Here is a 66,290-nt window from a genome sequence, read left to right on the forward strand (position 1 = left end):
ATTGTTTCATCACAACATGTTCAAAAGACTGACCAGTAGCCAATCAAAATTGCTGTTTCAGATTTCCAGAAAGATGTCTAACACAGAGGCTCCGGACCCTTCTCTTAAAGTGAGGGGCGGGGGGGGGGGGGCTGGGGTGAACACTTGTGGGCTCTTCTTCTCGATATCTTTCAAGAAATCGGCATTAATCGGCAATTAAGAGACGGCACCCAGCTGTCTATGAATTAATTCGGTAATATCATTTAAGTGCGTTTTGGAAATTATGATCAAATGCCAACGAAACAGTTTTTAAACAACTTAATTTTGTCTCTAATCATAAATAGACAAATTAATATAAAGATGTGGTAGCATACGCTTTTTTAATTGAAAAGAAAATTGAAATATTTCATGACTTGATACGAAGGATAAACTAATGAACGATTGCCTTTATTCATTCAAAGTAATTTCTGAAACCCCTTCATTTTCGTTATCGGTAAAGGACAAGCACACCCCAACAAAAACTTGATTTGAATCAAAAGAGCAAAATTCAACAAGCATAACACTGAAAATTTCATCGAAATCGGACGAAACATAAGAAAGCAATGATATTTTAAAGTTTGGCTTCATTTCACAAAACAGTTATATGCACATCTCTGTCGGTATGCAAATGAGGGAACTGATGACATCACTCACTCACTATTTCTTTTGTATTTTATTATATGAAATATGAAATATTTTGATTTTCTAGTCATTGTCATGTGAAATGAAGTTTCATTCCTCCCTGAACACGTGGAATTCCATTATTTTAACATAATTTAAGCATACGCGAAACTTTGAAATGTCATAACTTTCTTATTTTACATCCGATTTTGATGAAATTTTCAGCATTGTGCTTGTCTGATTTTTCTCTATTGATTCAAATGAACATTTTTCTGAGATGGACTTGACCTTTAATTAATGAATTTAGTCTCTTTGTTATAAATGTAATGTACAAAAACACAAATTGAACACAAACATTATATTTATCTCTTTTTGAAATAAGTTACAATGATAAAAATGGTTTCTTATAATATTATAGTCGTCTTTCTCTGTTTCCCTTTCGTATTTAAATTGTACTTTTCTTTAATACGTTTTTATGGCCGAATTAATAATAATAGTAATAATTTGTTGTACTGCGTGAAGTTTATTAGTTCGTGGCCTGGGCTTGATTTAAAATGTCGAATAAAGTCAGGATTAAAAAAATGAAACGAGGTGACAAAATGCGATAGTCAACTCATTACATTATAGGAAATCGTGATAACAACAGTAATATGTTTTATAATCGCGATTTTTTCCAAAAAAATGTAATCATGACTAATTTGACAATTACAATAATATAGGGTATTTATATTGCGCACATATCCACCTTGTTAGGTGCTCAAGGCGCTCCTATATTACCAGGCTAAGCTAGGCGTTCATAGCGCACACAGCTTTTTAAGGAATTACTTCCTACCGGTACCCATTTACCTCACCTGGGTTGAGTTCAGCACATTGTGGATCAGTTTCTTACTGAAGGAAATTACGTCATGGTGTAGATATAGTGTAATTGTAAGAACTAGTGTGCTTGAAATGGTTTGAAAAGGCTTCTATTCAATTGATTTTTATGCAAATACTTAACCCGACCTACAAATCGTTTATGAATTTCCCTTAGTAGTCTGGCTAACAAGTATTATTGCCTTTGCAGGGTGACATCAATACAAGATGCCGACAAAAGACACAAAAGGAAAAGACAAGACAATCCATTACCAAAAAAAAAAAAAAAAACAGGAATACAACCAAGCGATGGAGCGAGACCGAGATGGATTTGAAATGTTTTTTCAATATTTTTTTTTAATAGTTTTAGCACGGGCGTCGGCGTAGAGGATTATCATTTGTTGCGCCCCCACCCTAAATACAAAAGATAATCCTCTGCACTGATGCCCATGACTCTTCCTCCGTGTAGAAATATGCCCACATAACGCTCAAATTTATTTTCAATTCGAATAATAATATATACTTACATGACTTAAGGTTGCCCCAATTTTGTAAAATTTTACATCGACAAAAGAATACACCCTCTCTTGATTCTTATAATTCCTGTGCTTAAATTGGGAAGTTCACCCTGACAAAAAATTTATTGAAAAATAGGAGAAAAAAACAGTAAAAAATATTGATGAACAGTTGAAGTTTTGAGAAAAATACATCTTAGATTAAAAAGTTGTTATCTATCTTTTATATGCGAGAAAGTTCCTCACATATCACACAGTAAAGAAAATCAATATGTCATTTTCTAAAAAAAAATTGTAATGGTTTTTAATATACCTTCGGTATACCAACAGAATATCATTCCGCTTCTGAAAAAAAAGACATCACCAAACAGTAAAACATTAAAATTGATGCATTTTAAATTACAAAACACACTAGGCAGCTGCTTGTATATGACGTCACAAATCAGAAACTACAAATTGTAATTACGTTCTTTGATGAGCTTTCCTCAACCGGTATTTTTATCTTTTTTAGGGGGGAATATGTTTACAACACATTTTTCTTTTGGGCGAACTTCCCCTTTAATATATTTGACGATTCCAAAGTTCCCTTTTCCAAACTAGGTCGCTCCGATTGGGTCACAACTGTGAACTGTTTGAAAAGGCAGGGCATGATTAAGTGTTTTTGATATCAGTCAGCCTTGAGAATGAATCAAGTGTTAGATGGTAATTGGAAAAAGATTGTTTCACACTTTTGTAATGAATTTATCAGGAGTTGTAAGATATACACTTCCTGCCTTAATTGATCTCTCATTCACAGCAAATGGAGGCCCGGGTTGGAGTCCACCCCGGGCGGATAACTCAAGCCTGCGGCGTGTGTAAACGCCTCTCCCCTGTTCCATAAATGCAGGCCAAGTTACAGTGGAAAACACTCCGTCCCTCGGATAGGACACTAAATGGAGGCCCCGTGTAAAGGAGAGTCACCATCTTTGCAAATTAAGAACGCACTGCACTATTCGCATACCCCGGTGTAGTGGTCTACCTGCAATCCCCTAATTGTTTATATCGGCACGAAAGACCTGCTAGTCATAGTGATCCAGTGCGCTTTTCGCTTCCAAAGTAAAGGAGACGCCAAACAAATGATAATAACAGCAATAATAATGATAAGGATAATAATAATAACAACAACATCAATGATTATAGTTTACTTTGGTCATTCCTTTTATGTCATACAACTCAATTGTGGATTGTTTGTGTCATTTGCAAATATTCTGTACATGTGAATCTTAAAGGTCAAGTCCACCTCAGAAAAATGTTGATTTGTATCAGTAGAGAAAAATCATACAAGCACAATGCTGAAAATTCCATCAAAATCGGATATAAAATGAGAAAGTTATGACATTTCAAAGTTTCGCTTATTTTCGACAAAATAATTATATAAAAGAGCCAGTTACATCCAAATGAGAGAGTCGATGGTGTCACCCACTCACTATTTCTTTTGTTTTTTATTGTTTGAATTATACAATATTTCAATTTTTACGAATTTGACGATTAGGACCTCCTTGCCTGAAGCACAAAATGTTAAAATAATGGAATTCCACATGTTCAGGAAGGAATGAAACTTCATTTCAAATGACAATGACGAGAAAATCAAAATATTTCATATTTCATATAATAAAATACAAAAGAAATAGTGAGTGAGTGATGTCATCAACTCTCTCATTTGGATGTAACTGGCTCGTTCATATAATAATTTTGTTGAAAATAAGCGAAACTTTAAAATGTTATAACTTTCTTATTTTACATCCGATTTTGATGAAATTTTCAGTTTTATGATTCTTGAATATTTCTCTTTTTATTCAAATCAAGTTTTTGTTGGGTTGGACTTGTCCTTTAAAGAATACCCCATGTGACTGAAATAGGTAGCTTAGAAATGTCCGATTTACAATAAATCAATATCGGCTTTGAAAACTACTGCTGTCTGCTAATTCTTATCATGAAAATGATATGCAAGATTAATGTAATACATTTGTCTTCAAATTTGTGCAATTTAGAAGGTAATAAATAAAAATAGAACCCGAAACTTAATTCCTTTTTAAATGCGTTTTAAATATTTGATAACAAGCCTGATTGGCTTTCAACGTCTATCCAGTCAAGATATTTTGATGCATTTCATCTTACACTCGTACTTGTTATGTAATACCTGGCAAATAAAATCGATGAATTAATCAATCAATCACTCTAACCATCATTCATTAAATCATTTAATCAATCAATCATATAAACAATCATTCATTCAACCAACCAATTAACCAATCAATGAATCAATCAATAAATTAATCAATCAATCAATCAACCAATCAATCAATCATTCAATCAATCAATCAATCTATCAATCAATTAATTAATCAATCATTCATTCATCCAATCAATCAATCAACCAGTCATTCAATCAATCAATCAATTAATCAATTGATCAATAAAGCAATCATAGGTGAAGGAGAGGCCTGCATCAGCTTCTAGATTGTTTAAAAGAGCTACATCGTCCATCTTAATTCAGCACAGCTTCATGTTATATATATATCATGTTTATAACGCAGAGAATCTTTTGTCAAAACCCCTTCAATGACAAAACAACTAGCCTTTGTCGAAAATTAGTGAATCGAAACAGCAGTGTCGTCCTAGACTCTGGACAAACCACATACATACTTGCAATTTTCGTCCGGTCCGAATCTTCGGAGGATCTGCTCTCCCGGGGGCGTTTCTTTCATCAACATTTTTGTCCGACAAGTTGTCAGATCTGACAACTTTTCTGGATATTGATTGGCTGAGAAGCACTGTTGCTATGATAACTGTCGGATAAAATGGGACTTGTCGGATAAAATGTCTAACAAGTCCTTTCATGTAACGCTCCCCAGGTCCACCACTTCCGATGTAAATTCTTAGCTGTCCTCTGTGATTTCAATGGAATTACAAAGGAATTGGTGCGTTGTCCAAAGCGGCAGTCTATGTAGTGATTGCGAAAAATTCTCAATTGTGCCAGCGGAGGTGACGTATCGTCTGCCAAGACAACTTCACGATCAAAATCATTCTTAAGTCTATAACCCCGTAAAGAAACTTCTTTAGTATCAATACGTAGATTTTGTCGTCTGGGTCCCTATGCAATGGGCTTGACGAGAAAATACAACTTGGTTTTGGTGTAATTATCCATGTGTTTGTTGGCTAATATAGTCGTGTTCTTAGATTTAAAACATCTCTTGACTATAAACCTGAAGTCTGCCTGACTCTTTTCGCTCTATTTAATAGTTAGCAGTGTTCTAGAGTAATATTGGCCCGACCTCACGCACTTGGTGATGTTGTGACAGTTATCAAGGAGCATTGGGGGCTCTCTTTACTGATCAACGTGAACATTAATGGAAAGAAGAGTCTCCGAAGAATCCTGTAAATTCGAAAACCAGTGAAACCATCTTAGCCTCTGATCATTTTGCGATTGAATCATTGAAATCAATGAAGTCGGGAATGGAGTTTTGATTTAAAAAAAACATGAACTGATATTCAAAAGACTGTTATTTCAAGTCTTCTTTTGACTCATTTATGCGAAGTAGGTTTGGACCTAGGCCTACACATCACAGATAACATGGATAAGAAGATTAGGTTACAAGAGACATGAACATTTAACCCCTTCATACCATGCAGTGGCGGATCCAGAGGGGGGCGCCCCGGGCGCGCGCCCCCCCTATTTTCGTAGGATTTTTTATTATTTTTTTTTATGGTTATATTTACTGGATTGGTACAATGTAGTCAATTTCAAGGGCTAGATCTAGTCAAAACTATATTTTAACTTACGCTCATGGCCTTTGTGTTCGCACAAATGCACCTCTGTCATACTGTATTGCAATATGTAAATTCCGGAATTCCAGGGCGCGCAAGTCGATTGGTTGGAAAGTTGCACCACTTGTAATCGGGAGTTGCAGTGCAGTGACCAGTGTGAAGATGTTGGATTGGATATCATTTTTTCCCGAAATTTTGTGTTTTTTGTAACATGCGTTTGTCCGTCTTTATGGCAAATACATGTAAATTGTAAGTAACAGATCGCGAGAGAAAGTGTCAACGATGCGAATGATAATGTCTATCCCCGAGATTATTCTTCACTCAAAGATGAAGCCCTATATCGGGCGCCACGTGCGCAGCATTATCATTCTGCCTTGGTCATGTACGTTTTCACTGAAATGTATAGGTCCAGTGGCGTAACTACGGGGGGGCATGGGGGGCACGTGCCCCCCCAATCGGCTGACCAAAAAAAAAAAAAAAACGGGGAAAAGGAGAAAAAGAGGAAGAAAGGGAGAGAAACGTAGTGGAAAAGAAGACATTATTGTTCATTATAATGTTATATTATATCATAATTATGTTATATTACATAAGAAAAATTTATTTTCATAACTTTATGAAACATAATTTGCATAGGGCCTATGTCTTCATTGTTCCTGGTGCTCGCATTGTCTGTTTACCGATATATATAATCCTGTTATACTATAAAACCTCCCGTTTTCAAGTCAATATACAACAAACTGCCAAATGTATTTCCTCGCACTTCGAGTTATTATTGTTTTATGTACAATAGTGTGCTTCTTTTTCATGACTACTTAAAAGTGATGGCCCCGTTTAAGGTCTTAAATAAATCATTTCCTGTCCGTGCTTACGTTCGCAGTAGTGGCTTTGTGTAATATGTCTGCTCTCCATGAATTCGTATATAGAATCAGTCCTTAAAATGTCCCTTTTTCTGATCTGAATATCAAAAATTTTCAGCTCGCGCTTCGCACTCGCATCATTTGGTTAGTGAACTACGTATGGTCTTCGTGAATTCCTACAAATAAGCCTTAAAATGCCCCCTTCAGGTCTGAATTTCCTCAATTTTCAGCTCGCGCTTCACGCTCGCAAGATTTGATTAGTGAGATGGGTATGTTAATCATGATTACAAGTGCTTTATGTGCATGTTTAGATGTAATTCTAACAAAATAAGCAAGCGCTTATGGGCAATCGCATTAGATGACTATGGTGAGATGTGTATACTCTTAATGGATTCCTAAAATATAGTCCTTAAAATCTTCCTGTTTGGAGAGTCAATATTTAAAAAAATTTCAGCTCGCGCTTCGCGCTCGCATTATTTAGCGAGACAGGTACGTATCATGGTTACAAAAGACTGATTATAATGTCCCTATTTAGGTCTGAATATCCGTTTAATGGCACTGTCCTTAAAATGTCTCTGTTAGGTCAGTATACCTGGCAACTGGGCGCGCTTCGCGCGCTCACGAAGTGACTCAAAATTTTTGCTGATGCCCCCCCAATGCCGTGACCCACGGTACGCCACTGTATAGGTCAGACATATTTGTATTTAATGTAAACTAACTTTTACACTTTCTGGTAGATTCAGAGGCATATTATCCAGGGCGCCCCAACTAAGTTTCGCCGAAGCAATCATTCCAACGAATTATTATCAAGGAGCAAAATTGTATATTCTCAATCACCAGTCGAACCTACTCCGCGTTTGCTGTGTATAGGCAGCTATATGTCAGCGTAAGGAGCGAAGGTTTTATGTGACGGGGGGGGGGGGGTGGGGGTTGGGGGAGAATAAAAATACTTTCGTGCTGGGGAAAATCGTCCCGAGGACACATTGTGTATTGTTAAAAAGTAGAAATTGTGACATTAACCCCCCCCCCTTACCCCATTTTTAATGTTTGATAATCTATAGGTTTGCTGATTACAATATATCGATTACAAGTCTCAGTTTCGTATCATTTAAATTTGACGTTTCAATCACACGATGCAAGCAAGTGAAGAGCCTTTGCCAAATGTATGTTTTGAATGACCGCTTGTCTGGAAACCAGCTCCTAAATGAGTCAGTATGTGTCTTTTATTCATGAAGTTACAGTGATTTAAGTGTGCATTTTTCTTCTAAAGGTGCTCTCAAAATACGACTTTTGGACATGATTTTTTGAAAAAGTCCCACACCCTCCCCCCGCTCGGTTGCTTCGCTCCCTCGCCGCTGGCGCCCCCCCTATTTCAAAATCCTGGATCCGCCTCTGCCATGCCTATTTGTTTTGACATGCTTCCATTTGAATCCGTACCAATGGACGGAAGACTGGAAATGATGGCGAATTACCACCCGCTTCCTTCAGAAGTTCATGTTCTCTTTAAAAGCAGACTGGAGGTGAGGGGGTCACGAGACAAATTATGTCAATAACTGCATACCCAGACGGTCGGCTTTTATCGCTATTCAGTCGCACATTGCACGGGGCAGACATGGCGCAGAACATTCATATAAACATCGTTAGTTTCATGGGGTAGGATGTCAAGGGTTCAGGTCCAAGTCCATGGTCTACCTGTATGCGCTACTTGGCTGAAGAGACTGTGTACGTTCATACGCCACAACGCTGGCCTGGCCGCTTGAATTCCTCTGATTGGCTGCCACGCATGTGTTGATTGTTGAGCGGAGATGGTGGCGTATTTTGTGAGCGAGAGGATGTCTTACGATTGTGCGCGTGAATGCAAAGTATGCGTGTGTTGTGTGCATGAGGGTGTGTGTGTACCGGGAGTGGGTGTGTGTGTTTGTGTGTATAATGTCTGCAGGTTTTCTTTGCCCATTGCCGCTGTCTAGTCCTACCTGTGTAATCGCCCTTGCATGTTTGATCTCCACAGGTGAACACTCCTGGCGGAGTGCGTGTGTGGGTGAGAGCTGTGCGAGAGAGCTGTGGGTGTGTGACGTCGTGACTGATGCGGATGTATGAGGATGTGTCCTCTAGGTGTTTTCTTCAACGGCTGCTTTTATCGCAAAGTTTTCACAAATGGTATTTTTGTCAAATTATGAAAGCCAGTTTGCATCTTCAGCATTAAGATTTTCTTTACATTTCAATTAAAATCTGGCCTATTTGAGTTCTAGGCCTACGCGTCAAATCAAGCGACATTGAATTATTAATTTGAAAAGTGTCGGTTCTGTTCTCGAAAATCTTTTAAAATAGGACACCGTATTTAAATCTCAGCACTTTATTTTTTCCCCTATTATCCCAGGTTTGCTGACGTCAGTGGCGTTATGATTCACACATTTTGAGGGGCAAGACATAGCGTATGGGGCAAAAATTGTGACATTTTAACACACAAATCTAATTTGGTGATAGATTTTAAGATAAAATTCAGAAAATTATATTATTTTACCCTTTCCTTTTTATTTTGCTCTCCTTTTTTTTCTTATTCCTTTAGTCATGAAAATGTTGGCGTTCCATGCATGGTCCCCAGTCTCACATCTGTAGATCTGGGGTTAAAGTGGTAAAGATGATTTCTCATTTTTCTTGGGAGAAGTGAGTGAATGGACAGTAGACATAAAGGACCCACCCGTTCCCCCAACCAATAACACTCAATAAATGTGTGCCTTTACAAACGATGAGTTTAACGACAGCAATCAATTTAGTTACAGTGAAGTGTTTGCCAGCAAAACGATGAACATTTATTTTATTTCAAACCTCAAGCATCTAATTAATCTTTGCTTTGCTTTTCCGCCAGATACAAACCAGTGTATTGTTATCCCCCTCCCATCCGCATTTGAATGCATTTTGTTAATAGAAATTCATTCGCTTTAATGTCTGGAAATACGAATGTTCTTGTTATCAAAAAAATCCTCACCCTATTTTTTTTTCTTTTAAACCAGTACTGGTCTTCTTTATTTGAATAAAATATACACATATATGTACACAAACAAAAATTTTACAAATTTTCCTTTCGTTTACCTTTCTCAATATCATATCTTTTTTTCACAACATGTATGAACATAATTTTCAAATCATAAAACTTCATCTTTTCATTGTAATGTTATCTTGTAACATTTGTAAATAGAATATAATGCATAATTCAAGATTAAATTAATTTCTTTTCCCAATATGCTGAGGCTTCAAACGAAAGTTTTGAATTAAACATTTTCTTATGATTGCTTCGATGTATTTCCAAAACTTATCAACCTCTATACACAACCAAATCAAATGAAATAAATCACTCAACTTATTGCACTCACCCTATTTGATATTATGTCAAATTCGTTTGACGTAGATGTGAATTTTCTACATTTCATTGTTTGTTTATTTATCATTTAAAGTGATTCATTTTTAAATAATTAGGATGGCGGTCTCTAAGGGGACATGAAAAGGGTTTGAATATGGGGTGAGGGGTGGCTGACTATGTAAAAAGACAATCCAGAGGTATTTTTACGTTATTGTACGACCTATTGAGAGAAAAAACGGGGGTGAAGTTGCAACCATCCCCTGGTTCCGCGACCCCTTCTCTATTCATACTTGGACTACCATCTATGTATGAATATTCATTTTTTAATTGATAATATGATCCATGAGATCGTTAAATCCCTGATTTGATTGGGGTTTTCTACATACAGTATATCCGAGGGATAAAATCATTTCAATTTTTTACCAAAATGGTAGAAACCCGAATTGAAGCCGATGTAATTTTAACTGGATGTTCATCTGGAAATGGAAAGAAAAGGAAACACTCTTCATTTAAACTGCTGAAAATACGTCCCCCTCCCTTTCCCCCCCCCCCAAAAAAAAATCAAACTTGACAGCCTCACAAAGTAAGTGTGTCACTTAAATTGCTGAAATCTCTCCTATATGCGCTCTTGAATTTGCGAATGTTCTCAAACAGCACTTTCCGATTTAGTCTGTCTGTCATAAGTCACAGACGGTGGTTCCTCTAATACAAATTTGGTGACTCCACCACTTGGTCCCCAGTGATGTACCTCCCGTCAAGCCCATTGTATTCAGAATTGTGTTGGATGGAATGGGCCTTGGTACCTGGATGTCTAAGAAGTTATGTTTTCATGTCAGAATTTTCAGCTTAAAGGACAAACGAACCAACGGCCTTGATAAGACTTCCACCTCAAGTCTTCAAGTATTCATATTAAGGGCCAGGTTCACTACCCATGATGCAGCATTCTGGACAGAGCAGTCTTGTGATATCGGCCCGTTTGAACGATAACACACTAATGCACTGTACTCAAAACATTCTTATCCCAATAATTATGCTACCAAATAGCAAAGCAAGTACATATTCCTTTAAAAATATTGTACTTTCTCTACAATAAAGTATAGGCTAATTTATTTTCTGTATTACAAATAGTTATCTCAAAGGTATGTTTAAAGACTACACAGTAGCCATTTTATAACAAGCAGTCAATAAGAGACAGTGCAGTGTTTTTCAGTTCGCTTCATCTTTAAAACCTGGTGGGTGTTTCACAAAGCTGTTCGTAAGTTAAGAGCGACTTTAAGAGCGACTGGTGATCCTTTTTTACGCGCTAGATAGTCACCAATGAATATTATGGTGTATACCATCAACCGCAAGAAAGGGTTACCAGTCGTTCTGAAAGTCCCTCTTAACTTACGAAGAGCTTTATGAAACGGTCCCCTGAAATGAATCTCAATGGTTCTTTCAAAATGTCCCTTGTCCTCAGAATCCGTCTATCCTAAACAGTGTCTTCCCTTTCCTACAGGTTTCACCAGCTCAGTTTGATCATGCTCTGCAGTCACACTGATGAAACCGACTCCAACTCGACCGATGGCATTCCCCATGAAATAACAGGGGGCCGTTTCACAAAGCTTTTCGTAAGTTTGATTTGATTTGATTGATTTATTTATTTCCACATTCCAATAAAATCATATACAAGTGATTTTTTTCTTAGTAAAACATAAGTAAATGATATAATTAATAACATATACATATATACAATCTAATAATCTAATTAAAATATATTCATACCTGATAAATTTCTTTATTTTTAATTGTTACAAAAATAGCAGAAAAAATCATATATATATATATATACACAAATATCAACATTGTACATTTTGAAATGTGGGAGACCTTCATCTTAAGCTTAGAGCTTGAAATTGATGAAGGCCTCAAAGTTAAGAGTTAAGAGTGGCTTTAAGAACGACTGGTGATCCTTTCTTGATTTAAAGGATATTCACAATTGAATTCATTGGTGATTTTTTTTTAGCGAGTAAGAAAGGTGAACCAGTCGTTCTTAACTTACGAACAGCTTGATGAATCACCCAACAGAAAACCTTTGTGGAATTCGTGTAAACTGACTGTCCCTTGTTACACAATCACCAGCCGCTTTTTCAACAAGAGTTTTGTTTGATCACAACCAGAAAAATAAAGAATAATAATGATTGAATTTGTTTTAATGTTCTTAAACGTCCATGTTACTTCCTAATTTCACACATATTTATCCTTATTTAATTTCATTGAATGCAGAAATGAAAGGAAACCTGTGACCAACGATTGTATGTGTTCTCTTCTATAGAAAATCATGTCGTCAAAGAGACTGAACAGGTTGAATGTACTTTCTTTTGAAATTATAATTAATTACCATTCTCCCCCGCCCTTTCTGATCACTCCATCCTATAACCTGTATTTTTGGCCATGTTGTCCTAACTGAACTGTGTTTATATTTTTAACATGGCAAACTTTGAATTCCATTGGACCTACTGAAATGCTGAATATGCATTTTACGAGGTGCGTCTAAACCAATATAAAAGAAAAAAAAAACAATTATTAGACTAACGCTTCTAATTGGTCGAAACTAATGATTTCTTTTTTGTTGCCTCTAATTGCAAAACACCGTGTAACAGGGCCCTCCTCCTTCTATGGTCTGAAACCCCTAAAGATTCTGAAAAGAATAATTTATGTATTCTTGACGATACATATTCGATATTGTTGGGATATATCACCATTGGAAATCGGGTGCGACAATGGTTTCGATTCCAGGGTTGGCCTAAGGCTAATCAGGCTACCTTCTAATGGAATAAACTAGCATTATATTTCCGACGAACTAATTCAGTCCTTGCATCGCACTGGGTGCGATCAAGTAGTTTGGAAAAAAAATCACCGACAAGAAAAGCTCTCCAGATGAAATAGACGTGACACTCCCAGCCAAAACAGGATCCATGGGGGATTCCACAAGGTTGCCTATAGCGTCGCTATTGTTTCTACTAAGCCTTCTTCTACACGCAGACTCCGATTCCCAGGCCAGCCTACCATTGTCTGCCCTCGCGCAGCGTCCCAGACAATACACATCTCAAGTTCAACCTCAACCGAGGTTTCTAGGTCACATAATGTGCCCATAGTTACGCCACGAAGATCCACATTGACACTTAGTCTCCTTGCCTTTTGCCAAAGACCCTAATCTCACTGATGCATGGCTATTTCTATTTTGTGTATTACTGGATTAACGCGTTTTACAACTCGTTTGTTTCCATTAAAGATTCCAGGATGACATGTCCTGCTTTGCATTTTTTAATGAAAACTAAAATGTTCTTCCTGTAAGTGTTCTATAGTGAGACAAGTGCAATGTTTAATGCCAATATCTGCATCAACTAATGCAATGCGTAGCTATATGGTCACACAGTAAACTGAAATATATGCAGTTGCGACTCACACTGTTTTATGATTATCAAATTTAAGTTAATATCATTATTAATTTATTTTTGTTTGGCAATCCGTCATAATTGACTATTTTTGTCACAGACAATGTAAATTTCATAAATGTTCTTCCTTTTCTGATATTTTTCTTCATTCTTTTTTTTTCATTCTGTAATGATATACTATTGTGGTCATCACTCACTAATGGCATAAAACTTTAAAAAAAAGAGAAAAAAACGTGAACACAATTTCACACTGAATATCATCTCTACAAAATGAATGTTTTCAGTGTGATCACATAAAGGACTACGTAAAAAGTTATCCATAATTTTAAAATACATACTCAACTTTAATCGTGTTAGGATGATCACAATGTTTGTTCTACACTGTGAACACGATTCAGAATACATCTTATCTGTTCCCATCAGCAATATATTTAACATCCATAGTATGCCTATGCCAAACTGTTTAAAAATGTAATACTTTTTTCTTCAAAAAATTCAATTCTTGATATAGATTATGTGATTCCTTACTCCAAATATATATTTTTCATCTAAAACACACATTTTACATTATTTTAAAATAGTCATCATTCTTATCAAGAATATGATAACATATAATAAGAATATAATTATCGATACCAAGATATTAAGATTTAATGTTTAATTATTTGGATCAAGAAAATTGATTACTTTTTCACATGGCTTGCCGTACAAATGTTAAAATGCGCTTGCTGAATATATCATGTGTGGCAATCCCATTGATTAGCCCAAGCTGTGATTAAAGGGGAAGTTCACCCTGACAAAAAGTTTATTGTAAAAATAGCAGAAAAAATAATAAAAAATATTGCCGAAGGTTTGAGAAAAATTCATCAAATAACTAAAAAGTTATTAGAATTTCAATAATTTTATTTGTGACGTCATATGCGAGCAGCATTCGTACATAGCGAATGGTCAAAAAATCAATGAAATGTCATTTTCTCAGAAAATTGAAAATGGCTTTCACTGTACCTTTTGTATATCAATAGACAAATCATTTTACACCCGATCATGAATAGAAAACAAAATTAAGTCGCCAGGAACCATACAAAATTTGAAGTCATGCATTTTATATTACATAACACATAGGGCAGCTGCTCGTTTATGACGTCACAAATCCAAAACTTTGAACTCTAATAACTTTCTTACTCTTTAACGGAATTTCCTCAAACCTTCACCAATATTTCTTACTATTTTTTCTGCTATTTTTACAACAAAAATTTTCAGGGTGAATTTCCCCCTTAATAAGAATGATGAAAACGAAAGTTATTCGCAGAATAGTATTTATATCAGGCATGACAAACAATTTAAACAGCTATTGTATTGTGAAGTTACAGTTTATTCACAAGAAAAGACACGACCGTACGTCACAAGGGGGGTGGCAAGGGGGTAGTTGCCCCTTCGCCCAATGAATTCTGAAAACTTACATTTTTTACTCAAAATATTCGCAAAATTCACCAAATGTTTGCACAAATTCTTCCAATTTCTCTTTAAGAAAAGCAAAAGTGATGCCGAGATCGGCCGCCTTGCTCCCTTGCTTTCGAGTTTTTCGGAAAGGTTTACGCGTCCTGCCGCACCCCCCAGCAAAAAAATCTCTGCATACGGCCATCAGTGAAAGGCTACTACTTAAATACAGCCCAGTAAGAACTGTCGATCGAAAATGAAAGTGAGTACAGTAAGCATTAACAAATTTTGATTGATGTATCGTTATGTTTATTAGCACTTAAAAATAATAATTCAAGTAATTTGAGTATAATGCGGAAGGTTGGCATATCACATTACGATACATAGTATTTCTAAAGATAAGGATGCTGCTCCGTATAGTCTTAATTTTCCCAGGCTTGCAAACAATGTAACTACTCCCAAAATGTAAACTGATGCCTATCAAAGATTAAACAACACTTTAATTTATTTGTGATTGGCGTGAATATCAGATTCGATATCAAAATCTCATTATGTGTTTGTTGTTGATATCTGTTTATTTTTGTTCGTTTTTCAGTTTTGAACACGAAATGTTTTTATTCAATTCAATTCAATTCAAGTTTATTCAACCATAAAAATGTGTATATACAAATCATACATAATTATGCAAACAAAATATGGCTAGGACCATAAAAAAGCAAACTGCTTGTAGATAATGGCCCCCAAAACAATATCATTGACATAATTTAAAATCAGAAACAGAAAACTATTCATTCATTTTTTTTAAAAATGTACAGTGTTTTTATTACCTGGAAAATCTATGCAACGTTGCATTATTGAATTACAATGTGGGTGAAATAATGATCCCTTCTATTAATAGTGATCATACATGTTACCTTAAAAAATATCTAGGATTCTAAAAAAATATTCCTCATCAAAATATACCACCATATTGAGTTGTAATTTTCATTCCTAAAACTATCCCAGATAATAATCAACCATTGCATCAAAAGTAATTAAATCTATAAAAAAAAGCCAAATATCACTCCTCTAAAACACAGCACACAATCATTTTTTTATTCCTTGATATAAGCTACCTAGCCTTGAAATTGAATAAGTAGAATAAAGTAATGATAACTTAATCGAAAATTGTATTAACCAATCTTCTCCCTTGTTGTATTTCAGTCAGAATTGCATATTTTGAGATTCTGTTTTGGTGAATTATTTTCTATTCTCTGGAAAAACACAGGATTGTGATGTCCGTACAAGAATTACCATGATCGGTGGCAGCTGTAGGAATCCATCTCCCCTGGCTCCACCCGTAATGAAATGGAATAATGAGGAAAAAGATGTCAAAGATTCGGATATCGTATTCCTTGAATAACGCACATTTTCGTCATGTTAATTCCTAGATCAGTGTTTTTGGTATTATCTGTCGAGGCCTTCATTCCAGGAGAAAATAGTGAAAAACTGAATCCCTTTCATGTCGATAAGTCTCATCGGTTAATTTCAATTGGTCTAATGCTAATTCGTCCAATTGCCAACTCGTCCACTATCATTTGGTCTACCATCAGTTCGTCCGATGTCCTCATGGTCTAACTGCCATTTCGTCCACTCACCATTTCGTCCAATAACCAGTTGGTTTAAAAGCCATGTAGTCCATATACCATTTGGTCTAATTAGACTAAGTGTAAGTGTTAATTTGGCAAAATGAATGAAAATAAAACGATTATTAGACAAACTGGATGTGAGACTAAATGGTCATAGAGGAACTGGTGATTAGAGGAAGTGATAATTGGACTAAATGGTTGTTAGACGACATGTTGATGGACGCAATGGCATGAGACTTAATGAAGGTAGACCATGTGGTGAGTAGACGAGTTGGCAGTGGACGAATTGGTTATTTACCGTCTGATCTATCAGTTTCTAAGAACTTTGGTATCATTAACTCATTAAGCCGTAACTTTATCGGTTTAGCACGTGAACCACTATTCAAGGGCATCCCTCATAATAGGATCCATGTTTAGAGGTCCCTCAAGGCTATGATCTACCGCCCTTGGTCTTTAGAGAACGATGGTCGCCAGTGAGTAATTTGGAATTCTTAAATCGTGGAAAGTTCACAATAGGAAATATCCAGTCGTGGAAATCCATTGTATAAACTTTCCTTTAATGCAAGCGCAATCGCTATGATGATAATTATTTTATTCAGAAGAGGAATTGACCTTGAAAGTAACATTTTTTTCTGAAATTGTATTTTGTTCAGTCTGTTATCAAATGTATTGGCATGGAATATTATGTGCTATGTGTATTAACACATCCCACCTGTTCACACACACACAAGATCTTAGAAAAAACTGATGAACCTACGTCTAACGTTTGGCAGGTGGAGATGTAGAGTATTCATTTTGCCACAGTCCACCCTGGCGAAACCGGCTCCGGACCGATCAAAGCTATTACGTTATTACCAATGATATGCGATCGGTCGGTTTGGAGACGGTTTTATTGGTGTGGCTGTAGCATCACAGAAGAGATTGGTAAGAACGTATTATTTTGAAGGTAGATGGAAAGCTTCCGGAAATAGGAAATCTTCCTTTCAGAGATCGATTTTTTTTCTCTCAACATGTCCAGACATGTCTAGCCTGCTTAGCATTAAGTATACACTTAGGAGGCGCCAGTATTTCGTCTTCTCCGTCAGTGAGCCTCCGAATTCTTGCTGTTGCAGCTTTGTTTGAAGCACACTGAGTGCAGTAGGATGTATCGCAGGAATAAAAGGTGTTTTCAGCAAGTAATTGCTTCACCAGGGTCAAGAGAGGCAGCCGTAAAAAATGTGTTGTGGAATTTACGATTACAGTGTTTCTTCAGGAATCTTGGTTGCGTTTATCGGTGAATCACTGAACCGTGCACCTGAGAGCTGTATAACCACACGTGATATGGCGCAACGATTTAATTGTACGTCACATAACCTGTGATTCGAATCCGAAACCTGCTGATTGAGCAACCGAACCACTGGTCCATGTTGAATCCACGCTTGTGTAATTTGCGCAACTCCACGACGCCTGCAATACATGATAAATTTCATTACTTGAAACTGGTCTGAGAGAGGGAGACTAGATCGAGAGTATGTCATTCTTCTGCTTACATTCAGGGCCTTTTAATATTTTGTCGAGTCGGTCCAATCATAACATTACCCCGCGAGTCTCCTTGCATGCGTAATGTTTACATTCGTTCAGATCGGCGAGGCCTCACAACATTCAGTCTCCCTATCTTTGAATTATTATTGCTGTAACACTTAGATTAATAACATTGGTTACGCAATTTATTTTGACGTTGACCTGTAGGGTATATACAGGTATCACTGGAAATGGATAGATGGGACTACATCGTATTCATTCAGGGCATGTTTGGATGATGAGGTTGTTTTGGAGTTTGACGTGGTTTTCAGGTCATTTGTAATTGAGGAAGTTTCATGCGGTGGACTTGTATTCGGAATACACACAAAGTGGTGAGTAATTGTGTTCTGTATGTTTTACAGTACATACCCAATTTGGCATGACATGATATCTCACATATTTCCCCCTTTCACGCTATTAATAAAAAATAACATAAATAAAATAAATATGCATATACACAGGTCTCCAAACTATTAACACCTTACACACACTCTCGTGTGCTGCTACCATTAAATGTGAGATCACGAAGCTCTGTAACTATAGGTGATACTGGAAAAAATAATTATTAATTTCGTCATGTCCATATTTGGCATTCCACGCAATTATCACGGAAAGGATCTGTAGCCGTCGGTCCCCTAGTTACCGAGCCTGATACCATGTTACCTCATTGATCAAGCAGAAAAAGGGGTCAAGAGCTATGAAGGTCTGCGGTTTGACCAACGATTGATGTCAGACTAGATGATTTAGAAGTAACAGAAGTATTACGTTAAGATAATTATACGTTTCTAAATATTGAAGTGTCTTTACAAAATAGTAGAGCTGACAGTGCTAAGGGTAGAACAGACACTTCATTCTCGTGTAGATGCTCACTTTAACATACACAAAAACACCAAGACGCAAGTATGCCTGACTGACGACATGCACATGTACACATGAACTAAATGAAATGGATGTTAGAGTAAAAAGAAGATAATAAACGTTATTGTAAAAGCACAGTCAGTAAACATTGATAATGGAATATCCTAGCCGAGACCGTTCAAAAGGGGGTCAGAGTCTCGATAATAATATTCCCTGAAGTGACGTGCGATTCAGATGATGATGACAAATTTCATAGACAGCCTTAATAGTCTGCTATAATCACTAATATTGATCTTCTTTTTTTTCGATCATTGTTATTAAGAGATACTTCCGCGAAACATGAAACATCAATCATGTAAATATATAAGCCTAATAGATGAATACATCTATACTAAAGAAAGAATATGTCAGTGAGAAGTGAAATATAAACGGAGAACCGAAAAAAGAAAGAAAAAAATATTTATATACAAGTTTATCTTGTTAATAAAGAACTTGTTGGTATTGCAAACTTGCATTATTCGTGAACATTATTTGTTTCTCATTTCTGAATTATTATTATATATATATATAGTGTGTGTGTGTGTGTGTGTGTGTGTGTGTACGTGAGGGAGGGTGGGAGGGTGTGTGGGAAGGTGTATGTGTGTGTGGGTGGGCGGGGTGTGTGTGGATGGGTACGTGTTTGTTTAAAGTAGTTAATGTGGCGATCCACTGGATGAGAACGCGAATAATTACAGATTAGTTGAAAACATTTTAACAAACTTATCTTTTTTAAAGACATCAACTCTTAAGCCTGATAAGAAAGACTGGGGGTGATTCAGCCCCACTCTCCCCTCATTATTTTTTGCGGTAAATCCGCTGCGCAATTTTTTTGACCGCGTCGCTCGCTGACCTTTTACTTTCAAATTCGTGCAAGTTTTGAGACCGAAATTGTGACCCCGGGTACGCGATTACGAAATTACGCAACATTTCATAGGTGCATGCAGACCCAAAATTTGCTCAAAAACGTAAATTCGTGTACAAATCCAATACAAATAGTGTCTTTTTATAACCAACATTCATAAAAGTATTTTTTTTTACTTATTAAAATCAATTAATCTATTCTTGTTTATGGTAAAAAAAAAGTTCCTGAAAATTTCCATTGAAAAGACAAAAAACAAAATTAAAAAAAAACATAGAAATACATAACAAATTTAGAAAACAAATTACATAAAAAATAAATGTGATGTTGATTTTTTTTAAAATACATTTGATTACATTCCTATAAAGAGTCTACAGGTGAACGAAAAGATAGCATTTTAGGGGCATTGTTTAGTTAAGTAGGGCAACATTTTGATTTTACGCATAAATTAGCATAATCAATGAGCAATTATGCCATTGGTAATGCGCGTGCAAATTTTCGTCGAAATCGCGCGATCGACGGCCAAGATCATATAGTCTTTTTAGGCGCCATAATAGCCAAGTCTATTTAGTGTTAAACGATTTCTAGAGAAACTGGGATAACAACTCATGTCTAACATCTCCCATGCCCCACGTATATAATTTGAATAATAATAATTACAATCATATTGAATACAATTTATTAGGCACCATATCCATCTCGTTAGAGATGCTCAAGGCGCACACAAGTGAAGGGGGAGCAAACAAAATAACACGGAAACGGATTTGGGGACCATTTTATACAGGCTAGTGGAATCCTTGCTTCTGATTGGCTTAGATTGAATTAGTCAGTGAAAACCGGTGACTGAAGCTTCATGAACCACTACACGGAATTTGGACTCGAAAGGAATTATTCAGATCTAGTAGAACACAAAGCAGTATCGAGGACATAAACGTGGTACTCGCCAACCATTGTGAACATGAATCACCCCCCCCCCCTACCCACCTCAACATCTGAACAGCGGTGAACAACGAGTGCGCCCTCTGCGGATGTTAGCGATCAAGTTTACCCGGATCTGGGTTTCAGAGAAGTATATTTTACTTTCGGTGCTTTGTTTGAATGAACAAAACACAAGGAAACGGAATTAATTTCTATAGAAATGTGTAATAAAACATCGGCGCAATGTACTGCAATAAAACCCTGGGAAGTGGGGGTGCTAGGGACCTGGGGTGCTCAAGCCCCCCCCCCCCCGAATTTTCCGAGGGTGCTGCGTACAGTTCATTTACCGTAGGCAACACCCATTGGCAATCAGGTGGGCATTTTTTTTTCTAAGGGTAATTGCTCCAAACTTACGGAGATTTGGAAGCAATTTTTTTTTTTGGGGGGGGGCTTGTCATTTTGTTTCTGACGACAATTACCCGAACCAAGCCCTCAGCAACCCCTATTCAAATTTGTCCAGTGCCTTTAAACATTTTGGACACATCAGCATGTATAAACCATATGACTACAGATGTACCACTTTATGATTGCCAGACTTCTTTTTTTTCAAAATTATATAATTACTAAGATAAAATACCTTTACAGACCTATGCATATATACACATACTATTGGAGGGTTAATCATTGGTCTCGAGATATAGGCCTACATTTGCCAAACCAGAGAGGCTTTTGAAATCTTAAGGTATAAGGTTCATGCGGGGGTTCATGTACAGAGAAAGCTTTGAATAAAAAATTACTGCATGAAATTTACAGTTGTTTCAAAGTTTAAACAAGAATGTTTAATTCATTGAAGATTAAATATTGAAAATGATGCTTTGTTTAAATGTTTTAATACTAACGACTATAAAGCAGAAAGTATATAACCAGGAATTGTTTTTTTTACTTACATTTTCCTTTTTGAGAGCACACCACTTGTGTAATTTTGTCGTCGATTTCAAGATAAAAAATACAATTTTCTTTATTATTGTCGGCACAAAAATGTTTCGTAAACATCAAAAATTATATATTTTTGAATTTGCTATTTATTATGATTTATTAGAGGGTCATTTTCTTCGGATACGCTGTACCTGACGAGGAACATGAAAACGCGCGAGACTGTAAACCATGTTAACCAAGCGCACCACGTGACCTAAAATGAGGGAATGTGAAGCCCTGTCGATCACATGATTGATGGCGTATCATTTTGATTTGAATGTCTTGAGCAATCATTGTTTTTGATGCTCCCACGACCGCAGCATGTGCGTAGACGATCAGCACATTATCGGTCTGCAAAAGGATGGAAAACAATTCTGTCACCCGCAAAAACCATTCCATTGTTACAGATTTGACTCCACCATTCATCATAAGGAATAAGTCACGTGATTTGTGTCTGACGTCATTTGTAACGATCTTACAAGTTTGAAGCCGATTTCCGTTGTCTTAAAGTACGATCTTGGTACGATAGACCGTACACTGTTAAAATAATTTAAGCAACGCTGTTTACTATGTGAATCACACAGTAGTTGTTTAAACAGTTTAAACGAGTTTTTAAAATCTTAAACAGCCATGCTTAAATTGTTGATAATTAAATATTTGTATTTAAACTTTGTTGTTTAAGATTTAAAACACTTGTTTAAAATGTTTAAACAACTACTGTACGATTTACACAGTAAACAGCGTTGTTTCAATTATCTTAACAGTGTAGTTGTAGCTATCTATATTCACTCATAAAAATACCAAGTCAGATTTGGGCTTGATTTTCGGGTTATAATGTTTGTGACTTGATACCTGTCATTTTGATCATATTTTGATAATTTTGTCGAAAATTGATCAATTTTCAAGTAGTTTTGACAAATCTAATTCCGGTTCGAAATGACTAGAACCGATAAAGTGCCCTTGGGATATTGAAGATAGGCCTATTGCAATTATCTACACTGTTAAAAAAAACCTGATTTTACAGAAAAATAAAAGAAGATTTTGCAGAAAGCAATACCAGAATCATTCTTTAAATTCATGAAACAGGAATTTTTCTGCATTTTAACAGAACAGGTCTGTTAGAAAAAGGGGAAAAGAGTGTTTTATTTAAGGAAATTTTTAAGATTACACACACACCAAATACCAATTTCCTGTAAGATTACGCAATCTGGTAAGATTACAGGTGTTCTCGAGACTCTGCTGCAGGAACTTCTTTTAGTTTAAGGATAAATTTTCTAACAGTGTAGTTAAATTGACTAGATGTATATAGGTATTTTTAAGTGTGAATATGAAATCAAATTGCTTCAACTAAGATCTGCTGAGGTAGAAATAAACCATCAAATTGAAATACAATTTGTACTACAAATTAATTTTTGAAAATGATAAATAAATGAATATTCTAACTACTCAAGAGGATAATTGGTCCGGCCCAAAGTAACCCATCATAAATCAATCATGATTAGTTAAATACATTTTTTTCGCTCATTCAAGGTTTAAGGTTGCTCGGACTATTTTAGAATTCAAGAAATAGGGATTATTATTTTGTTAAAGACAACGAACTTGACCTAATTTATCCTGGTTTTGATAACATTGGAAGAAAAGCTTCTTTTGAGTCATCATTTATAAGGCCGATTAAATCCATATATTCCACATTAATTCATAATTAATTTAATTTATTGTGATATTTATATGAGATAATTTGAAATAAAATTCTTCTTTAATTTAAGACAATAAGTCACTCGAACTCATACTATACCTATGTAATTTATGACCATGATGAGCACTGAATCAAACTGCTTCTCCTTCTAACCCTCATTTCATATCAAAGACATCAATTTCACGTCTATTCATTCTTGACCCTGCACTTTGACCAACCTGAAACCTATTTCTATATTTTGTTTTATCCCCCATCTTCCATAAAAGCCATAAATTTCACTTCTGTTCATATATAGAGTCATTATGATCATTAAAACGACCCATGTATTCTTTTATTCTTTTTATTCTTTTATTTTTCATTTGCATTCAAAACATAATACAAAGTAATATAAAACAATACAAATCAAGTACAATTTTACAGAAGGGCATTCTTACTTCGTAAAACAGACAAAAAAACCCAGTATAATATAGAGCATAAATGGAAATGAGGGGGATCCACTAAAAAGCAAAGCTTGTAAAGTGTGGATCCCCTTTGGAAATGAAGAAATTATAGTCGACTTATTATATGCGTACATGCATGTATTACAGGAAAGAGAAAGAGAAAAAAGAAATCATATTGATGGAAACATGATTACTGAATAAATGCAAAGTTTTTCACACAAATTGAAATACAATTTGTACTACAAATTAATTTTTGAAAATGATTAATAAATGAATATTCTAACTACTCAAGAAGATAATTGTATCCAGGCAGGTATCCAAGAAATCCAATCAAATTCTACAATAGTACTGCCACGCTGATAAAATGTTTTTGTTCAAGTGTATTGTTCATTCCGGTTGGCTGGTTTTACGGTGGGCTATTTTATTTTCCAACGTTACGTGCAAATTGGGTTATAACTTTCGTCACTCAAGGAAACTGCAAAATCAAAAGCAAACTTCAATTATAGAGGTTATCTATATTTCACATTTTAGAAAAGCGAACACGGCCATTGGTGGGAACGAAAATTGGGGCTTGACTTCGAGGCCTTTAAACGCAGACAGACATGAATTTAGCACATTTACCGTATGGTGAATGTCATGTATTTATTTGTCTGACCACAAAACGCGTGCGAGCTCGTAGCATTGAAGCACGTTCAAGCAAAACCGTGCACGTATGAAAAAAAAACTATAGTCTAAACATGCTATCGCCCTATTTTCTATTTTCCATACAATTTTTCAGAAATGTGTCCTGATAGAAATACTTTATCACTAATATTTTCCGAAATATATAGAAATAGATAAAATACAGTACCTATTTGTTTTACAGCCTGTGTATAGCTTTGGTAAAGGGTCAATAATGTGATTGATAATCGAATATCATCTAATATGACAGTCTTACTGAAGCGTAGAGACCGTTAGATATTTTTCCAACTGCACTTCTCTTAGAAAATTTCAAATATTCAAATCTTGGATATATAGCGCCCTCTCTCGGCGATGCTTGTTTTAAATTTAAAAAATGGGCATTCAAGCACTTATCTTATAAATTTAGTGATTAGATATCCAAAAGTTACAGACAAAGAACACATCTTGAAAGTTTCAGCCCATTTCATGATTTGGAATAGGATTTAATTGAAAGACAAAAACACACAGATATTTTAATTTGATCGGGTGACCCGATCAAGTTAAATTTATCCTGTAAAACACATTTTCATTTCATATCCTCCACATCATAACTGTTATAGGGCATATCCATTCATATTAGCTAGCAATGAATTGGAATAGTGATAGGTGCATTTTGGTGGATTTACCAAAACTATACACAAGCTTTAACATGTTGAAAATAACAATATATGTTACAATACATCCATCCATTAGATGTGGCAGGTCAGAATTAAAATTGAATTAATTAAAGTGGCATGTACAAAAATAGCCCTGTAAGTCGAAAACAGTATGTAATCCGTCTATTTTCATCCTAATCTGATTATTGCACGTGTATATATTATTGTTATTCATTAAAAAGGAAAAATGGTAGTCGTATACTACCTTGGTCACGTTGATTGGTAAAGATTCACACGTTAATAGATGCAATTTTGCTCCAACTTACCGGGATAAGATACAATTACGTGGATTTATCACTGTAATTCCGGTGAATTATTGGATATTCCAGAGTATTTTGTAATCATTATTTTGTAATTTTGTTGTTTTGGAGGGATGTGCTTTATATACTACCGACATTTTCGTCGTTCTCAAAAAAAAACAGGTACGAAAATCCTATGAAATCTCTTTAAAAATCGATATCAGTTTATCATATTACTATGGCTTATAGTCGTACATTAGTTTGGAAAATATATTTGGTGCATGTACACAGCAAAAACTGTGGTGTTAACCGGTGTACATAGAGGACCACACCACTTATTTTACACCGGTGTTAAATTGGTGGTGTCGGTTATACACCTATAGGTGTTATTACAAAACCTATGGTTGTTATATTTACACTCTTTGGTGTTATGTTCAATCTCTAGGGTGTTATTTTAACACCTCAGGGTGTGGTCCTCTATTAACACCAATTGGTGTCAGTTTTAACACCACAGTTTTACAGTGTAAATCTCGAAAATGTAATAAAATGATTTGGGGCAAGAATATCCGCGACTGACATGCTTATTCTGCAGTGGAAATAAAAATAGCAAATCTTGTTTGCTTTTAATTGTTTCGTATCATATATTACACACTACATTCCAAGGATATATATATGTAATAAATCTAGATCGGCTGTGAATAGTGACCAGCCGAACATTCGATTAAGATTTAAACCATTAGGATTTAAACATAAATCTAAAAGATTTGATATTAAATCATTTGAGATCTAAAAGTTAATCCTAAAGATTAAAAAAATATTAAAAAATTGGCTGGTAACCATTCACAGCCGATCTGGATTTATTTGAAATCCTTGGAATTTAGAGTGTATGTGTGTACGACTATGCAATGTAGATGTACATGTATATCTCCAAAGGTTTCTCGTGCGAAACCGTATGCTACACGTAGGTACAAAGGGTTATATGTTTTATTCTCCCCTTAGAGGCGTGTATATTTAGGAGTATGTATTAAGATATAAATATATTCATAAGCCAACGAATTAATAATGTTAATGGAAATGACTTTAGACTGACGTCAATGTTATATTCCCGTCAATAATCAGATTATGTTGCTCCAGTGAGTCCTGTATTGAGACAAAATATTACAAAAATATAGATGAATGTACAGGCAAATATATACACATATATATATATTACAAAATTTCAGTATGTACATTCCGAAATTATTAAATTTCATGTCATGTTATCATTTTGTTTCATTCTTATTCATATAGGGTATACGCCTTCTTCCTTAAACCCAACATGTACATATTTATATTTTTCATAACAAATGTATGAACTTACGTTTACAAGAAAAATATGTGATGAAATGGAAGAAAATAAATGTTTTATTCAAATTGAATTGAATTTTATTATCATAATTTTTATTTACTTATTTATTATCATTTTAGGGTGGCAAAACACACCCTTTACACCATTTCAGGAGCAATCCTTACCAGGTTATATATGGTGATTTCAGGGCTATACATGTTTGAATTCATATCATTTTGTAAATCTCTATTTAAAACACTGTGTTATAATATAAAATGATGAAATACGAAAATTAAAGTATATATACTTTCTATTCTATAGAATTGAATTGAATGGTTAACATTATCTGTGTTTAACGACATAATTTAAGCTTGATCCCGTTCATGATTACGACATCGTTCATTTTATTTTATTCCATATTCGTTTATTGCCATTTTCAGTATTTACAATAAGCAATAATGCAAGGAAAATTTCTATGTAGATTATAATTAAGATAATTATATAAACAGGTTAGGAATGGAGGGGGCTGCTAAAAGGCAAAGCGTGTAGAGTACAGCATCCTATTAATAAATTCTTATAAATAAATGTAGTACAACCCCCCCAAAAAAAAAAATAATAAAATAAAATAAAATGAATAAATAAATAAAACACGAGTGTAACAAGGTAATCACTTGAGCATGAATTAAGTTAAAGGTATAATGAAAAAAAAGGAAAGAAAGTGAATCTTATAATTAGATACATGATGTTGCGTATTGCATTATCATCGAGGCACATAGCCGAGGCTACGAAGGCCGAGGTAGAGTCAATGGATTCCCGGTTCCATAGCATACGGTGACATGCGACAAACATATGTTATGCACTTGAATAATGGATGGAGGACAGATTTTAAGATGTTTCCAGATAAAAAGTAATGCCAGAGATTCTGCAAAATCTCTTGGAGATTGTTGCTCTTTTTCCTGTACATTTTTCATTTTGGTTTACACATAGTTAAGCTTTTCTCTCCAAGAAAGATTGAATGGAGATTTTACTCAATCACTCGATGTCTGCTTAGAAGGAAAGAGTTATATTTTGAGTCGTATTCACATATGACATTGATAAGCCAATGAAAAGTACGCGCTCCCTAGCTGTATAGGATAATGTGTAATAATTATGATATTAATTGAAAATATACGCCTAATAACCAATATTTGTATAGCCCCAATTTACACACACACAAAGCATTAGCTACCATGGCTATATTTGATTGTTCCGTCTTATATTCTGTGGAAAAAAAAGAAAAGAAATTGAATAAAGATAACAGGCCCTAGAAAGATGTTCGTAAAAATGTGTAACCATGCAGTAGTTGTTTAAAGCCATGAAGCCATCGGGACATGTGCCACGATTATAATGTAGACTTAATAGGAAATGAAACTATATGCTTAATGTATCGTGCGAACGGTTTGTCTAAGTAGGAATAATCATCTTTTTGCAGATGTTTTCATGTACGGTCTCCGAACATTATAATATGGTGACTAAACTCTATACCATTGACGTTGCGCCAGATCCAAATTATGTTTTTTTTTCTTTCTTTCGTTGTGTCCTTTCTATACCTCGAGAAAGAATAAACTAAAAGGTGAAAACATTTAAAAATGGTTAGGATGTGGTAACGACAAACCTAATATGATTCTATGAAAATCAAATTATGCCTAGACCCAGTCATTGGTATGTAAAGAAATATCGCCCGCAAATAATTTGACTGTCGCGTGCAATTAAACATAGACCGATCAATATAACCTCACATTTGGGGCTATGAAAATAGTATATTCTTTGTACTAACTATTATACTGAAGGAAAATTCCCCGTTTATCTAATAAAACAATACCACTGGTATTGGAGACCCTGAATAACACGATTAACTTTTACAGTGAAATATACAGGTATTAGGCCTTAGCGAGTGCAACGCACGCGGGTTATGGGTGTGTGACACGTTTCACAGCCGGAGCCTCGGCGACCTTTATCGTGAAATTCCCGTTCGGTTGAGTACATGCATAATAAGCTGATGCATGCCATCGCAGGCCAAATTCCATGTCACCGACCCTAACAGGGAAGCCACACGCCCAAGGATTGGGCTACTTTCGACACCACGCTCCGTTGGAAATCTGCGACCGGTTTCGTGTATAGTCGAGAGGAAAGTGTACGCATTGCGTCGCACTTTGTACTACGGATGGGGGGTTCCACGCCTATTGTTCGCGCGGGAACGAGCTGGGTGGAATGGCGTTCGCCGTTGGTTGGGTGAGACTACCTCAACCTATCGACTTTTTAGAGTTGTAATTGACTTGAAAATGGGAATAACGAGTCATGCAAAACTTATTGCCTAAAGTATGAAGATTGAAAAAGATATTAATTAAGATTTTTTTTTATTATTTTAACAACGGTAATGTCCTGTCATTCAAGATATTATGTTCATGGTGCTGCGGGTTCGAGATATTTTGCGATGGCTTTAATACTCTTTTATACCGTTATTTTTTAATTCCCTTATAAATTGTGAGGAAATAGTAATAAATATACACCAAATATTTCATCGGCCTATCCACCTAGCATTGTATTAATATAGTAAGCCGAAGACTTGTAAGTATAGGGCGAATTGTTGGTCGGATTCTCGGGTAGAATTCATGAAAGTTATGAATTCATGTTCTGTTTAGAGCCGACAGAGCCCAAAAGGTTTATTCATTTCTTACAAAGAAATTCCACAGACATTTGCATGTACCTTTTTGGTTGTTACATTTACTCTCTTTTGTATTTTGTTCAATCTCTAAGGTGTAATTTTAACACATCAGAGTGTGGTCCTCTATTAACACCAACTGGTGTCAGTTTTAGCACCGCAGTTTTACAGTGTAGAACACACAATAGTCTTGCAATATAAGATTGAAGCTTGAGTCATTGTAAAACCAGTATTTTACACCGAAAGTTGGTGAACGGGTATATGCATGTATATAAAATAATCACATAGAAAGAGGTTAAAACAAGAATAGAAAGGAAGGTACACAAATTGATATTCATAAATTGTTCAATTTGTTTTTCAAAAAACATGAAGCTATTTGTTTTTTAAATAGGAAGGGCAATAGGTTTGCTGTGTAGCCTACAAAAATATGAATATGATAATACATTTATATATTATATATTCATTTGACATTTGTATGCAGTTCTATATGCGTAGGGTGATTATGCTTCCGACCATTTACCTTAACAAGCATGAATAGATATTGCTATTTTTTGTTGGTCTAAGTCATGTAATATTCAATTATTCGTACTATAGGTGTTTTATAATTTGGTCAAATCAATAATAAAGATAGTGATATTGATAATATGTTTATACACACACATGCACACACACAATTTTTTTTTAAATCAGTCCAATAAAAAAAAAGTCGTACACCAATATAACGTTTTTCGTGTATGTCACATGAGCAAATGTAACTATAAGCTATTGTTGATTTTGTATGAGAAAATGACCTGTCGCAGAGTTTGAATTGAATATAAATGATCGTGTTACACAGCAAAAACTGTGGTGTTAACCGGTGTACATAGAGCACCACACCAGTTATTTTACACCGGTGTCAAATTGGTGGTGTTAGTTTTACACCTATAGGTGTTATTACAACACCTTTTGTTGTTACATTTACACTCTTTGGTGTTATGTTTAATCTCTAGGGTGTAATTTTAACACCTCACGGCGTGGTCCTCTATTAACACCAATTGGTGTCAGTTTTAACACCGCAGTTTTTACAGTGTATGTTTATTGGGTAGTAATTTGAACAAAAGTGTATCTGATGACCTTTGTAGGTTTGCATGGTGGAGTCTATAACATGCATGGGGAAAGTTTCTGGTTCACCATGTGTAATATGAAGAAGGGAAAAGAAATACAGGGGGGAAAAAATTGAAATGGAAAGACGAGAAAGGATGCAAGAGAGGAAATTAGAGGTTTTCTATCTTTTCTGTGGAAATGATTTCATAAATGATAAGACCTCTATAGAAGCTTAACACATTCACCATTGCGATATGATGCCATATTATTATTAATAATGAAGTAATATATGTTTGTATGTTGATTCTCATCGGCCATTTATTGGTGTATCATAAAATCTTTTTATTCAGAGAAATTGTGAATTTCTAGTATTGACATTTTATATCGCAAACAATGGGGCTATATACATGTATACACCCATGCGATGTAGCAGGATGCAACCTCGCGACCCACCCGTAATTCCCGGGGCAGAAGCACCTGCCAACGAGCCCTCTCAGAGTATTACTAATCGCGAAGTCGGGTCAAAAGAACGTTCACCCGAACGGTGAACCTCATGTGCACCGTTCCTCCCCGGTATGGATTGATGCATTTGGGCACTTGTATGGATACCTGCATGAAAACGTATGGAAAGCAAGAATACTTTTTTTTGTTTTGATTAAACAAGAACAATTCACTGCAAGCTATTTCAACTCGAAAAGTGTATTGTCTAGATAGTCTACATTTATCTAAATTTTATCTCAAAATTTTAATTGAATTTGAAACTGATTAGTTCTTGAACTGTTTTTTTATTTGTTTTGTTTTAAGTTTTTATCCAATCAAATCATCAAGGATCACAATAATTTCAAACGATTTACATGATTACAACACAAAATCTATATAGGGACATAAAAAAAGAAACGCAAAACAATGACCTTGTTTTCTTCTTAATATTCTCACTGCAGTATACCGTATGTCAGTCTTCAGTCTCTATCTTTATTTGTCTAATTGTTTTCAAATTATTTTCCAATAGTAACATTTTTTTTTCAAGTGTTCATGATTACTCCTCATTCAAATATGCATTCAAGGTTAAATTTGAATTGATATTTTTCCAATGCATTCCCGTCCATTTCCATTCTTTACTTGATATATGATGAGAAGATGGATATTGTCCCCATTATATATCATACCGTTGAATCATAAACCATTTAAGTGATTGTGATGTTTAGCTCATCATCTCGGAAATTCTGGTAATTTGTTTCAATAATGGCATAGGAACCTGATATAATTTTCAATGAAAACCCGACGTTAGAATTATCAGGATTTTTTAAACTTATATTCTTTTTAATATATTTTCAAATACATGTCTACGCCTTACCCCATAGCCTGCCTTCTTGACAAATGTAATCTGCAATTTATCTCCCACGGTTATGGCCTATTACATGTTTATTAGATTAAAATTGAAAAAAAAAATGTAATAAATTAGTAAAGTCGGTTCAACACCCTTGTGTGTTATAACAACACCTTTATTTTTTCCACTCTTTGGTGTTTAGCTCATCACTCGAACAGACATTGTTTAAACAACTGTTTAAACTTTGTTAAACTAGCTGTTTAAAAAGTTTAAACAATTACAAAAAGTTTAAACAACTTGTTGTTAGAGTAACAGGCTTGAACAATGTGCTATTTTTTCTACTGTGTATTTTACCTTGTTATTGTGAATGGTAATTATTATTGTCAACTGAAATTATTATTGTGAACTGGAATTGGAATCGTTGGTTTTAATCATTATTGTGAATTTAAATCGGTACACCTATTGTTATTGTAATTTAATTTTTGTGTATCCTGTTATGTGCATTTAAAAAAAACAATTCAGTATTCATGACACTTTACTTTAGAATAAATATATTTTGAATCCTGAATCTGGATAAAAATGTATGTACAAGAGGTTCGTGCATTCGTTTGAATTTTATTACGAAGAAAGAAAGCTAATAGACTTTATTTAACAAAAGAGTAGAGATGGAACAAAATAGTAAATGTGTATATTTCACATGATTCACATTCAAAATTTATATTATTTCTATTTTCACCTTAATTGAAAAAATAGAAAAATTCAATTTTGAACTTAACTTCGAATAAACTAAAAGGTGAGATGTTTTACATCTCAATAAACTATACGTTATTAGATTTTAATGAAATTTTCAGCATTTTTCGGTGAATTTTATCCATTAATTTGAATCCATTAATTTGATTTAATTTATTTGTATGATTATTTTCAGCCCGTAGAATCCCTTTGATGATAACAAGCATATCAGGAGTCTTATATAGCATAGTATGGTTTACTTTGTTGAATAGGTTAGCAATAGGTTGAATAGGTTAGAATAGTATTAGCAATACTAGACGTTGCATTTCATATTGTGATATTTGTAAACTATTGAACAATGTTTACTATAATTTATGAACTTCACAGTACTTGTTGAATAGTTTAACCAACCATGTTTAATTTATTGAAATTAACTTAGTTGTTTAAGGTTTTGAATACTTGTTTAAACTGTAAGCAAAACTACTGTGCTAAGTAAAAACGCTTTTTATTCTTGTTTTGTATATACATGGCTGTTTACTACATGTGTTTAAAATCTTAAACAACAAAGTTATGCTTCATTCTCATTGATTTAAGCATGGTTGTTTAAATTGTTTAACAACCACCGTAAGGTTCATAATTTAAATAGCTCTGTATAAAACCTTTAACAGCGAGTTTGTCATGTTTGTATAAAGTTCATATTGTAAAGAGCGTTGTATTAAAATGTTAAACAACTATTGTTTGTGGGTGGGCAGTAACAGGGGTGGATCCAGGATTTTTCAAAAGGGAGGGTACATTTTCCCGAGAAAAAATTTTGACAAGCAAAAAAAGAAAAGAAAACACAACGTTTTTAACCAAAAAATAAAGACATTTCGTCCACGAACAAATTTGACAAGCAGAAAAAAAAGGGATCAAGGGGGGGGGACACTTCTGTTTTAGCGGCATTTTAACATTGCAAATCTTAATTGTGTCTCTCAAGGAAGGGGCACGGGCTAGTTGTGCCCCCCCCCTGGATTCGTCAGTGTGCACCTTAACATGTGGGTCTTGATCCAGCACCATTGCACATTAACAATTATAAATTGTGGGCGAAAATAGACCAACTTTTTACACTCGAAATGCTACTAACGTATTGTCTCATACGTGGGCATAGTTGCTATTGTATGTGCTACCTTTGCTTATAGTGAATTTTGCATGTGTGTCGAGCGTTCCATAAAGAGAACACTGATCCAATTTTAAAAAGCGTCTGCCTTACACGAACAGTAGCGTAAGTCATGAAACAAAATATGGCCCACTTTAATGCTATGAATATCATTTCATTTCATATCATCAAGATGATGTATCATTTATGCTGTTTTTCATTATGCTTGCCCCAGATTTTGCCAGAAATAAAAGAGAATATGCTACGATCTAAATACATACATCCTTCGAAAAATCCGGGGAATTTTCGATCCCTTTGAAGTCTTGTCTAATTCTGATCACAAACACGATGATTTTTTTAATGCTTTTTTCAGAATTACTATTAGCCACGTTGACAACATTTCCATTATAATTATACTAAGAATACATTTTGATAAACTATCACGTACAAATTCTTTGATATTCACTGTAAAAAATATTGGGTAAAATTTTACCCAGCACGAGGGTAATTATGTGTCCAACCAATTTAGGGTAGTATTTTACCTAATGCGGGAAGCATATTGACCAGTAAGGTTAAAAATAAGCAGCATTTACTTTAGAATGGGCAAAATTTTAACCAATGGATGAATAAAAATGCTCAATGTTGTTTGGACACATAATTACCCTCATGGAGCATTTTTTACCCAACATATTTTTAAAGTTTATACTAAAACACTTTAAAGGCATCGGCTTTCATTGTATAGACTTTTAAAAAGATCTGATCTGCAAAAGACACATTTTGTAACCTGTTTTTATGGTGTTTTACAAATGGAGCCCTAAAAACAAAAATCATTTTGTTGCTTCAAAAGAGTGAAGCATAAAGTGACCGGAAACACCGTCTCAATATTATTGCATTTATTGCATGTGTTACAATTTCACTCCCCAGGAGAAAAAAAAATGTTTGTTTTTTCAGTCATCAGTAGATGTCTCGGAAATGTCTGCACAAGAAGTTGATTTTCTTTTTTTCCTGTGTATTTTTTTATAATCGAATACAAAACAGATGTCTGACCCATATATGACTAATTAAATAGACTTATCAGGTTTGCTCGCAACAGAGCTGAGGTTTGTACCGACCATGGTCCATGCACCGACAAACGATCACGACGCCGCCCAGCGTGCTCCGGGGAAAAGTAGGGCATTTTTCTGGTACGGAACTGGATGCTTCATCTTATCTTGGTTTATTATCAGTTGGTCTACTAATGAGTCCAGGTTCACATGGGCCTAAAAATTTGGTCAACTTTTCATTCGGAATGATTGCCGTTCGGTCTACACGGGGTCTACAATACACTAGGTCTGATACCCACTTGGTCTAACAATCAAGTCGTATAAAGCCTTCACTCTAAAAAATGAAGTGCTAATTTAGCTCTTAAAGAGCGTGAATAGTGACTGCACTTCGGAGTGCTGATTTGTCTAGTTCAAATTTGAACTAGACAAATCAGCACTCCGAAGTGCAGTCACTATACACGCTCTTTAAGAGCTGAATTAGCACTTAATTTTTTAGTGTAAACAGTTCATCTGAACATATAGACTAAGTCAGTGGTCTTTAACCAATTGGAAATTGACAAAATGGGTATTGATTGTTTCATGAACATTCGGGCAGATGGTGATACGTAGAAAATTAGACCAAAGATTATTAGACAAACTGGGATTAGACCATCTGGGATGAGACCTACGGACTGACGGGTATAGTAGACCAAGTGGTAGAAGACCAACTGGCAATAAACCGATTGATCTTCCTACCTCACTACACATGAAGAAGCAATTATGATGATGGTCTTATATACATGCGGAGCCCTCCTGGGAGAGACAGAAAACTTATTTGGAAAAAGAACTCTGCCAATTCATTAATGGATTTAGAAATGGAGTGTAAGAAATAGGTCAACCCACGGTGTTCTATAGTGTCGCTCCTGATAAAAAAAGAATAACTGTACCAAGAATTAGCTGGTTAAATGATCATAGTCTATATCACGACGGCTTTTGACTGTTTAATTTAAAGCGTTAATATTCGTTATATCATTGCAAGTTATTCCTAAATGATTAAGCTATTCTGTAAATTATTTAAAGTCAGAGAGATCAAAAAAATCATTGAGTTATATTTTAAAAGTGCTATAAGATCTGACCCCCTTTTAGGGAAATGACAACCTAATGATAATTATATTTCATTTTGGGGTTATCATCTTCAATATTACTATATTAATTATTGTCGCTTTTCTTGTCTACTTTGTTTTTCCTTGTCCTCTTTCTTATTCTCACGTTTCTTTTCATTTTTTTAGTAGTAGTAGTAGAAGTAGTAGTAGTAGTAGCAGCAGCAGCAGCATTAATAGAAGTAGTAGTAATATAGCAGCAGCAGCATTAGTAGAAGTAGTAGTAGTAGTAGTAGTATAAGAAGAAGTAGTAGTTGTAGTGGTGGTTGTGGTAGTGGTAGAAGAAGTAGTAGTAGTAGTAGTAGTAGTAGTAGTAGTATAAGAAGAAGTAGTAGTTGTAGTGGTGCTTGTGGTTGTGGTCTAGTGGTAGAAGTAGTAGTAGCAGTAGTAGTAGAAGTAGTAGTAGTAGTAGTAGAAGTAGAAGTAGCAGTAGTAGTAGAAGTAGAAGTAGCAGTAGTAGTAGAAGTAGAAGTAGTAGTAGTAGTAGAAGTAGTAGTAGTACACTTGTAGTAATAGTAGTAGTACACTACCGCTGTGCAAAGAATGCTCCCCAGGGAGTGGAAATTGTGCACTTTTCGTGCTTGATTGAAATGAGTCCAATGACCGGGGTATTAATATGCTGTAACGCGCTTTGGGCCATTCTGGGAAAAGCGCTTTATAAAAATTGGCTATTATTATTATTATTATTACACTGTCATACGACTTTATAGGCTAAACAAGTTTGCTTTGAATAATGAAATTAAACAAAATGTATATTTCCATATACCACCTGGTTTACTTTATGATGTTGAAATCAATTGAACAACAAATTTCAATCTATAATGGAGACTAATATTTCAAATTGAAATTTATTGTCTAAATCTTTTATTGAAATTTTAACAAAAAAAACCTCATAATATAAAACGTTTTTACCGTGTAAAGTGAGGGATAGGTGCGTACATGAGGGTGGGGCGAGTGTGTGTTCATTACCCTCTTAACTCTTGTTTAATATTGTTGCCCAGATGGTATTAAAAATGGTACATTATTCAAATTTACAATAATATAAAATGAGCCATTTGAAAAGTTTCAAACTTGTAAAACTTTTTAAAGTTAAAGAGGAGAATGTGGTGTTAGCAGTGTCTTAGATCTTCACTTCTCCCTTATCAATTTGAAGAAAAACTAAATATTCCGTGAGGGAAGAGAGACACAACCGACAGACATAACACAAATATCAAGCTGCTCGAAGCACTTTCTCTGCTCAACAATTACCCGATTATAGCTTATTACAGCCATCTTAATTCCGAATTATGATTAGAAATTTGAGTGTTATTATAAAATTTTAAAGGAAACCAGATCGGATTATGATGTTTTCTATTACATTCTCATTTTCTTCTCCGCATTGGTAAAACCTGAAAATCTAGGCCCCAGACTCCCATTCTTTGGTTTGTGAAATGAAGTACACGAGAATGCCAAAAGCGTTGCATACATGATACCGTGAAGTTCACGATTGCAAGCGGGCAAAGGTCGACTGTCTGGGCTAGCCTCGACTCCAGATAATATCGATTTTATTTTAATTTCATGGACTATAGCCTGGTGTTTTTAATTGTTTTTTATTCAGCCCTCTTACCCATTGGAATGAATATGGGATGACCCATTGGGCGGTTCCAGGATTTAATGGGGGGGGGGGGGGGTCAGCAAGAACAAACGACAAGAAAAAAAAGTCATCATCTCTCAAGAAGAGATTTTTAAAGTAAAAATGGGTCTGGCAAGGATAACCCCATTTCTCCCCCCTCCCCCAAGGAAAAAAAAAACGTTTATTCACATTTTACCGGCTAATTAATCGGTTGCTTTCTTCCTTTTTTTTAATCAATCTTTTTATCAATGAAAACATTCATACCTCGTCTCAATCTACACTGAAGAAAAAGAATATCGTGTATGATGGTCAGTTATCAAGAGCTACCTGAAACATGTTTGAATTTCTTTGGAAGATATCGTGAATTATGGAACGTCAGATCATCTTACTACCGTAGATGGCGTACTTTCTTCACTGTATGCAGGGGGCATTCCTGAACATTTGCATTGGTTTAGAAACTGATGAAAGGTACATGGATGTGCTGAGGGGTTGCACGCTTGAGGCAATGGCCTCCATCCCCCCCCCCCCCCCCCCCCCACCCCCCCCCCCAAAAAAAAAAACCAAAAAAAATATTCACATTTTACCGGTTAATTAATCGGTTGTTTTCTTTCTTGCTGTTCTAATCAATCTTTTTTTATTAAAACATTCATGAATCGCTTTATCCAAATTTATTCCGTCGTGCGTGCGTAGGTGTGCGTGCGTGTGTTTGTTTGTGTGTTTGGGGTTAAATTTATATCGCCAAGAGCATAGCTACATAACGTGAATGATTAGATCACGTGTGATTGTGGTTAGTTGGCTGGGCCCATTATTTCATCTGAATATAATTCATTCATACTCTCTAATTTATTTGATATATATATATAAACATATATGACTTTTGTGCTCTATACAGAGAGTCAAGTTCACAAATCATTCACTGTCAGGAACCCAGCAACTTATAACATGATTTTCGTTCTGTACTTGGATGGATTGCACCTTGAATTATATTAAAACCTGTGATCATGGTAATAAAGCTGTGCCATCGCAGATGGGCAGCATAGTTTGATGCCTTTTCTCTGAATACGACTGTATAGTTTTTTTCTATTTTTTTTTTTATTATTTTCTGTATTTTTGTTGTCAAGCTCAAGATAATGCAGTATTCGAATAAAAAAAAAATTTATACGGTGTATTGCGGCTGATCGGTGAAAAGGTTGTTTCCCCGCCCTTTTTCTTATTTCCTCTTTTCGTGTACGCTTTATATGTCAATATTCTTTACATTAATTAGCAAAAAAAAATCAGACCAGTATGCGCCCTTGGTTAACTAACAGTTCAAATATGGACTTATCATGTTCTATGATTCTAAACGACATAAATGTCATCACATTGATTATTTAAATTACAAAAGAGGCTAACACAAATCCTTCCTCACATAAAATTGTTTTATCAAATTCCATTATGATGATGATAGCATGTGTTGATATGAAACGTAAACTATTCCTGAACCTTTTGCTGTTGCTCTCATTCCTTTAGTGTTATTTTGTATATACACTTAAACGCGTGTCCCCCCCCCCCTCCTTCCCCCGGCAGAGGTGTAGTGCAATTTTTACTTCAGAAACATACATTTTATTTAGAGGATATTTTTCCATTCGTTTTGATACATAAAAAATATATTTACCATGTTCATTGGAACTCATAAGAATTGTACAAGTGTTTTCTCACTATACCTGTTGGCGAAATAAATAGTACTATGATAAACATAATGATAATAACAGTATGGTGCCGGAGCAGTTCCTTTTCTCCTTCTCCTGTTTCTTTTTCTTCTTCTTTTTCTTCTTCTTTTTATACTTCTTCCTCTTCTTCTACTTTTTCTTCTTCTGTGTCTATTCTTCCTTTTTGTGTGTCATAATTGAATATAGACTCTATGCATAATTATGATATAACATTTCCTTCATCAGTGTTCATGCTTGTCTTACTTCTCTTGATGAGAAAAATATGTCCACACATTTATTATTATTATTATCATCATTGTTATTTTTTTACTATCATCATCATCATCATCATTCTTTCGATGTTGTTATATTGATCACCACTGGATGAACGAGAAGAACTTACATCAGCTATTATTAATTTATCAATTTTTCAATTTTTTAATCATGCAACATGCACGAGAATTTTAACATTATCAGTTGTTCATTTCAACACATTTATCACTTCTAAACAAATTCTGCTCTCTTTTTTGGGGGGGATTAAATTTATGACATATATAATGTCCTAAAGATAATCCACTGCTTAATCTCATGAATGTCATTAATGCTGAATCTATCCGACATAACATCGTTTATATGAATATAAAGTTCATTATCTTGATTTTTATTTATGCTCCATTTTTTAAATTAATGAAACACTTCCATTAGCCTAATATTTTATTTTGAGCGTAGGGCCTACATTTGAGAATCTAGGGGAATCTCTTAGATTATGAATTCTCTGTCACTTAACATCATTACAACAACCTTCCTTTTATTCCATTGTTTATCAAAATGAATACAACGTCATTATTATTTCATATTGAAGTTCCGTTCAAACTTACTCAGTATAGTAAAGTTTAGGAGTGAATGATGTTTCCCAGAACGTATAGATCTTCCCAAAGTTTTCCAAAACTAATATCACATTTGCATTATTATGCCATTATAGTTGAAATTTATTTGAGCAATTATTTTATTTCTTGATTATTCTGTAATGTTGTATATTTGTTGATTTCATGTGTATTTCTATTCTGTTTTTTAAAACAATAAATTCAGCTGTTCAAGCTCAGGATCAAGTTAAATATTTTAGATTTATAAATATCATATAAGAAATAGTTGAAATCCTATACATTTTGTCCGGATTAAGTTTGTCTTTATTAATGGTAAAACCTAAAACAATACGCCTGTTTTAGCAAGTATTTCATATTTATTTAATCCCCTTAAAAGTTTATCAGTCTCATATTTCTATACTATATTATATACTACTTACTTATGATATATTTCATGTCCACGTTATGACTTGCTTTCAAAAAGAACTTACCATGCTAATTGTGATTTATCTTGAAAAAGTATGATATGTACTTTTCGAATTTTATGAATTCCACAGTGCTTCGTTAGAGACTGTTCACATTTGTTAACTTTAACAGATGTTTAATTTCAGCATTTCCATTTTGATCAGAAAACCCTGAGCAAGAATATAATTATGATTATACCAAGCTATATACGGCATACTTCGTTGTATTTTCCGAACTGTATACCTTCCAAATGAATTAGAAAAATTAAATATCGATCGTAAAATATTATGATATTTTTGTTTTAAGAATGATATAATCTCGATTAATACAACTTGAAGATTCATACTGCTCATTGAAGACAGTGTGCTTTCTCATCTGGTGTTTATTTCTAAAATCTATTCGCGATCTGATGCAAGATTCAAAGCACACTGTAAAAGTTATTGGGTGAAATTTTAACCAGCCCGAGGGTAATTATGTGTCCAACCGATTTGGGGTAGTATTTTACCCAACGCGGGGAGCATATTGTCCAGTAAGATTTTAAAAAAATATGCCGCAATTACTTCAGATTGGGCAAAATTGTCATCACACTGGATTAAAAAAAAATGCCCAAAAGAAATGCCCAATGTTGGTTGGACATATAATTACCCTCATGGAGCGCTTTTACCACATATTTTTTTAGAGTGTAGCAAAATTAGATATTGATAAGATTTATAAGATTTTTTCAAGTTTATATTTTAGATCCGTACAATTTAGAGTGAACAATGATGGTCCGAATATGTCATGTTTTTAATGATAATAACACGTTTTCTTATCTGAATTGTTTTCTTACCTGAAATATAAATCTACTTGATGATAGATCGAATATTTTCAACGAATTTGTCATGATTTACTTTCATGAACATATTTATATTTACTTTCATAAACATATTTTATATTTTTTATAACAAATTGATTTATGTATGAATTTATTTTTACGAAAAATGTAATGACATAGAAGAAAATAAATGTTTTATTTGAATTGAATTGAAAAAAAAAATTATTAAGAATATATTTTCATTTGGGTAACTATTTATGTGTTTAATCTGCCCTGTTTGCGTCAGTAATGTGACCATGTTTGGGCTCTATATGTTGTCTATCTTCTTCAATATATAAATGTATATGTATTGCTATTTTTACACTGCTATTTTATGCGTTTCGTACAATAATTGATGCAAAACAGATTTATTTATTTATTTATTTATTCATTTATTGTGTTTTATTTATGTTATTCTGTAGGGTTGGCCTGATCAGTTTTGGAAAAGTACTTCACAAAGACATCACGCAGTTGAACGAAACATCAACATGAAAGTACAAAATAAGGTAATATCATAATCTACTAACAATAAGACATCGAGAGTCGATAAATTGTAATCTAAAACACTTTTAAAATGCTTCTGAGTCAATATGAAAGTCTTTACATACAGTCGATTAAATCTATAAAAAAAATTATGGTGTGTACACTATAAAAAAAATTTGAGTAAAAGTGCTCCATGAGGGTAATTATGTGTCCAACCAACATTGGACATTTCTTTGGGGTATTTTATTTATCCAGTGTGATGGAAATTTTGCTCATTCTAAAGTAATTGCTGCTTACTTTTTAACCTTACTGGACAATATGCTTCCCGCTTAGGGTACATTACTGCCCAGAATTGGTTGGACACATAATTACCCTCGTGATGGTAAAAATTTTACCCAATATTTTTTTACAGTGTATTATGTAAAGTTAGCTATGTTTTGTCACGCCTCCTGAACGTCAGGTTTAAGGTTATTTGGTGATGATTGATTAGTTGGTTATTAATTTTCATCTGGATAGTATAATGAAAAGAATGTTGATTTTACATATTACTATAAAAAAAATTACGTCACAGGCATGTAGATTTAAAAACAATAAAATACATTGAAAACATCGTTGATAAACCGTACACTCTTAAAAATGAAATGTTAAATCAACATTTGAAAGCTTGGAGGAGTAACAAAACCTTTTCCAAACATGCTAAATGTTATATACAACCTTGCGTGAAGCTGAATCAAAGTTATTAAGTGTTGGGTTGAATCATTTAAATGGTATATACAACATTTAGAGAAGGCTGTCACCCCTTCAACCTTTTAAATGTTGATTTAACATTTCATTTTTTAGAGTCTATGAGATGCACCGAAAACATGCCCTGAAGTACTTTCTTAAAGTTAAATTGTGTGTAAAATTTGAACTCTCAAGGCATTAAATCTTAGGAAGGAGATTCAGCAGTAAGAATTAAAAATCTGACTGCAGAGTAAAAACGGGGTATATAATGTTTATACAACGCTGATTACTATATGAACCTTATAGTAGTTGTTTAAACGGTGTACACCAATGTTAAAAATCTTGCACAACAAAGTTTGTATTGTAGTATTTAATTCTCGATAGATTAAGCATGTTTGTTTGAACTGTTAAACAACCGCTGTAATGTTCATATAGTAAACAGCTTTGTACAGAATCTTAAACGGCGTTTTTACTGTGTGTAAAATACGTTTATCATAATTGATTTTTAATATAGCCCATTTTTTATTTACTTTCAGATGAAAAACTTTTTTTTCCTATGAAAAAGTTGTTTGTATCTTGTTGAAGATTCTAAACGCAAATATTTGTAAAAAAAAAAACAGAAACAAGGTCAAGTAACAAAATATTTTTTCAATTCTACAGGAGCTGAGCTCACGTAACATAATCATGATAACTGAAACAGTGATGTATTGTGGTACATTTAAAATGTACAGGCATATCCCGCCACATGATTTTGATTTTACTACACACCTTCTTATTCTGTTCTGTTGACAAATGTGTTACATATTTATACTCTTCTATGGCATAGGATTTTGTATAATTTAGATGAAAATTATATTTTGTGAAAAACGAAAAGAAATAACTGTTTATTTGAATGAAAAATGACTAAATTTAAGGCATAAAAATTGTTCAAAAGGACTAGAAGATTGCCTACATGACTGGGGAGATCTAGACAAAAAAAGTCACACAGACGGACATTTTAAAACCAATTCTGAATAGATTATTATAATATAATCAATTTGCATATGTATGTTCACATAGATATATGCACATGGAAAAGACCTGCAGAGATCAATTCAAATCATTTATTCATTTTCAAATAATACGATGTAAAATGTATAAAGCTTTAAAAAAAAAACGGGTAGCACCCCCAGGAAGCTTACGCTTGTCGAGCAGGATGCTCCCTTACAGAGAAAAGCAGCAACAAGATATATTACCCTCACAAAAATGACATAATTAAATTAAACCATGGAGCTATAAAACACTATAGCTCCATGATTAAACATATAAACATGAGACATATATATAATACTGAGTAACAAAAAGAAGAAGATGGATTAATGTGTATTACCATGATTATGATTATTGCAGTAATCACTCATCTAAAATTGAAGTGAAACATAATAGAGTAAAATGCATTTGATAAACTTACAAATTCTACCAACTTTCTTTGCAAACATGTATGATGATATTATGAAATAAATAAAGGTTGGATGATCATGTGATGCCCATGGATTGCTTTGTAGATATCTTTTAACAAGAAAATATTCAAATCGTGAAAAGGTATGAGGTAAATAAATCCATAGAAATTAGGCTGCTTGGAAAATATGTCATTTACCTTGTCGTAAAAATTTGCCATAAATATGTGTAACAAAAGATATTATGGAAAAGGTGACGATGTTTATATCGTATTATGTTGATGAGTCCTTGGGATTTATCAAGAATGAAAAATATATATTGATGTAACGATAAAAAATGATTAGAATAGATTTTTTAATGCATGTTATGGGTACCATGCGGAACGATAAAACAGTCGTTGTATTGTTAAAATTGGCAATTCATCCATGTTATGCAAAAAACGAAATAAATGACAAAAATGGGACGAAAATACGTAAATCTATTTGAAAAAAACAAAATTCTACAAAAAGTGAAAAAATGTGATTCCGCATGAGTGTTATGAATTCCACATTACTGTGAAAAGATTGATTACGTCTAGGGAAGATAGTTCTTCGTCTTTTAAGTTCTGCAAATGCAAAGGAACTAATCTGTTCCCTAGTCACTCTCCGTTCAGAGTGAGGTGAGGGACCGGTACTGATGATGTGAGATTTCAATCTTTCAAGATTGAATTTTTACCCTTTTTGGAGTGAAAGTGTGTATTTTTTTTTCAAATTTTCACTCCAAAAGAGGTGAAAATTACTCTTGAAGACCGAAAGCACACTCTATCAGAACTGGCCCCTCGTCTCACTCTGAGAGGAGTGTGACTGCGGACCAGATTAGCTCCTTTGCATTTAGAGATACAGAGATACATATATACAATCTTTGGTAATATGATCATGATGATGGACAATTATTCTTTAGTTTATTGTGAAGGAATCACGTTCATAATATGGAGAAAAGAAGAAATATGAAAAAGTGGAAATTAGGGAGAGGCTGGTAAATGATAGTACAGAAATGGAAATGTCAGCTAAATTGGTAAAAAAAATGTTTTATTTGTATTATATTCTTTGGGTAAATGGCTATTTTAAGATCTTGTCAGAGAAACCAATTGAAAGTTTCGCAAAAGAAATAGAAAGCATGATTTATTGTCGTGAAAAGTAAACTTTCAAATATCTTATAATATATTAGTACATTTAACATGTTTGGCAAGCCTATGTAATCCGAATTCATTGTAATTGCGTCACAAAGGATGGTCAATCAAGCCATAAGAACTTGGAACGAATTAACAATTCTTGATTAAGCAATACAAGTATGGCAGTCAAAACTATTTACAAAAATGGGGGACGCATAGTAAAATTTTGGAAAGTATTAAGGTCTCAACAGATCTTATACAGTTATACATGTACAAATAAAAATGAGATTAATATTCCCAAAGCTTTAGAAATATAAATGGCGAAAGAAATCGAAAAAAATAATCTTTGAAAAGTTGCTGATAACTCGAATCATACATTCTTTGTGTAAAAAACTTGGTAAGATTTCTTTACACAACATCGTGTTAAGTTTACGCACCTTATCCATTATTTTACCTAATTAATATTCATGTTTCAATTTAGCCCATCGGTGGATAATCCTTTTTTGAGCGTTTAGGGGCGACTAAACCTGTTTGGGACCCCTGGGAAGAACTGATTGGCTATTAATAGTTAATCTGAAACGGGTCTATCCCAACGATTTTTTTTATTATATACATTGTTAAGTTTGATTATTGTTACATTGTTATATTTTTTTTGATTATTTGATCATGTAATGTTTATTTTGCATTTTTAATCTTGAATAAAAACCAACCAACTATTCATCCTCCATTACATGGGCAAAAAATAACACACACACAAAACCACCATTTAAAGCAAACTTAAAATAAGGAATTGATTTATGATTTTGTTTTACCTTTCCACAATATATTACGTAGTAATATAACTGATTAGTCAAAGCAATTTTTCTGATAAAATTCATACATATCTTATAATCCTTCAAATTGCCATACCATTTAAGACAAAAATAAACAATCTGTGAAAGCGTTACAGGATTTCTAAGCAGGTGATTGATTCCAAAAGAAAATGCAGTCAGGGGCACTTATTGCAGTAAAGTAAGAGCTGCCCACCATTCGATAAATTTCTATTTTTCTAAGATAATACATGTAATATATATATATATATACACGTTCTCAGTTACGTTTGGCAGCATCTTTGTCAACGGTAGTCATAATACAGTTAAGAGCAACATTGTTACTTCTATAATATGGGGAAAATGAGGCTGACATCAAAGTAGTGTAGACTGCAGTACAAAATGATTACCGGTAACCATTAAATGTACATTATAGGCTTGTGTAACCCAACTGAACTGTACCAGTGGTTTTTTAATCAAGAGCAGGACAACATCACACCTTTTAAAATAATGTTAACCTGGTTAATGGAACTAAAATCAGGACACATCAATCTTTATGCGGTTAATTGATGGAATGAAAAATGTTTTTAAATGCTATTAAGGGATGTCCGTTGATGGCCAATTTTCTAAATTTTAAGAAAGAAAAAGCAAGCTAATGAAATTACGGTAATGTGAATTGAATCTGATTTAAATCTTTCATATCATGTGGCAGACTTATGGGCAACATATCACATTATGATGAAAAATGAGTTAAAGCATATGGCCATTAAATAAGTGGATTTTTTGCTTGATTATTAATTCGCAGTCGAAATGATTTTACGAGAATGAGGGAGAGGGAGAGAGAGAAGAGTTCGAAAAATTTCAAGAATATGTTTCATCATTCACTTTATTTTTCTTCATATTTTGTCAAATTCGAGACATTTAACGTTTACTCAGATTACCATATAATAAGATGCAAGCCTGTATCATTTCATAAAACGAATATTCAAATGTATGAGCCTATTTTCAATATCCAGAAAGTATAGTTTGTTGAGTTTTTGTTGATATTATGTCTGGCTCTGTTTGTATATGATGTTAATGACTATTGGGGGTTTTAAAGTTAAAAAAAAAAACGCTTTCTTCTTTTGGGTCATTCTTGGTCACGAGTGTGACAGAAATTTTGACAAATCTTTACTTCAATTAGTAATAACTTAAGAAATAGAAAATTATAACTTATTATGATGATTTTAATACTATAATTTCATTGTAAAATTGAGGGGAATTTTCTTGAAATTCGCAAGAATTTCCAAATGAAATTAAACTTTCGAAATCATGCTTCTATGTGATGTCACACACGTGACCCACTTCTTTTGACCTCTGATCTTGAACCTGCATTTTGGATATAACAAAATATATTAACAAATTGTAGCTGACTTAACATGTAAATGTTACATAAACTTTGAATTACTAAAGCTCTAAAATGTTCAGATTTATAACTAATTAAAGACAAGATTTGTCTTAATTTCGTTAACACACGTGACCATGAATCTTCTTATTTACCATCATCCTTTTCTCTCCCTCATTTTCCTCCTTATTCTTATTTATATTCAAACATGTTTTGATATTCTACCTCATGCATCTGTACACACGATTCTAAAATGATGAGAATTTGTCTAATTTCTACACATTTCTGAATAAACAACCGTTCTTGTTTTTAACGAATTCCAAAGTGCCACAGAGCTAATTGTTACGTTGTTGGGAGCAAATATGTAGTAACTATGATAATGGTCACATGAATACAATCCCATAGCTATAGGTCCAATTATGATTTAAGGAAAATAAATCTAACTCTTATTTCCATAACCATCTAGTAAGACGAATTTCAGTTAGGGCGAGATTCACGTAATCACGTACACCACTTCCAAACAAGCGGAACCGTGATGGAACTCCACCGCCGAGGTTTCGGCGGCGTGACCAACGGTTCACAGGGTTTTCGACCACACTTTCCCGCCAATTCAAAATGTGAGGCGTCACGTTTCGACAAGACAAAAAATACGCTCGTATCCTATAGGTCACGGGTTCCCTTCACAAGCATTATGGCCCGAATTATATTATTGAATCTAAAATTCAAGAAACATTTATGTTCAAAACCGCAAAAGCGACTCAAGGACATATGGAAGTTTTTTTTCGACAATCATCAGCTGAATTTTTGCTTAACCATCCTTTAATTGGCTAACTTTCCTTTCGTACAAAAAATAGAAAGAAAGTTATATCGATGATGTATAAATGACTTTGATGGGTGTACGACTAAGATGTTTTCGATGAACAAGCATTTTTTTCTAATATATAATATAATTACCAATACATTTGTGATCTTCGTGTACATGTGTATCTGAATAATAGGCCCCCTTACTAACTTGATACTTGAATATTATGTATATATATATTTCAAAGCAACGTGGGTTTTCTTGGAAACAAATTAATACAAGCCCAGATACTGTCTGACGTAGCAACACGGGTGTTTACTCTTAATAGCCATTCGTTATAAAGATATTTCATACATGACATGTATAACAATTTGAAGCGTAATGTACAAACGATATTACATCGAGGAACATTTCTTTTGGTTGAAAACATCGGAATATATCATTAATGAAACAATATTTGTTAATTATTTGCACAATATTGAGCAATCAATAACTTAGTAGGTAAGGTAGTAAGTAATTCGAACTTAATCGTCATTGTGTATTTTTGTGTGGTTTTTAAATAACTTTAAAAGGTTGGAGCTTCCTTTAAATCAAGACAAGAGCTTTATAAAGCAATGAAACCTCAATGAAATTGCTAATTCATATTATTTGCCGTATGTTGATTACTTACACATATGTTGATATACCTATGTATTTAGCTTTTCTTCTTATTAGATGTACAAGCAAGCAAAGTACAATTTGAAATCCTCACCGGCCAGTATAATGATGATAATTATAATATTAATGATAATAATAATGGTCTCAATAATATAAATGATTAGTTCTTTAAAAAAATATAAATTTGAAATTGAAAAGGTTTTGTTAGTATTGCACGTCTCAGCCAAAAGGCTTAATTATGTACATAAGGTGCATAATACGTGAATGGAAGAGGTGTTTTAATTTTGTATAGGGATAATGCAAGTGCTTCTTGAAAGGGTATGTTTTAACACAGATTTGAATCTGTTGAAGTCTCTTATTGATCTAATATTATGAGGCAGGTTGTTCCACAATTTTGTTGCCATCATATCATTATCCTTGTTTCTGCTCTGTTTTGTAACAACAAAGTGGTATTAATTTGTGTAATTATTTACCGCAGTACAGTGTATATTTCGTTTAATATTTTGGTGATATAGAGATTTTCTTCATCATTTCATACAATGTTCCTTGGAATAAAAGGATAATGTTTTCGTTTTGCTGGAAAATGAATATTAAGTGTGAATATAAGTTGATATAAATGTAAAGAAATAATTCGCAGAAGTTTTTTGGAAGTGAAGCCTTCAACTTTTTTTTTAATTTAATACAATTCTATGGTAATGTTGAATTCACACGAAGTAGAGTCTGAATGAAAAATTGAATATTTTCAACTGCGTTAAACAAAATATCAATGTGCATTAGAACTTTGAAGAAAATTGTGGATAAATCAGCATGCATTTGACACATGTTTATATATCATGAACTACACTAATGCTTTTTTATTGTGGTTAGTGTCATTGACATACGTAAATAATATCATTCGTACTATTTTAGTGGGTGTGTTCATAATAAAATATTAACCAAAGCGTTTATTTAAATTTCTTTACTGTTCACAACATACATTTTTTCCCCTGATAAATGCATATACAACGTTTCCTCTTTTTTCACCTTTTTTCTTGCCTTTAGTATTTTGCTTCTGCTGTAATAGTTTTTCGTAACTTTATTCTTTTCATACATTATACATTATGTAGTCAAATGCAGCCAGTTTACTGTTAGCGGTCATTTTTTGATAGGTCGTTATTTTTTTTATTTACATGTCCCCGCTATTATCATTATTTCATAAATCCTGTAAAGATATTCATTTCCGAATTGTTTTTAAACTGGAAATAAAGGAAATTCAATTGAATTTCGTATGAGCGCAAAAGAAATACGTAACTTCTCAAATGCGTAGAAACAATATAACCATTTATGAGCGTACACACACTGCATTTTAATAAATAACAACGTAATATAACCCCTCCGTATTTTTTATTACACGTTTTTATTAAATTTCCCCCATAATCAATTAAATAATCATGCAAATCATTCCAAAAATGGGGCAAATGTTTATGGCCATGCTTATACATGGAATGAATAATTGATTATTCATCAAGAGGCAGCACAAAATTGATATTTGACATTATTTAGTCTGGATAATCATCAGTGATTTTGTAATTTCATATTAACAGAAATTCCAATCAAAATATCGTAATTATATGCTGTTATCGATAAAAGTGAATAACGAAAGACTCAAATACTTTTCTTACTGAAGAATTTTAATCTTATTCATAACTTAAATAAAAATGCTTTTGGTGAATGAATGTCATTTGAAATCTGACTACTTCGAACGAAAAAAAAACCCTCTTTGTCAATTTACCTAGAATTTTCTTCTGGGTATTTTGTCTGTGATTTATCATGAATTATATCATTGATTTCAGATCGCTTCTAGATAATGTCCTGTGAAACCTTCATGATCAATACTTCTTGTAATATTTTGTAATCAGCCATTCATATATCTTAATATAGATATCCATTTGTAAATATCCAAAACAAATTAATCAAATACATTAAATTCCCTTTGGAATGCAACATTCGAGAAGAGAAGAGAAGTGTTGTGCAAATATATCTTTTATTGGTGTACTCCTGTGATCGTTTCTTATTGTATATTTCAAGGGCGTTGTGAGATGACTCACAAACTCTATGACACAAAGAAATTCGATAAACGAAAAGTCGATTCATATTTCCTCTTTGATTTTTCAAATGAGCTTTGTTTATTTTTGAATGACCATTGAGTAGAAATAAATTTGTGTCCATAGAATTTGCATTTATGTGTAAGTTTTCTTTATTTCGTATGAGGAAAGGAGAACTACTTTAAGCTAACTTTTAAAATTATTCTCGTTATTTCCTAGTTCGTGATGCGTCCAGACTGACCAATCAGTGATCGCCATCTCAGAGAGCGCCGTGTCACGCGGAGGAATATGGACCGGCCTCAGGGTTCCGTTGAAAAATACCGGGGGTACGTGATGCTAAAAAGCAACGGGTATAAATAAAATAAACCCACATTCTCTTTATCTGTCTATGTGCTGATGACAAATGCCAATGGGCTCTAGACCAACACAAAGAGAAAGGTGTGCTCATTACACATTTTCATGGAATGTATACAAACTTCAGGTGTATCTGTGTACCGCAGGTATATCACGTGGAATACATTCTTCATCGCAAACAACTTACACTATAATGACTTGATATACAATCAATATTTCTTTGTGTGAGTAAATGGAGAATTGTGTTGGTGTGTGTGTAATTTATCGGACATTATTTCAAAATCAATTTTAGAATAGAAGGATCAAGAAAAGAAAATAGCTATTAAAATGGGGAAAGTAGGGCGGCACTTGCAAAAATGGGAAACAGTAAAATTATGACAAGGTTAAGTTTGTAAGTCTTTATTTACTTTCAATATATGTAATGCTTCTCCCGTGAGCTTGTTATATTCAAAATTGTTCATCGAATTGTTTTGTACTTATAAACATGATTTATTTATGATGATTGTTAGCAGGTCTTCAGGACAGTGGTGTGTTGTGTGTGTGTGTGTTGGGGGGTAGGAGTTTGGTGTTTAAGCATTTTTATAATAACTGAAGTTCATTGTTTTCTTTTAAGATATGTATGATTCATGTTAATATTAAGTTAGTGAAAAAAGTGAAAATATGAAATGTAAAGTATTATATGTGATTGGAAATGTTAAATTGAAATGTTATGTAACTATTTGTTCATGAAATCAGAATAAAAACAGTATATAAAAAAATCATTCCTCGTAATTCTGGATTAGATTTGCTTTATATATAGCTTCGGTGATGTTTGTTTAAAGTTCATCCGAAATATTTATGAAAATGTTAAAAACGCATATTCATTTTCAAATATAAAGAGACAAAAAATTCGCACTCATCACAAGCTATGCTTTCTGAGTTGTTACCTCCATTGTTTTGTTCCATTTCTTAAAATGTGTTGATGCTTTTATCGTTGGAAATAAATGCACTTTCTAGTCCAAATGTACTTTATAGGATAAAAATGGTGTATTTTTGGCTCACTCTGTCCTTGCTGTATTAACAGGATTAAGCAATTGTTTCAACCATACATAGTATTAAAATAAGCTGTTTTAATTGTTTATACAACAATGACAACACTTTCTACTATATGAGCCTTGCGGTATTTGTTTAAAACGGTTTAAACAAGTGCTTAAACTCTTAAACAACAAACTTCCATGTTTAATACTTTATTGAATTCTCATAAATTAAGCAAGGTTGTTTAAAATTTATATCAACAATACTTGCAAAACTGTGTCAAGAAATATTGGAGTCATCAATTAGCTTAAATACGTTCTACCAGCACAGGCGCTATCCATGTTGTATTGTGCATTAATTCTACCATATCTTAATCATGGAATTCTGGCATGGGGTAATGCCTCTCAAACGAGACTAAATAAAGTCTTGCTACTTCAGAAAAAAGTACTGAGAATAATATGCAATATGTCCTTTAGAGCTCATACGGATGAATTGTTTCGTCAGAAACGTATCCTTAAAATCAATGACCTGTACCGCTTGCAACTATTCCAATTCATGTATCAGCTAGATAGAAATAGTGTACCTAATGTCCTACAAAAGAAATTTATGAGAAACAATACTTTACATTCATATAATACGAGACAATCAAATGACTATCACTTACCTAAAAGTAAAACAGTATTTTCTAGCAAAACTGTATTTTTCACAGGACCAAAACTCTGGAATTCTCTGGACAGAGAAATGAAAGAGGCAGCTAATCGATTTAAATTACTCATCAAAAAATTTCTCCTGAATTCTTATTGATTCAATCTAATATTTGTGAACTTCATACTTATCCACGGTAGTATTGATTATTTTTTTAAGTCCATATTTACTTTTGTATATAGTGTAAATACATTTGTGTTACAGTGTTTATATCTATATAATTTTATAGAATTTTGCTGATTATTTTACTCTATTTGTATCATATTACCCTTGTATAAAGTTTTGATAGGGGGTCTACATTTTACAAGCTCTGCTTTTTAGTAGGCCCCTCCACTTTTTTCATTTCATTGCTACGTTTCAATCCTGCATATGTTATGCTTTTTTTTCATTGTAAACATGATTACGAAATGTACTTTGATGATTGTGGAATATGAATATATCAATAAATAAATAGATAAATAAAAACTGTTTAATAACTACTGTTAAGTTCATATAAATTCTTGGGGAATAAAGAATTGTTATTATGTACGCTATAATTGGATGAAGAAAAGCAGGGAAATGTTATACAATACCAGGAAACAACTAAATGTTAACGGGTGGTGGTAAAAGTATTTTATGATTACCCTCTTAAATTCATAATAATGTGCAAATTACGTAATGTAGTAAAACTCCCAACATGCCAATTTGTATCAAATTGTTTTAGTGCTTTCTGTTCATTTCAATTTGGGTGCACACAGACATGCTTTAATCAGTTTTTTGCTTGCACTGTAAACATGGTAAAAACGCTATATACTGTACGGACCTCATACAGTAGTTTGTTAACAGTTTTACAACTATGGTTAATGTATTTAGAATTAAGTATTAAAAATAAATCTTTGTTGTTTAGGATTTTATACATATTTTGAACTGTAAAAACAACTATTGTAAGGTTCACAAATAGAAAACAGCGTTGTATGATTTTTTAAGCAGCATTATTACTGTGTATTATAGCTGGCCCATGTATTTTACCCAATTTACTATTTCACATGCTTTATGTGAATCTAATTATCAGTATTTTCAGTATTATTTATTATGTCACATTTAAAAGGTATCCATTTAAACCTTTGTTATTTTATGAAGATGGTAATTTGTTACCGATTTATGAACGAAAATACAGGCAGTACTGCAAAAAGAAAACGCATAAACATTATTCAACTTCTCCAGCAAGACATTTACATTGTATGGTTTATTTTTGTTATTAGAATCAAATGCGCCATTTTGACTTTAAAGAATTTCGAGAAAATGGACATATGAATTCGTCGACCTTGTAACTCTCCTTAGATTAATTTGAATTTAATTGGAGTTTTAGAATTAAAACAAAAATTGTGAAACTTAATTGTTTTTACCAATTACTCATAAAGCTTTTGTCCTATTTATATGCATATACTTGATATAATTTTTATGACCGTATTTCATTTATAACATTCATCTTACCTCAAATCGTAATGTACTGTTTTTCTATAATTTTGATATACTTTTATATGTATATATATATATATATATACATGTATTTTTGAGAGAATGTTATACATACAGCGAGAATAAGCAATGAGACGTATATAGACGGGGTTCACTCCATCAAGCTTTCGGCCATAATTGGGCCTTCTTCAGCTATCTGAAGTACAAGAGAAACAAGTGGCCATAATGTATAAACAAATTTGCGGAATATATATATATATATATATATATATATATATATATATATATACGTATATGTTTCTAATTATGTAAGCTATACACGGTATTCGTACCTACTCATCGAACTTAATATATTGTTGTACATTTGTTTAAATAGAGGGTCTATACCTAACAAGTAACGCCTTTATGGATCCTTCATTTCATTGGGTTTACTTGAAGAGAAAACTGCACTATTGTTACACTTTCTACTCACAATGCAATATATTTCTTCTATTTTTGTATCGTATGTATTAGATATTGTATTTATGTCTACAGGCTTATCCTGCCACAAGCCTCAGGTTTTAGGGTATACGCCTTCTTCCTTAATCCCAATATGTACATATTTATATTTTTTATAACAAATTGATTTATTTATGAATTTATGTTTACGAAAAATGTAATGACAAGGAAGAAAATAAATGTTTTATTTGAATTGAATTGAATATTGATTTGAAATTGTCACTTTGTTTGATATTTGATAAATAGAAGTTAAACTTGATAACTTGAACATGTTTTTATCATTTACTCAATTTGTGTTAATGACCTATTCCCCTATTGCAATATGATCGAATGATTTATGTAAGCTTTTGGAAAGTCAAACCCCCTGCTTCTACATGTACAAAGTGTGCATTACTTTTAATTAAAATTATTGAAGTGAAATGATATATTAATCTCAATATTATGCAAACTTGTATGGTGCTGGCACTTTGCAGTAATAAATATATCCGTGTAGGCCTCTGTGTTGCTGCTTTTGTTGTATTGTTACTGTAATTTACCTCACCCTGTATTTATTTATTTATTTATTTATTTACTATTCTATTTATCTTTTTAGTTTTTCTCAACAGAATAGTCCCAATTGTATGGAGATCCTGAATAACAGAAAACAAAAATATATATCTACATATTACATAAAGAAAACAAATAGGCATTGAATTCAAGAAGAAACAAGCACATTGTTGTGAAATCGCCCATCCGTAATGATATGTAAATTCTATAGGGGCCTACATGTAGCCCTATATCTTGGAACAATTTACTATTGCGATTATGATGTTTTCCCCCAAATTTTTCCTTTAATGTTGCTTTGAATTTGGAAAAAAAAACATTCAAAATGCTGTTAAATCGCTTTGAGGTCTACATAATAAATATATAATGTCTTTGTACATTCTTATCTTGCGACTGTGTTTCACCCTGTATAAACGTTTAATGTAAAAAAAAAATGCAAAAGAAAATGTTTGCAGAACTAGACTTCAATCATGTTAATTATTGTTGAGTGAGAGAAGTGTTGAGTATTTCCTGTTAACCTATATCTCGTCCTGTATTGATAATGCAGACCTGTCTGTCTAATAAAGGTTTCACTTCGTAATTTCGAAGGTTCGTAATTCCGAAACACGTAAATTGCCTATACCTCGATGTTCGTTAATCCGAAAACGTAAAAGGGTTCGTTAATCCGAACATTTGTGGCGTTATTCCAAAGGTTCGATATTTTGAAAACGTAATAAGGTTCGATGTTCCGAAGGTTCGTTAATCCGAAAACGAAATAAGGTTCGTTGTTCCGAAGGTTCGTTAGTCCGAAAACGAAATAAGGTTCGTTAATCATTTAGTGTTCGGACTAACGAACCTTCGGAATTACGAACCTCATTTCATTTCTAGAAGTGACCAATATACACGCTTGTGAATTGTTTTACCAGTTTGCAGTATCACTTGAACTCTACATATCTTTTCGTTTTCTTGTGTGGACCTGGATGGAGTTGGGGAGGAAGACCTGTGGTTTGTGGTTATTGAGTTAACCTTTTCCATACCCAGGTAGCCTCTCCAACCCTCATCCAGGTCCTATTTTCTTTATCATTTAACATTGAAATTGTTCGTCCAATTGACTTGTTCGTTACTCTGCATTCTCTACATGTGTATTTGAAATGCCAAATAAAATAATAATAATAAGTATAAGTACAGTTTATCTTGGACCATAATCTGTGTTATATGGGAAGCCTAAAGTATCTACATGCTGTTTACATAGTAATATCCCTGCCGGAAAGAACACAGTGTCCCACAGTGTGAAACACAGTGTGAAATCATCTTCACACTGTTAAATTGGAGCGTTTTAACATTGTGAATCACATCTTCACATTGTGAACGAGTAAATTCGCACTGTGAAATCAAACATCACTAAGTGAACACTCTGTGGTAAACCACACAGTGGAGGTGTCCACAATGTGAAATCATCTTCACACTGTTAAATTGGAGCGTTTTAACATTGTGAATCACATCTTCACATTGTGAACGAGTAAATTCGCACTGTGAAATCAAACATCACTAAGTGAACACTCTGTGGTAAACCACACTGTGGAGGTGTCCACAATGTGAAATCATCTTCACACTGTTAAATTGGAGCGTTTTAACATTGTGAATCACATCTTCACATTGTGAACGAGTAAATTCGCACTGTGAAATCAAACATCACTAAGTGAACACTCTGTGGTAAACCACACAGTGGAGGTGTCCACAATGTGAAATCATCTTCACACTGTTAAATTGGAGCGTTTTAACATTGTGAATCACATCTTCACAGACACACTGTGGGACACTGTGTTCTTTCCAGCAGGGATGGGCGGAAATCCCGGGGGGGGGGACAGGGGGACTCAAAATAGTAGGGGAGACACAATATCAAATGTCTCCCTACTGCTTTTGGTCTTTTATGATGGAAAGAAATACATCCTTGAAATCGAAACAAAAACATGTATTTTTGACGAGGTGACCTTACTTTTTTGGTGATAACCCATTTTTGGGGGGCTTATCAAATTTATTTTGGTCGAAATGATCTTACATTTGGGGTGATAACCAGTTTTTTGTCAAATTTTCCAGCCCCTGGTCCCCCTACCTTTGGGGAGAGATTTCCGCCCTTGAATTTTGATGTTGAATATATTATTTACACTCTAAAAATATTGAGTAAAAATTTACTCAATATTAGGTAGAAAGGGAACAAGCATGTTTGTTGTGTATTTTTTCCCTCAATATTGGGAAATTGCAAGTTTAAAGGGTTTATTTGGTACAATTTTACATACATACGTAACAAGAACTTATATAGCGCTTTACCAAATATATTATCCAAGCTCTTTACAATGAATAACTAATAATAATAATGAAACTACATGTACATTGAACAGCACTTAAAAAATGTCTACGGGGACAGGTGTTTGATCTGAATGCCCTGTTCACCCACAGTTTAAGGAATATGCCCAGAAGGCAATCCGGCAGGTTTGTAACTCACAAGGGCTCTAAAAACACCCGACCTAGGCTAAACCCTAATACAATACCAACTTACGGAAACATGCCATACAAAAAAGACCTAAACATGAAAAGTTAAACCACTAGTTACAACAAAAAAATCATATAAGGAGGAAAGGTTTCAATGAGCAAATAAATGTGTTTTTAGCAGAAATGTAAACGTTTTAAACTTGTCAGTAGATTTTAGTGTTGCAGGCAGTTTATTCCATAATTTGGCCACAAAATTAGCAAATGCTTTATCACCATATGAACTAAAACTTCTGTGTTTAAGGAGGCATTGGTTAACATGTGATCTAAGGAATCTAGTATTGCCCATATGAATATAATTACTAATTATGTCTGATAGATAACCAGGAGCTTCCCCCATACGTGCTTTAAAAACAAGAGCAAGAATCTTGAAAACAATGCGTTCAGAGACTGGAAGCCAATGAAACTGTTGTAATAATGGTGAAGTACGTTCCTTGCAATTTGCCTTAAAAATAAGTCTAGCTGATCTGTTTTGAATGGTCTGCATTTTTTCATGTCTTTAACAGTACTGCTGTATTGGAGTGAATTACAGTAGTCTAGACGTGAGAGAACATGTGATCTAACTACATGATTACATGTATTTTCTTCGATATAGCCACGCATGCGTCCAATATTGTGCAGATTGAAATTCAAGGAGCGTGCAAGAGAGGAAACATGATTTGTCTGATATAATCATATTATTATCAAAATAGACACCAAGGTCACGGAATTTGATGGCTTTATTTGTGTACCACAAACATCCAAGCAAGCATTATTAAGATAAATCATATTATGGGTAGAAGTTGCTATAAAGAACTCTGTTTTTTCCTCTTTTAACTTCAGTTTATTGACAGTCATCCTTGATTTTAATTCTTTAATACATACTTGAAGCTTATGCAATGCAATGACAGTGTCACCGGGTATTTTTGGATCGAATTCAATATAAATCTGAGTGTCATCTGCATAGATGTGATATTTTAGGTCGTGACGATTATTCCACCAAGTGGATAGGTATGGTATGTAAACATTCCTGGGCCAACCACAGATCATTGTGGCACACCAAACTCTAAGGTATGTTCAGATGACGTATGCCCAGCAATACAAACTTGACTTTTACGGTCTTTAGATAAAATCCAGCTTTTAACATTTCCATGAATTCCAAAACATTTTGTCGGTCTTTTGTCAAAAATATCAAAATAAATCGTGTCAAAAGCGGCACTCTAAGATCTAACAAAATTACAAATACATAATAACTTTACCCAGCAAGCACACGTGTTCCCATTTAACCAGTATTGGCTAAACTGTTTTAGAGTGTATGTTTACCGTGCTTTCCCCATGCTTTAATCATTTTAATGGTGAAAAATAGAAGAAAAATAGTCCTACTTTATTTATCATTCCAAGCCAGTTATAAATGAATCCTGTGACAACTGAGCTGACAAATCAATCATTAATAATTATCAATGATTTTTTGTATGTCACTTTGTTTTTCATTAATTTATTTATTGGAATACGTAACTTTAAACTTACATTATGACGTTATCAACGACACACAACGGCAATGACACTGACAAATACAGATAATTAAAATATTTTGTACTTTTATATCAACGACAAATCATGAATTTCCAGGTGTAAATTCCAAATAACCTCGATTTTTTTACAGAAAAATCCCTTTTCCCCAACGCTGGGTCAAAATGAAACTGCCCCCTTTTATGGCACTCCTCATTGCCTCCTCATCTCATGTCTGTCTTGTCCTTTTCCGCTTGTAGTTCCTGAATATCTTCATGACGACCTGCACCTCACAACTGCCATAAACAATGCAATTGGTCTTAAAGAGCGTGTTGAAAATATAATTTTCAACAGGGGCGAAATGCAACATACTTCGAGCAAAATTATTTCATTTGGTCCCTTTTGTTTATAGTCCATTTCGCCCCAATTGTGTATTTTATTATAAAAGGTTAAGATGCACAATCCCTGTACTCTTCAAATAGATGGGCAAAAACTGCTCTGTCCACAATAAGTTGAATTCTGCCCATATTGGGTAATAAAAAGTAATAATTGGTTAATAAATTTGCTCAGTTGGATATTACCCAGTATATATATTTCTTCTAATAATAATCCGCTTTTATATAGCGCTTAATCCATCGGAACGACGTTTCTAAGCGCTTTACAGATATATTATTACCCCGGTCATCGGATTCAATCAGTCATTCCCGCACACAACGTGTGCACATCCTCCACTCCCTGGGGAGTATTCCAGTCAGTCGCCTGTGAGGCGCACACAGTACTGGACAAGCTACAATGACTTTCACATCCTACCGGGTACCCATTTAGCACCTGGGTCGAGAGTGGCAAAGTGTGGATTAACGCCTTGCCAAAGGACGCCAGACCGCGGTGGGACTCGAACACACGACCCTCTGTTTACAAGGCGAGAGTCAGAACCACTACACCACGGCTCCTCCACGGCAACATTACCCAACACAGTGGACAGTATGATGCCCAACATTTTAACTGTGTGAGGAAAAAAGGCATGCCAAAACGTGTATCTATAACGTTGATATCTTTATGGTTAATATATATATATATATATATATATATATGTATATATATATATATATATATATATGACTATTTTATCCAAATTTATACAGGAACTACAAATTTAAAGATCATCCCCTTATTTTAGATCGCGAGACGTTTTAAGAGACGTTACTCGGATGTGCTCAGATGTCGCTGGATGAAAGGTCATTCATGGTTGATGTTGTGCCGCCATCTCGACTGCTTCAAAGAATTTGTAAAGAGGGCGTACTTTATTAACTTATGCAAATGTCAAAATTCTGTTTTTCCCCAAGGGACCGTTATGCCTCACCTTCCCTTTTATTGGATGGAATTCCGGGATAATAATTACAAATAAGATTGACTCATGAATGAACTACAATATCAGAAAAATAACTCAATATGGCTGATAGCAAGAGATAGACTTGCGTCGTCCTAATTTTCGTTTTATTATTACAATTCGATGGCGTATTGACTGCAATGTTGTTATTATCTTCTTTAAAAGTTAATGTCAGCTGTTGTAACGTTTTTGTTAAGGGTTCGTTCTGCCTGACACCGATGTGCCTGAATGTATAAATGATAAAAAAAAAGTATTCCAAAGGATTCTGGGAGACATTAAAAATATGCTGAGAAATTAACAAAATAAGCCGGCGTGGTATTCTAGCCAGACATATTTTTTTCCAATTTCCTTTTCACCCACAGTAGGATGTTTTATTCAATAAACCTTTAGTTTACATGTATATTTGCTTTCACAGTCAATATGGCTCCAGTTAACATTAGTTTTCAGTCAATGTACATAAATAGTCAGATAATGAGTGTTTAACAGTAGTACAACAATAACTTTAATAGTAGTACAACAGCCAGACATATTGGGTCTCTCTCCTAGCAATAATGGTAATAATTATACACTGGCCCATGCATGAGCTTATCTGCGTTGGCGATCGTTTTTCAGCTTAGATTTTGTGATTTCGCATATATCATTTCATGTAAATTCTGTGACAGATCTAGATTTAAAATAACGATCAACGTTGTTCCAAAACCTCTCTCATCAAATCAGTGTTTACTGGAAATACTTTAATTTTCTTTAAGAATATCCTTGTTTAGGCGCCAGAATACCATAGAAAAAACTTGTTTTCTATTTGATAGTAATCAAGTACTGTCTTGATTGGGGTTTTGATTAGAATTAGTTGCCGATATTGACTTAATTAAATGTTCGAGTTACCCCTTTTCCTTAAGTTATCAGTGAATAAGTCCATGTATTTTATGATTATGTAGGACCTGATATTTGCAATTCTTTATGCTCAAATAATAACAATATTTTGTTAGCTATATGGTCAAAGAGTAGGTGAGGCAGACATTCCTCACAAAATATTCTCCGCAATTTCTCTACAAAATACTTTTAATAATTTGTGAGGTACGTGAAAACGTTTTCGAGTTTTTTAAATAATCATGCTGATAATGTAAATGTATAAAGGTGCATGATTTTAAATTCGTCCGAAAATTCGTTAACTTATTCGTTAAACATTGGGGGGATTCAAAACAAGGTTGTTGATGCTTTATCCAGACGATGTTTACCATTTACGATTTTATTATCCACTTTGTCAATTTGAATATCATTTTGCATGAATAAAATGTAGAACAAAACTAACTAAAAAATGTTTTTGTATACCAAACTGGCTACGAGCTATTATTTATTTTTTTTAAAACAAGTTCACACCTAGTTACCAATGATGCATATAGCATTTCCATTTACTTGAAAGCAAGATAAAAGAGTATTGTAGATTAAATACCTTGCTCACGGGCATAGCTGCCGCGGCCGGGGATCGAACCCCGGACTTTTTAATGTATAGCCAGGCGCCTTAGACCACTCGGCCACGGCACCTACACACTTACATAGTCTGGAATCGATTGAAATAAAGGGTATTTGAATGACCGTCTATTGTGTGGCCGATTTGTTATGATAAGCTGAATATAATGTGTGTTTTAGCCTTTAAAAAAAATAAATAAATACACTACAAAAACTCCGGTGCTGATTTGACACCAGCCCGGAATCTATATCTGTCCACACCAGAGAAGTGTTTAACAACACCAGTTTGGTTTCGGTCTACCACCAGATATGTGTTTATGCAACACCAATTAGTATTAAAACAGCATCGGTTTGATTCCAAACTGGTGTTATTTCAATACTTCTCTGGTGTGGACATAGATTCCGGGCTGGTGTTAAATCAACACAGGAGTTTTTGCAATGTAACTTTCAGACCTATTTTAAAAACAAAAACCCTTTTTCATATAAAATGGTGCAATATTTCATGAAATCATATAGAAATATATAAATTCAAAAGAGACTAAGAGAGCCTTTTCATAAGTAAATCATATTTTTTAATATTTGCATCAAACGGCACATCATAATAAATGGGGGACACGAATGCATCTCACAAATGACTAAGGGCACCCAATAGCAGGGGTATGTAATTTTGCATATTTATCAGTATGGCTAGTGGGATTGTGCATAAAACAATTAGGAAACACACGAGTAATTCAGACTCACATTAAATAATAGTAATAATATAGGATTTGTATAGCGCACGTATCCACCTTGCTAGGTGCTCAAGGCGCTCCTATATTACCCCGGCTAAGCTAGTCTACCGATTCTGGTACGCACAGCTTTTTGAGGAATTTCTTCCTACCGGTACCCATTTACCTCACATATGGGTCGAGTGCAGCACAGTGTGGATAACTTTCTTGCTGAAGGAAAACACGCCATGGCTAGGATTCGAACTCACGACCCTTTGTTTAAAAGGCGAGTCAGAACCACTAGACCTCGACGCGCCCACATTCGATCACGTGTTGAATCTCGGCTCATCAAAAAATATGTAAAAATCAATCATTGTACACATTTCGTTTTAATTCATAGAGGTGAATTTATAGCAAAATAAAATTAGGTACTTGTCCAGATCGAACAAATTGAGACCTGAAACTAATCTCAATTTCGAGCAGTGCACAGGGAGAAAAACCGGAAACGTATTTGGGACAGCAATTACCGTAAAACGAGTTTAAAACATGTCCATTTATGAAAGAGTATGAGCGTGAAATTCATGTTATCATTTATAAACTCCTCCAAAAAAAAGTTTGGAAATTTCACTTTGATCTATAATCCCTCCCCAGTTTTAGTAAATATCAATGTGTATTAACATTGATGAATGGAACATTTAATTCTCTTTAAAATGATACCCTACATGCAGGGGCGTCGACCCATTTTTCAGATTGGGGGGGGCAAAATCATGAATCAACGTTCCACACAAAACAAAAAACCAAACACACACACACTCACACAGGCCTATACATACACACACACACACACACACACACACACATACACACACACACACATATATATATATATATATATATATATATATATATATTTATATATATATATATATAATATATATATAAATATGTCATGAGAAAGAGGATATCTCACAAACAAATCAATGCGAGCCCGAAGCGCGAGCTGAAGTTTTCGATATTTCGATATGAAAAAAAGGAGTTTAAAATCCAACAAGATTATTGCAAATCGATGTGGGAGTTCTTTTGAGGTTTAAACCTGCAAACAGGACATTCTATTCACCTGTTTAATCATGAAAAGTATGGGTTTTTGCTCAAGAAATAATGCGAGCGCGAAGCGCGAGTTGAAAATTTTTACATTCCAATTGGAAAAGCTGACATTTTAAGCACGATTTTGAATAAAGAACGAGTTGTGTATCTCAATCTCGCTTGCTGATTTCTTTGTAACATTACAATCTCATTTCATTTTTGCACTTATACGGAATTATTGGGGGGGGGGGGCAAAACGATATGTTTGCCCCCCCCCCAATATTTTCATTGGTGGGGCGACCGCCCCCCCCAGGATCGACGCCTCTGCCTACATGATATGATTATGGTTCACATGGAAGTGCAGTGCCTTGAAATGTGTAGCAAGGTCAAAATTCAAAAGTTGCAAAATGACACAATATTGAAAGTCACTGCTTTTTTTCAGTGGTGATGAAAGATTTTCTCAGCGGTTTATTCTAATTTTTTAATGCATCTTATCAACATTAACATGGAATCAAACACACCTCTGCACAAGCAAACACATAACAAACAAACAAACAAACATGCATAGATATTTTAAACCGTGTTATCTCACAGAACCATCGATCACTACAGAAACAGGGGCTTGATTTGAATGGATGTTCATCTCTAATGACACAGACAAAAGAATCATGTTCTGTATTGACCCTTTTATGACTTTTTCTGCTCGTTTTGCAGCTTTTCAATTCAGACCTCATCTAACACTTTTGAATCCTGCCCTTTTCGTGATGGCATGATCATAACAGGCATGGTATCATCTTAAAGATAATTAGATGATCTTTTGAATGATATCAAATATGCATTGTGTAAAATTGGGAGTTGGAAGAAATTAATGGCCAAACTGGGATTTCCAAACTTTTTTTGAGGGGTTTATTTGGATATACAAAACTATTACGCTTGTCTGAAATGCATTGTTCCCGGATGAATTACTTGTGTGTGTCCTATAGGGAAAACGATACAGGAGTGAGGGGGGGTGTTAGGGGCGGTACAGAGGGCTAATTGCATCTTCTCTTTATATTTCAAAGATATGTTAACTTCTAATTTTACAAAAACATCTTAAATGCCAAAGATTCGTGGCCGTGGGAAGAGGTGGACCTACCCCCCCCCCCATAATTTACCTGAGGCGCTGGATGTGTTATTCATCATAGGCAGCACCCCTTGGAAATCTGGTAGGTATGCTAAATAGTAGAAATGTATCCAAAATGCCCTATTTTTGCGGAACAGGTTTACGGTACACCATGTGAAAAGTCCTGGAAAGACGTTTCGGGCAGGTTGACTGTCCGTCTCCTGAAGGCGGACAGACAGTCAACCTGCCCGAAACGTCGAGTCTACTCTCCTGCTACCACTCTACGTGCCTACCCAAGCCAGCCTTCTTTTCTCACCTACTCAAGCCCGCCGACTACTCGGGTTACCACCTCTTCTGTTTTACATTCCTTTTAAGGACTACATCCATCTCGAAAAGAATGCTCTACGTTCAAACCTCCACTTTCTCTCCTTTCCAATTTACCTCAATTTCTACCCACTTTTCGTTATATCTCAGTCCTTCCAGGGCTTTACACATGGTGTACCATAAACTACTTCAACGATTGTTCATACCACCATGCAAACATTCAAACATCAGCCCTATATTTTGTATTGAAAAGTTTTTCCAGCACGAAACCGTTCCCATCAGTGCACTGCAAAAAAAAAATTAATTTTCAACTTATGAAATTTCCCATGGTCCACTGACAGCTGAAGTGGTGCCCCAAGGCTGGCATCATCATATCTTTACCCCCCCCCCCTTGGTAGACCTACACTCATAGATCCTGCCATTGGAAAGAGGTGAAATGCAGCTGTAGGGAGGGAGTATCAACAATAGTTTTTATTATGATTATGGCCCGTATTCTGAAGTCGGGTTAAACTTAAACTCAGGTTTAAAGTTGTGGTTTAAGTATGGGAAGCCAAAAGTATCAAAATTGTTATGCTTTTTATGTTTACTGTGCTCTTTCCTGATTCATCGATGGTGAAGAAAATCATCTATTTATACAGCGTACACAATTA

General features: G+C 34.1%; 1 long non-coding RNA gene across 1 annotated transcript; it reads left to right on the forward strand.

Annotated features, from left to right (window-relative positions):
- The first annotated feature begins 17,888 nt into the window (after nucleotides 1-17,888).
- Nucleotides 17,889-51,796, forward strand: LOC121420718. The gene is made up of 3 exons (XR_005970806.1): nucleotides 17,889-18,422; nucleotides 41,878-41,961; nucleotides 51,204-51,796. It is a non-coding gene; the product is annotated as an uncharacterized LOC121420718 (long non-coding RNA).
- The last annotated feature ends 14,494 nt before the right edge of the window (nucleotides 51,797-66,290 follow it).

Source organism: Lytechinus variegatus, chromosome 8 (assembly GCF_018143015.1).
Source record: "Lytechinus variegatus isolate NC3 chromosome 8, Lvar_3.0, whole genome shotgun sequence".
Classification (NCBI taxonomy): domain Eukaryota; kingdom Metazoa; phylum Echinodermata; class Echinoidea; order Temnopleuroida; family Toxopneustidae; genus Lytechinus; species Lytechinus variegatus.